The following is a 72089-nucleotide window of genomic DNA, read 5'->3' as shown; positions in this document are numbered from 1 at the left end:
CGATTTGTGAAGGTTCCCACAAAATTATTGCTACGGATTGGATTGCATGCTCTGGTATTGCCCGCAAGATTGGTAGGGGGTTCTTGTAGTAGGGCGTTCCATTCCTCCGTGAGGACGGTTGTCGACTGTTGGATGGTCGTTGGTACATGTGCACGTCATGAAGTACTTCTCCTCAACGCTTCCCACACGTGCTCGATCGGAGTTAGGTCGCGGGGGTGTGGTAGTGGTGGTGGGGGGGGGGGGGGACGGGCAGACCAAGCCATTCGACGAATATTCTCTCGCATCAAGAGCGCCTCCACCTTTGTTCGATGCTGTCGCCCATTGCATAAAAATGTAGTCGGAGCAGAATGCACCCCTGAAAAGACGCAGATGGGGATGGAGTACAGTGACGAAATAATGCTGACAATGTAAGTATCGTGTTCAAAGATTTGGAGATCAGTACGTCCACGCAATACTATGCTTCCGTACACCATAAGACCTGGACCACGAAAACGATCATGTTCGACCGTGTTCATGGGTACGCTATGTGACCTCTCGCCGTATGAGGATATGTCGACGATCATTACTAAGCCTGAGTCCGCTGTTAACGCTGCCACGCGACCCAACTTCTTGTCGGACGAACCCCAATGGTCTTGGGACCATTGGAAATGGTACCGCCGACGAGCGGACGTCAACGGAACACAACGTACTGGTCATCGAGGAAACATACCGTCTCCATGTAGTCACCGTGGCACTGTGTCGCATGAGACTGCATGTGTAGCAGTTCTGCTGAATGTGAGTGCAACTGCACCTTAGTTTGGCATGAGTCTTTTCTGCCTGTTGCACAAAGTAGCGGTCACTTTCTGCTGTAGTTGAGCGTGGTTGACGACCTGCTCTCCTTCAGGCAGCAAGGTATGTGATTTGGAATTCTCGGCATGCTTGCGATCCAGAATACCACAGGGAAATGTGATAGGAATAGGACCGTTGCTGTATATATATATATATATATATATATATATATATATATATATATATATATATATGATCTAGTAGAGAGCGTCGGATGCTCTTTAAGGCTATTCGCAGATGATCTGTACCAAAGCAGCAACGCCAGAAGGTAGTAAGAATTTGCAGAACGACCTGCAGAGAATTGATGAATGCTGCAGTCTGTAGCAGTTGAACCTGAACGTAAATAAATGTAATATATTGCGCATACATAGAAAAAGAAATCCACTACTTTACAACTACACTGTTGATGAGAAACAGTTGTAGACAGCGTCTGCTGTAAAATATCTAGGCTTAACTATCCAGAGCGACCGTAATCGGAATGACCGTATAAAACAGATAGTGGGGAAAGCAGACACCAGGCTCAGATTTATCGGAAGAATCTTAAGGAAATGTAACTCATCCACGAAAGAAGTGGCTTATAAGGCGCTTGTTCGCCAGATTCATCAGTACTATTTATCCATTCGGAATCCCTATCATATAGGACTGATAGAGGAGATAGAGAAGATCCAACGAAGAGCGGCGCGTTTCGTCACGGGATCGTTTAGCTGGCGAGAGAGCGTTACGGAGATGCTAAACAAACCTCACTGGCAGACATTACAAGAGAGGCGTTGTGCATCACAGAGAGTGTTACTATTGAAATTTCGGGATAAAACTTTTCAGGAGCTGTCGGACAACATATTAATTCCCTCCACATGCTCTGTCGCGTATTGACCACGAGGAGAAAATTCAAGAAATTAGGGCAAATACAGAGACTTATCGATAATCATTCTTCCCACATACTACTCGCGAGTGGAACAGGGTTGGAGGGATCAGATAGTGGTACCCAAAGTACTCTCTGCCACATAGTATTAGGTGGCTTGCGGAGTATGTTGTAGATGTAGATGTAGATACCAAACTCTTGGGCTACACTAGTCACACTTCGTTCTTCTTCCAGTTAAGTGACGGTTCTCCCCTGTGTGAAGTCATCCAGATGTTGCCTCCGGGCCATGTTGTATTGAAAATACCACCAGAGGGCTGGTTGATGGACACATGTTGTCTTTTACCGTCAACTGCCCATTGTTGTGGGGTCAGCACTATGTGGCGCTACAGTCACGCTGGCCTCGCGTCATGGGACGTCCAGCTTTCAGTGTACGACTGGAACACCACTGCCAATATGCTGCCGCACTTTACTTCATTTTCATCGCATAATTAACATGCTATTCGTACGGTACTTAAGCTACCTCGTCCTTTGCATTTTTCTTCTGAGAAGGAGAGGTCTCCAGTGGTCCTATAGACTTTTTGAAACTGTCCCCGCGGTCACAAATTGCCTACTGGCTTCTGTCTCGGGTTCGTCGGCCTACGTTCGTCTGATGATTTTACTGACGTTTCACCAGCACGAGTGGCTGGCATTGTCAAAGCTTCACCCTCCGCTGCTGGTGGTGAACTGGAGCCGAGCTCGCGGCTGCAGGCTATATGTACCTGGCGTGACAACGTCCGAGGGCTTCTCCGCTCTCAGCAGAGGAGAATCCCACCGGAAATGACCGCGGAGAAGCCCTCGGACGTTGGCGCGCCAGGTACATATAGTCTGCGGCCGCGATCTCGGTTCCAGCTCACCACCAGCAGTTGAGGATGAAGCCTTGACAATGCCAGCCACTCGTTTGGCGAAACGACAGTAAAATCACCAGACGAACGTCGGCCGAAGAACGAGAGACAGAAGCCAATAGGTAGTTTGTCAACAAGTGGCCACGAAAGCCTTAACAGTTTTGTATCCCCAGGGTGATCCCAGGTATCACACACTGCAGCCATTCACCCCTATGGGCCCTCGTTTGACAGTAACTGACGAAAAACGAAAATAGAAATTGTGCGTGACATTCAATACCGTTAAAAATTTTTGTTGAAACTCTTCAGCTGCTCTTTTTTTTATTTTTACCAAATTCACTTCGATCATTATTTTTACGTAAGTAATTGATTTAAATGTAATTTTCAGTTCTATTCCTTTGTCATATCATTTAATCACCATACCATGTAATTGGTTTTCCTGACTGAATGTTTGTTAATATGATTTTAATTCCAGAATGAAACTTTCACTCTGCAGCGGAGTGTTCGCTGATATGAAACTTCCTGTCAGATTAAAACTGTGAGCCGGACCGAGACGCGAACTCGGGACCTTTGCCTTTCGCGAGCAAGTGCTCTACTAACTGAGCTACCCAAGCACGACCCACGACCCGTCCTCACAGCTGTAATTCTGCCTTTACCTCGTCTCCTTTCTTCCAAACTTAATAGAAGCTCTCCTGCGAAGCTTGTGCTGGGCGGATTCGAACAGCGGTCGGGGTGCCTCTCCCTCCCAGAAGCGGGCGTTGTAACATGTTCAGCTGTCCGAGTGGGTGTGTCTATAATTATTAACGTTGTGTTCTGTAGCAAAAGTGCCATGTTGTTGGTATTCCATGCAAAGTCAGTTTTTATATGACGTATCATACGTGAATAGCGTGAGAGATTCAACTGTTAAACTTTTATAAATCATAATAATTATAAAACTCAAGAACTTTCTAAGTAATGTGTTTACAAACAAGATTTAATTTTCAGGGAGCTCGCACCATTGTCCTGATTCATATCCTGTTTTTAGTTTTCTCATTACACGTCTGTAACGCATTGTATGTATTTTGTTTCTTGCAGTTTATCTCAATGTTCTACGTCGCTGGAGCCACCATTTTCCCACACTCAGTAAGCACGCCGCCTCTGTCGCACACTGGGATTTTCCCGACGAAAGTACGGTTCCTGTCTGAGAATTGTTCAGCTTAGAGTTGCGCTCAACCAAAACTGAATTTTATAAGTAATAAAAGTTAGTTGATGATGTCTGTACTTTTATACACAGAAGAGCCAAAGGAACTGGTACACCTGCCTAATATCCCGCAGGGCTCCCGCGAGCACGCAGAATTGCTGCAACACGATGTGGCATTGACTCCACTAACGTCTGAAGTAGTCGGTAGAGATCTCTTCTGAAGAGCACGTTGAACGGCATCCCAAAAATGCTCAATAATGTTCATGTCTGGGGAGTTTGGTGGCCAGCGGAAGTGTTTAAACTCAGAAGGGTGTTCCTGGAGCCAGTCTGTAGCAATTCTGGACTTGTGGGGTTTCGCATTGTCCTGCTGGAATTGCCCAAGTCCGTCGGAATTTACAATGGACATGACGTATCAGGAGTCCCATATCACTTCAACTGCACGTGCCCCACACCGTTACAGAGCCTTCACCAGGCTGCTGACTTGCAGCGTCCATGTATTCATGAGGCTGTCTCGATGGCTCAGTACTGAAATCTGCAGCAATTTGCCGTAGGGCTGCACTTCTGTCACGTTGAACGATTCTCTTCATTCGTCGTTGGTGCCGTTTTGCATGATTTTTTTCCAGCCGCAGAGATGTTCAGTTTACTGGATTCCTGATATTCACAGTACACTCGTAAAATGGTCGTACGGGAAAGTCCCCGATTCATCGCTACCTCGGAGATGCTGTGTCCCATCGCACGCCCGCCGGCTATAAGACCACGTTCAAACTGACTTATATCTTGATAACTTGTCATAATAGCAGCAGTAACTGATCTAACAACTACGCCATACACTTGTTGTCTTACGCCGGCCGAAGTGGCCATGCAGTTAAAGGCGCTGCAGTCTGGAACCGCAAGACCGCTACGGTCGCAGGTTCGAATCCTGTCTCGGACATGGATGTTTGTGATGTCCTTAGGTTAGTTAGGTTTAACTAGTTCTAAGTTCTAGGGGACTAATGAACTCATCAGTTGAGTCCCATAGTGCTCAGAGCCATTTGAACTACACTCCTGGAAATTGAAATAAGAACACCGTGAATTCATTGTCCCAGGAAGGGGAAACTTTATTGACACATTCCTGGGGTCAGATACATCACATGATCACACTGACAGAACCACAGGCACATAGACACAGGCAACAGAGCATGCACAATGTCGGCACTAGTACAGTGTACATCCACCTTTCGCAGCAATGCAGGCTGCTATTCTCCCATGGAGACGATCGTAGAGATGCTGGATGTAGTCCTGTGGAACGGCTTGCCATGCCATTTCCACCTGGCGCCTCAGTTGGACCAGCGTTCGTGCTGGACGTGCAGACCGCGTGCGACGACGCTTCATCCAGTCCCAAACATGCTCAATGGGGGACAGATCCGGAGACCTTGCTGGCCAGGGTAGTTGACTTACACCTTCTAGAGCACGTTGGGTGGCACGGGATACATGCGGACGTGCATTGTCCTGTTGGAACAGCAAGTTCCCTTGCCGGTCTAGGAATGGTAGAACGATGGGTTCGATGACGGTTTGGATGTACCGTGCAGTATTCAGTGTCCCCTCGACGATCACCAGTGGTGTACGGCCAGTGTAGGAGATCGCTCCCCACACCATGATGCCGGGTGTTGGCCCTGTGTGCCTCGGTCGTATGCAGTCCTGATTGTGGCGCTCACCTGCACGGCGCCAAACACGCATACGACCATCATTGGCACCAAGGCAGAAGCGACTCTCATCGCTGAAGACGACACGTCTCCATTCGTCCCTCCATTCACGCCTGTCGCGACACCACTGGAGGCGGGCTGCACGATGTTGGGGCGTGAGCGGAAGACGGCCTAACGGTGTGCGGGACCGTAGCCCAGCTTCATGGTGACGGTTGCGAATGGTCCTCGCCGATACCCCAGGAGCAACAGTGTCCCTAATTTGCTGGGAAGTGGCGGTGCGGTCCCCTACGGCATTGCGTAGGATCCTACGGTCTTGGCGTGCATCCGTGCGTCGCTGCGGTCCGGTCCCAGGTCGACGGGCACGTGCACCTTCCGCCGACCACTGGCGACAACATCGATGTACTGTGGAGACCTCACGCCCCACGTGTTGAGCAATTCGGTGGTACGTCCACCCGGCCTCCCGCATGCCCACTATACGCCCTCGCTCAAAGTCCGTCAACTGCACATACGGTTCACGTCCACGCTGTCGCGGCATGCTACCAGTGTTATAGACTGCGATGGAGCTCCGTATGCCACGGTAAACTGGCTGACACTGACGGCGGCGGTGCACAAATCCTCAGATTATAGGCTCTTCAGCGCTTACGGTTTCTAGATTAATCTAGTAGAGCACTGTTCACGTGCGCAGCCAAAGCGGTCAAAATGAGGTGACACTCAATGGGTACGCAACACATCTAACATTCAGGTAACGTGGATACGACCTTAACCGACAAAAGCTGCAAGGAAAACTGCCGAAGTCTACGCTTACTTATAATAGTTTGCGATAGCCTGCGGCTGTTTTAGAACTCCAGCTCAGCTCCCTTCACCCTCCCTCCCTCCCTCCCCAGAGGCTGCCTTTATCCACCTTGGTTACCGTGCTGTTCGTCAGCCGACGGCAACCAACCGACCTGTCAGAAGTTTTCTGCGAGTTAAACGCTAGTAATGTCAGAACATCACACTGGGGCTCATCTTTAAAATTCCAACAGCAAAAGTCGCTAGAAGAGTAAACCAACATATTACACTCTCCCACATATACCACCTGATAGGACCTAAGATAATGTTAGAAACTCTATGTTAAGGCTATGCAAGGGACAATGCGTCTTTCATGACTGGAACACGGAAAGTTAAAAACTGTTAGTGGTATACAAAGTGCACCCCGTCACACACCACAACATGGCTTTCAGAGCATATATGTAGCAGTAGACTTTGTGTTACAGACTGGAAAAACCGGAGTCGCTAGTTTAATAGACAGATGGCATGAGGAACATTTAGTATCAGTCAAGCGTTTATAATATTCCTCAACATGCATACAACTTGAGATCTCTGGGCCGTCCGGGAACAACCTACCAAAGATGAGGGATATTAAACCCGCTGTGTGGGTAACCCTCTGAACTTCTGAATTGTTTTAGGTGGGAATTGCGTAAGTCACGATGTCTCATAATCGTGAATACTGTATTATCTCATCCTAAGAACAGTGAATTGCTTCTCTACCATCTATAGGATGAGAGACTGTTGTGTTTAACTGCTAAAAAATTGCTGTGACGTACAACACAACCATTAAAAATAAAAAGTTTCGATTTTTGGAAACGTGTGAAAAATCTCACAGTGATAAACAATTTCTTACAAAATACTGTTCTGAAATTCAGGTTTCTTAAAACATAATTTCTTATAATCAGAGCTGTGGTATCACCGCAAGGCACCACACTGGCTAGGTTGTAGGCTTCAAATCGGCCGCGGTCCGTCAGTACGCATCGGACCCGCGAGTCGCCGCTGTCGATGCTAACAGACCGAGCGCCGCCACTCGGCTGGTTTTACGAGACAAGCTAGCGCACTGCCCAATTCTACAGCCGACTTGAATAGGAATGGTTCACTCGTTATAGCTTCAGAGATCTCATTTGCAGAGACGCTAGTTAGCATAGCCTTCAGCTAAGTCAGTAGATACGACCTAGCCAGGCTCCACATACAGTTTATGCATTGCCAATTGATCTATATGTGTGAAGCAATCATAATTGTAAAGCAGTATTCGCAATTCAGTCTATAACTGCACTTGCAAATATTATTGTACAAAGTCAGGATCGACGTTCATCGCTGATGCTGAATTAAAGCTAAGTATTTAATTGTATTCCTGTCTACTAACTTTCAATCACCTACGATGTTCCAGATGCATCCCGTCAAGTATAGTTCATTGATCGTCACGTCAGCCTACGAGATCAACGCGTGCAATGGCCACACCTCGTGATCAGACTAAGAGTCAAATTGCGTGAGTCAGCTGAGTCACCCTTTTTCCATGAGGCCCATAGTTCTGCTTCATACACAAGAGCAGTAGAATCACAAGACTTAGTATAAACACCAGGTGTTACCATCTCTTAGCAAAGCAGTATCTTCTTGCTCCCTAGTTCAGACCGATATATATCGGCACATGTTGGTACTCTTCATGTCTGTGACGTCGTGTTTTCAACTGTTGCCAGCCGTATTCAAAGCATACAGCGAAGAACGACCACGAAGTCATTTCATACCCGTCGGGGTTATGTACAATTTGGAATTCCAAAGCGTTTGAAAAACAATACGCTGTGTAACTTGAGACACGGAGTTAGATGTTTAGTGAATGCTTTAGATGGCGTTGTGTTCTAGCCATTGACACACGTAGCACGAGACTTATCCACGCTGCAAGATCGCTGGGGTTGCTGGCCGACGTAAACAAAAGGCGATATGTACCGACGACAACTTCGGAATGTAGCGCAACCTATTCTGTGTATACTGCACACACACACACACAGACACACACACGCTCCTGTCCATCGTATGACATTGGTCACCCATTGTCAGGTTCCCCGGTGACGGCGCAGTGAAGAATTATAGATACGTTGCAATTTAATACACCTGTGCTGTTTTAAATCTCTGGCGAGGATTTATTCCAGTGAGCTAATAAAACCCCTGGGAGTTGCCAGAACGCCGTTCCGAAGCGTTCCGACCAAAATTAAGCTCTCTGCGAGAGGGCGTTTTCTCGGTATTACTCGGTGTTATTAAGAGCAAAAAATAATAATTTTCTGTCCATTAGGCAACGTGAAAATTTGTGCCCGGCTCGGAGATGACGTGGTACAAAGCATTGTCCTTCTGTTAAGTTGAAACATTTTCCGCAACTGTATCAGTACAGTTGTCAATTTGATTTCCAAGGAGTTTTGTTTTACGGCCTTTTAAAGTAGAGAGTTATAAGTTTTCGCTTCATGTGAGTAATATGGATCACTGTTTCACCATAGTTTCATTTGGTTTGCGTTATTTATCACCAAAGGACATACATGGAAGCTTTTTGTTAGATATGTACTCATTCATTTGCAACAGTTAACAATGATCGTTCTTTCCTTAGTCTTTTTTGCCGGTAGACCAAAAACGTCTAAGAACAAGTAAAAACATCCAGAAAATGTATACCGTTGCACTTGAATATGTGTATGTAACAGCCGGCCTCATTGGAATCCCAGACGGTAAATTTTACTGAAGAACTGACTAGGTGAAAGCTTCCAGATAGATTCCACTACATTTGAATGTTGATTAAAAAATGCTAAAATCAGTTTATCAGCGATATATCGGCAGTTCAAGAGAGAGTCTGATTTAGTCTTTATTTTTGACGCTGACTCATCATCTTTTTTCATCAAAAAGTAAATAATTAAATGAATGGGACAAAACTGGTGTTCATATATTTAAAAAACCGGTTAATTCGATTTCATCTCTCGGAATATGTTTAACGTTTTCAGAAATACAAAAGAGATCTAGGGGCAAGAACAGAGTGCTTGAAAGTAGTCCCCTATAATTTCAGTGCAACCAGCAGCACAGAGCTTATAGATCCTAAATTATTATTAAAAATGCCAGCGCATTCTACGTGTTAAGGGGTATTATTGTCACGTCAGTTTTCGGAATGTGTCTTCAGTGCGTATCGTTACTACGAATACCTATCGTTCTAGCTTATCAGGCCTGCGGAAGAGGAAAGTAACGCCTAATTTCAAGAACGGCGGTCTACTGTTCAGATTTCTAAGGAACAGGTTATTCTACCCGAATCGAATTCTCTACAGCAATTGGCCGAATGGTTCGTGCAGAGCACAGGCAATGTAAAAGCCACGTGTGAAGCCGCCACTAATGGACATATTACACCGCGACTCCCATTTCCCGGGACTGTGGGCCGTCCTACCCGCATCAGGGGACGCTTTTACGAGACCGGTAAGGACCCCGTGGGCTGGACAATAGAATCCCGTGACTCGTTATTCTTTGCCGTAATAATGGAACGGGTATTTTAGCGGCAGCGCAGCTAATGCGAAATTTGATTAACTCCGGTACGGACCGCTCCGACTCTAAAAGAGTCCCACAGAGCCAGTCACAATGCAGACCTCGGAGGCCGTTATTCGATTTCTGTCGCTTTACTCGTTGTGAAAAGTAAATCGGATTTTACGGCCCCGGCTCGAGAAGTCACTGTGTCTACTGCAGCCATAGTGGAAGTCCTGGTTCGTTAATTATCTCGTGGCCCTAGTACGTGACAAGTATTCAGTTTCTGAAACCGTGTGTGGGTTTCAGAAGGGCAATTGAAATGCAGTAGAAGAGGTAATAAGCACGTTAATGTAACAATTAACTAGTACATACACAGCAACCGAACAATATCAGACAAATTATGGGTAGCAACTTATTTATGGGTTGTCACATTCGGATAATTGCCCAAATGGATTAGACCCAGTAACGCCAAATACACGTTTTCTTAGAAAAACCTATTTTATGATTTCTGTCAGTTAACTATTCTAGAGCCCAAATATTACACCACTGGCCATTAAAATTGCTACACCACGAAGATGCCGTGCTACAGACGCGAAATATAACCGACAGGAAGAAGGTGCTGTGATATGCAAATGGTCAGCTTTTCAGAGCATTCACACAAGGTTGGCGCCGGTGGCGACACCTACAACGTGCTGACATGAGGAAAGTTTCCAACAGATTTCTCATACATAAACAGCAGTTGACCGGCGTTCCCTGGTGAAACGTTGTTGTGATGCCCCGTGTAAGGAGGAGAAATGCGTACCATCAGGGTTCCGACTTTGATAAAGGTTGGATTGTAGCCTATCGCGATTGCGGTTTATCGTATCGCGACATTGCTGCTCGCGTTGGTCGAGATCCAATGACTGTTAGCAGAATATGGAATCGGTGGGTTCAGGAGGATAATACGCAACTCCGTGCTGGATCGCAACGGCCTCTTATCACTAGCAGTCGAGATAACAGGCATCTTATCCGCATGGCAGTAACGGATCGTCCAGCTACTTCTCGATCCCTGAGTCAACAGATGGGGACGTTAGCAAGACAACAACCATCTGCACGAACAGTTCGTCGACGTTTGCAGCAGCATGGACCATCAGCTCGGAGACCATGGCTGCGGTTACCCTTGACGCTGCTTCACAGACAGGAGCGCCTGCGATGGTGTACTCAACGACGAACCTGGGTGCCGGAATGGCAAAACGTCATTTTTTTCGGATGAATCCAGGTTCTGTTTACAGCATCATGCTGGTCGCATCCGTGTTTGGCGACATCGCCGTGGCCGCACATTGGAAGCGTGTATTCATCATCGCCATACTGGCGTATCACCCGGTGTGATGAAACAGGGTGCCATTGGTTACACGTCTCGGTCATCTCCTGTTCGCATTGACGGTACTTTGAACAGTGGACGTTACATTTCAGATGTGTTACGACCCGTGGCTCTACCCTTCATTCGATCCCTGCGAAACCCTACATTTCAGCAGGATAATGCACGACCGCATGTTGCAGGTCCTGTACGGGCCTTTCTGAATACAGAAAATGTTCGACTGCTGTCCTGGCCAGCACATTCTCCAGATCTCTCACCAACTGAAAACGTCTGGTCAATTGTGGGCGAACAACTGGCTCATCACAATACGCCAGTCACTACTCTTGATAAACTGTGGTACCGTGTTGAAGCTGCATGGGCAGTTGTATCTGTATACGCCATACAAGCTCTTTTTGACTCAATGGCCAGGCGTATCAAGGCCGTTATTACGGCCAGAGATGGTTGTTCTGGGCACTGATTTGTCAGGATCTATACACCCAAATTGCGTGAAAATGTAATCACATGTCAGTTCTAGTATAATATCATTGTCCAATGAATACCCGTTTATCATCTGCATTTCTTCTTGGTGTAGCAATTTTAATGGCCAGTAGTGTATTTTCAATATCATACGAGTTTCCGTGGCATGATCCCGTTCTATACACTCGGACTTAAGGGGTTAGCCCCCTATGAACCCATGAAAAATAGGTGATTTTCGTGATTTTTTTCAAGTAAAATAAAAAAGAAATCCTAAATCTGATAACATAGTTTTATTCCTTAAACTTTTGTCTTTAATAAATCATTTTTGTATCCACATGGGACTTTCACTGTAACCGCTGCTCCAGGTGTAAGAATCGCTTGCAACCGGAACATTGTTCATTGGCGGAAATTATGGAAGCCCTCCTGTTGGACCTGTAACGAAATAATTTTGCTTTCGTCACTTCTATCATCACGCGTAGTACAACTAAAAATTATTAAATTCTATCAAAATGGTCACGTGTTGAAACAAATGGCCTTTTCTTCGCCCACAAAATCGAGACAAAAGCGTACGCCAAAAACAGATTTTTTTGATGATGTCGGAAACGGCTACGTAGGAAGATAGAGAATACAGTTTAGAATACTAGGACCAAATTTCGATCAAAATCGTATGCATCGTTCTCAAGTTATGTTTCCAGCCAATTAAAGAAATACGATTTCGAGACAAACGCATTTAAACTTTAGGTTCATATTTTATATATTTAACCTCCAGTCAGCGATAGCTGGATCACACAGCAATGCTTCCAGATCCAAAATGAGGTCATCCTCCATCTTCTCCTTACTCGTGGTGGTCCTGCGGGTCTCTTTGGCAGTTTCTGTCATCCACTGTTCTGCTCGCTCGATACGTTTTTCGTCCGCTTTTGTAACAGGTTGGTCCGATCTCAAGTTCTAGGACATTCATAATTTCCACAATGCCTGATAGACCGTCCTTGAAATTACTTGTCGACTATTTGGTTTTTGGAGACACTTTTTCACGAATCGCCTTGTACCTCGATAACGGCGTTTCTGATGAACTTGGGATGAACGCTACAATAGACATCCGAGATAAGATTTTGAAAAAAAGGAAAAAAATCGATTTTTTTTTAAATTTACAAACAGGACTACCCCTTAAGAGGCACATGTAACAGATGAAGAGGTAATATAGAGAATGTAATTGCTTAGTACTTCTTGAGTACTCGTGCCTCGATGATTATGTTGGTGGTGTAAATACTCTGGCATCAAGCAACAGCGAAAATTGACACTCAAAGCAACTTAACAATGAAAATATTTTCAGAGAAAGCAAAGATTATAATGTGTGATATGTAGGGGAAAGCATTGAACATTGTTACATTTTTCACACTTTCGTCTCTGGCCATTCCTGTAACATAAGTTTTATGTATTTTCTTATTCCATTTTTAAATAATGCCAGTCACGTTTTATGTGCTGCAGTCTTTGAGTGTAATTACAAAAACTACTCCAGAAAATTAAAGTTTTTCTAAATGTCGAAACATGTTCCCTGGTACAAAATATCATCTACCTAGGAACAAAATTTTGAGTGAAATTGAAAAGCGTTACGATCAAAAAAGTCTTGTCAGTACCAATAATCATTAAGCGAAATCAAAGTAAGCACAAGTATTGTACACTGAAGAGCCAAAGAAACTGGCACACTTGCCCAATATCGTGTAGGGCCCCCTCAGCACGCAGAAGTGCCGCAACACGACGTGGCATGGACTCAACTAATGTCTGAAGTAGTGCTGGATAGAACTGACACCATGAATCCTGCAGGGCTGTTCACAAATCCATAAGAGTAAGAGGGGATGGAGATCTCTTCTGAACAGCACGTTGAATGGCATCCCAGGTATGCTCAATAATGTTCATGTATGGGAGTTTGGTGGCCAGCAAAATTGTTTAAACTCAGAAGAGTGTTCCTGCAGCCACTCTGTAGCAATTCTGGGCGTGTGGGATGTCGCATTGTACTGCTGGAATTGTCCAAGTCCGTCGAAATGCGCAATGGACATTAATGGATGCAGGAGATCAGGTAGGATGCTTACGTACGTATTACCTGTCAGAGTCGTATCTAGTCGTATCAGGAGTCCCATATCACTCCAACAGCACACATCCCACACCATTACAGACCTTCCACCAGGTTGAACAGTCCCCTGCTATCATGCAGGGTCCATGAACTCATGACGTTGTCTCATTTCCCGTACACGTCCATCCGCTCGATACAATTTGAAACGAGACTCGTCCGTCCAGGCAACATGTTTCCAGTCATCAACAGTCCTAAATCGGTGTTGATGACTCCAGGTAAGGCGTAAAGCTTTGTGTCGTGCAGTCATTATTGGTACACGAGTGGGCCTTCGGCGCCAGAAGCCCATATCGATGATGTTTCGTTGAATGGTTCACACTCTGACACTTGTTGATAGTCCAGTATTGAAATCTGGAGCAATTTGCGGAAGGGTTGCATTTACGTCACGCTAAACGATTCTCTTCAGTCGTCGTTCGTCCCGTTCTTGCAGGATATTTTTTCCAGCCGCAGCGAGGTCGGAGATTTGATGTTTTACCGGATTCTTTATATTCATGATACGCTTGTTAATTGGTCGTACTGGAAAATCCCCACTTCGTCGCTACATCGGAGATGCTGTGTCTCATCGCTCGTGCACCGACTGTAACACCATGTTAAAACTCACTTAAATCTTCATAACCTGCATTGTAGCAACTAATAACTGCGCCAGACACTTGTCTAATACAAGCGTTGCCGACCGCAGTACAGTATTCTGCCTGTTCACATATCTCTATATTTGAATATGCATGCCTATATATGTTTCTTTGGCGCTTCTGCGTAAAAAAACAGTTACAAGTTAAATATATTTGGAAAGGGAAGCTACTGAAAACTAACACAGTTTTTCATTTTCAAGACAGGTGAAACGGTGCACAAGCGAGAAAGTATGGCTTAACTGTCCACATGTTATGAAAAATATAGCATTTTACTCACAATAAAATTCTGTACCGCACCTGAAGAATTAATAGAATGTTCCGTGTAGCTTTATTATACGTTACACCACCTAGATGTGTAGAACTGTGCCAAACACAACCTCGTGTCTAACCACAAGAGAAGCTGTAGAAAATGGCAGAGACTGCCCATGACGGTCTCCATTGTGTGTTCCTCCACGGGATTCATAATCAGTCACTAGACTGAACTACGACCCAAAAAATGTCGTATAATCTTAGGCACATTATCGTCTGAGTTCCATCGTCTCACCAACTACACTCAAGCTCATAAATTAAGGATAATGCTGATACATGGTGAAACATCGCTCTGGTAGGCGGTTTGCGGGTTTAAATCACCTCGGGGTATGATTATGCGGTGCATTTGACCTGTAGTCGTCGCACGGTGGCGCTGGCAGTAGTCCACAATCGCAGAGGTGTGTTGGTGCATGTCAGAGTACAGTGCAGCGAGTAAGTGTGCAGACGTTTTCAGACATGCTAATGGTGACTGTGTCTTGAAAATGGCTGAAAGAACACATACTGATGAAGTTATGAGAGGTAGAATACTTGGGCGACTGGAGGCTGGTCAAACACAGCAGGTCGTAGCACGGACCCCCGTGTGCCACAACGTGTGATCTCAAAATTATGGCAGTTACTCCAGCAGACAGGAAACGTGACGTCCACAGTGTACAACACCACAAGAAGACGGATATCTCACCATCAGTGGCCGCAGACGGCCACGGAGAACTGCATGTAGCCTTGCTCGGAACCTTACCGCAGCCACTGGAACAGTTGTCTCCAGACACGCAGTCTACATACGACTGAGCAGACATGGTTTATTCGCCGGAGACCTGCAAGGTGCATTCCACTGACCCCCTGGTCTCAGGAGAGCCCGTAAAGCCTGGTGTCAAGAACACAGTACATGCTCATTGGAACAATGGTCCCACGTTATGTTCACGGACGAGTTCAGGTATAGTGTGAAAAATGATTCTCGCTGGGTTTTCACCTGGTGTGAACCAGGGACCAGATACCAACCACTTAATGTCTTTGAAAGGGACCTGTATGGAGGTCATGGTTTGATGGTGTGCGGTGGGATTATGATTGGTGCACGTACACCCGTACATGTCTTTGACGGGAACTGTAACAGGTCAGGTGTATCGGGACGTCATTTTGCACCAGTAACTCCGCCTTTTCAGGGGTGCAGTGGGTCCCATCTCCCTCCTGATGGATGATAACGCACGGCCCCATCGAGCTGCCATCATGGAGGAGTACCTTGAAACAGAAGATATCAGGCGAATGGAGTGGCCTGCCTGTTCTCCAGACCTAAACCCCATCGAGCACATCTGAGATGCTCTCGGTCGACGTATCACTGCACGTCTTCAAACTCCTAGGACACTTCAGGAGCTCCGACAGGCACTGGTACAAGAATGGGAGGCTATACCCCAGCTGCTGCTCGACCACCTAATCCAGAGTATGCCAACCCGTTGTGCGGCCTGTGCACATGTGCATGGTAATCATATCCCATACTGATGTCGGGGTACATGCGCAAGTAACAGTAGCATTTTGTAGCACGTTTCGGGACGGTTTTCTCAACTTATCACCTATACCGTGGACTTACAGATCTGTGTCGTGTGTGTTTCCTATGTGCCTATGCTATTAGCGCCAGTTTTTGTGTAGTGCCGCGTGCCACGTTGTGTGGCACCACATTCTGCAATTATCCTTAATTTGTGAGCATGAGTGTACTTATGATTGATGCAATAATTCTCGCAAGGAGAACGGTTTGAAACCGATCGGGCGAATAGCGACTAAAAAAAAAGGAAAAGAAGTGTCATACCTAGCTATCACTTCACTAACTGACTGACGGAGCTACAGTTTAACACCTATCGAAATCTCCGTGTGTGCAACAGAACGTTACGTCAGATTGCACGAGACATACTTTTTGTTCGCTATACCCATGACAGGTGTTCCTCAAAGTTGTAGAACATATTATAAAATAAGATTCGTAATACACATCTACAAAAAAAGACGTATGCTGAACGTTGTTGCATGAAATGGTCATTTAAAAGCTTTTAATAAAGTTGTGACCAGATATGCACATATAGAACAAAGTTATGTTCAGAAGATATCTCTTAGGCTATTGTAACTACGATTAATGGAACAGAAAATCAGTTTACAGCAATTATTTACGTTGATCAACTTACTGCGCTGAAGATGTGCAGAAGTCAAATTCTGCGTAACACTTACATTATTTGACATTGTTAGTTATAGGTGCGTCAATCGGTTCCACTGAGAAATTAGTCATTGTAATCCACATTTACGCCCATACTCATCCCTGGCAAGTATTTAAGACACATGTTTGTTATACCATTCACATATACCCAGTGAAATGGCAGTTCTTGGAAGGTTCGTGTCAGACCTTAGCAATACAAACGTGGCCGTGTTCTTAGCCAGTTAGTAGGCACTAGACTGTTCATGGGGTATTATGGAGCCCAGACTGCATTTACAGCAAGCAGATTTTCGTTGGAGCTACTCCACTCATGATGGGATGTGAGTCGTGGCGAGCTGTTACGAGCAGGGGAAGTTCACCAAGTGCAGACGGACTCAACTTTAGGAAAATGCGTTTATTAATCAGAGGGACTACATGCGACATAACGTGGTAAACCTTCCACCTATCAACCGCTATTACAGGAATCGTGAAACAGAACGTATCACAATCGCAGTTGTATTGGTCAGATGTACCTTTGTAATTACTGCCAGCGTCTAATATGCAGCATGTGATCAATAGTATCCTGACACCCCCAAAAACATATGTTTTTCACATTAGGTGCATTTTGCTGCCACCTACTGCCAGGCACTCCATATCAGCGACGTCAGTATTCACTAGACACCGTGAGAGAGCAGAATGGGGCGCTCTGCAGGACTCACGGACTTCGATGGTGGTCAGGTGATTGGGTGTCATTTGTGTCATACGTCTGTGCGCGAGATTTCCACATTCCTAAACATCTCTACGTGCACTGTGTCCGATGTGATAGTGAAGTGAAAACGTGAAGGGGCACGTGCTACACAAAAGCGTACAGGCCGACCTCGTCTGTTGACTGGCAGAGACCGCCGACAGTTGAAGAGGGTCGTAATGTGTAACACGCGGACATCTATCCAGACCATCACACAGGAATTCCAAACTGCATCAGGATCCACTGAAAGTGCTAGGACAGCTAGGCGGGAAGTGAGGAAACTTGAACTTCATGGTCGAGCGGCTGCTCGTAAGCCACACATCACGCAGGTAAATGCCAAACGACGCTTAGCTTGGTGTAAGGACCGTAAACATTGGACGATTGAACAGTGAAAAAACGTTGTGTGGAGTGACGAATCGCGGTACACAATGTGGCGATCCGATAGCACGGTGTGCGTAAGGCGAATGCCCGGTGAAGTCATCTGCTAGCGTTTGTAGTACCAACAGTAAAAATCGGAGTTGGTGGTATTATGGTGTTTTGGATGGAGGTGGCTTGCACACCTTGTTGTTTTGCGTGGCACTACATTGATGTTTTAAGCACCTTCTTGCTTCCCACTGTTGCAGAGCAATACGGGGATAGCGATTGCATTTTTCAACACGATCGAGAACCTGTTCGTAATGTACGGCCTGAAGCGGAGTGGTTACACGACAATAACATCCCTGTAATGGACTGGCCAGCAAAGAGTCCTGACCTGAATCCTACAGAACACCTTTGGAATGTTTTGTAACGCCGACATCGTGACAGGCCTCACCGACCGACTTCGATACCTCTCCTCAGTACAGCACTCCGTAAGGAATGGACTGTCATTCCCCGAGAAACCTTGCAGCACCTGTTTGAACGTATGTCTACGAGAGTGGAAGGTGGGCCAAGGGTAGGCCAACACCGTGTTGAATTCCAGCATTACCGATGGAGGGTGCCACCGAGAAACAGGTAACTGTGACAGTGATTTTGAGTGTCATAATACCAAATGCTACAGTGGCTCTAACTCTGCTGTACGTAACATTGTTTCTTCTGAAGCAGAGCCGACCATCAGCATAAGCCACCGATAGTCCAAGTAGCGGTCCACTGTATCCCTACAGTGAGAGTGTAACCTTATAGTGTGAGTGCGGAAATGGACGTCAATTTAGAGCTAAGAGAAAAGGAGTTAACAAGACAACCCGCCAAGTCTAAAATTGTTAGAATCACTAGAAAATGAAGCAAAACTATTATAAGAACCCATTTACAAGTTAAATAAATTTTGAAATAGTATCTACTGGAAACTAACACAAATTTCTATTTTCAGGGCAGGTAAAATTGTTAATACATTAAAGAAACTCAGTTCATTTGCAAGTGTGACACGTTCTGTTGCAAAATACCTTCCTCTGCTTCAAGGCGCAAGATGGCGTACGACCGAAGAAGTATGGCTTAACTGTCCACATGTCATAAAAAAAAGTAGCATTTTACTCACGGTAAAATTCTATGTCTGAAGAATTGAGAGTATATTTCATATAGCTCTAATACATTATCCTGCACTTAAATGTGTAGAATTGTGTGAAACACAATGTCACATCTAACCACTACAGAAACTGTAGAAAATGGCGGAAACTACTCGTGGCAATCTCTGATACTAGAATCAGTCACCATACTGAAATACCGACCAACAAAAATGAAAAGAGTGATGACAACGAGAAATGAGTGATAAATATACTCAAAATCAGAGTAGTAATAAGCAGCGTATCCAACGCAAGATGCCAGTTGTTTTGGTTAGAAATCTGCTCTATATTTCGTACGTACGTGTAGTGTAATATGAAACTAGTTTTAAGGTCGACCCGAGGGACTGCTTCTTGTTCATAGAGGGGGTAATTAACCGCATAGGCATCTCACAGTGAGCCTGAGCGCTGGATTGCAACGGCGCTACCAACAGGCAAACGCGGGATGTTGTTACTGTAATAACTCAACAAGGCAGACGCAATGTTGCCAAACAGGTTATCTTGCTGAAGCAGCAGACTCAGCGGTACTGCGCAGGTGCACGTAGCAAGGGGCAGTTCTGTTTTAAGATACGTGTCTGGTAGGGGCGCATATGAACAAGTGTGCCGCTCCTTGCTGTAAGTACTGAACACTTAGTAACAAACTTTCCTCAGTCCCGCACCTCTAACAGGACAAAGGGGTTGTGCCGGGCGAGGCCCCTGCCAGGAGAAGTCACTGGTTCCAGGCCACAGTAGGGCAACGAGCCAAGTCCCTCCCGCACTTAGTGCTGAGGCGCGCCGGCCGCTGTGACCGAGCGGTTCTAGGCGCTTCTATCCGGAACCGCGCTGCTGCTACGGCCGCAGGTTCGAATCCTGCCTCGGGCATGGATGTGTGTGATGTCCTTAGGTTAGTTAGGTTTAAGTAGTTCTAAGTCTAGGGGACTGATGACTTCAGATGTTAAGTCCCATAGTGCTCAGAGCCATTTGAACCATTTTGCTGTTGCGCAGCGGACCATAACAGGTCTACTTCAGCAGCACGTCCCCCTCCTGTGGGCGGCGGATTGATCCCACTAGCCACCAGTTCTCGTCTAACATCGTAGAATGAGCGCCCCATCGCTGTGGTATTCTGTCATAACTGAATTTATTATTTAGTTGCAATCTATAGAATTCTGTACTGCCATCTCTTCTGTCTGCTTGTAATCATATTTTCGAACTATACTTGAAGGAAACCTCTTACAAGTTCTGAAACTTATGTAGGGTGTGTTTTCAAAGTTCAGCGGTAAGGAACTGGCTAGGAACCGTGTATTAATGTCTATGAAAATTACTAAAAACTTATTTCATTTGCTATTTGCTGTTAATATTGTATCGTCTGCAAACAAAAGCAACAAGGTATATGAGGAAGTTAACAATGAAAGTTCATCAATGTGCGTCCTAAGACAAAGAAAAAAGAAAAAGCGAACCACAACGAAAGAGTTATTCGAATGGGACGGAAATCGGTAGATGTGGTGTACATGTAAAAAGAAACAAATGATCACAGCTTCAAAATAATTCTATGATTTTATGAAACTGAGCAACTCAATAACGCACTGGTCCATCTCTGGCCCTTAAGCAAGCCGTTAATCTGCTTGGCATTCATGGGTAGAGTTGAGGGATGTCCTCCTAAGGGAAATCGTGGCCAATTCTGTACAACTGGTGAGTTAGATCGTCAAAATCCCTAGCGGGTTAGGGGGCCCTGCCTTTAATGCTCCGAACGTTCTCAGTCGGGGAGAGGTCAGGCGAATTTGCTGGCCAAGGTAGGGTTTGGCAAGCACGAAGACAACTCCCGCCGTGTACGGACGGGTATTGTCTGCTATATGTAAGTGCAGGATGGTTTTCCATGAAGAGCGACGAAACGAGGTGTAGAAGGTCGTCGATGTACCGCTATGCTGTAAGGGTGCCGCAGATGACACCCGAAGGGCTGCTGTTAAGAAAAGACATTGCACCCCAGATTGTCACCCCTGGTTGTCAGGTCGTATACCCGTCGACAGTGAGGTTGGTATATCATCGCTGTCCCGGGAATCTCCAGACATGTCTTCGGCCCGGAATCTGATAGACTGGATGGACTTCAATATTAAGTCCCGCTTCTAACTGAGCCCCGATGGCCAGGCAAGAAGGATACGGTTATACGCGTGCCCTTGATCTCTGAGTTGACATTTTAATTCGATGACTGATTGCTAGCCTTTATGCTACCATCGAAACCTACCTGTCCGTATACATTGACCAGATGTGTTATAGAGTGAAGCACATATTAAGTATTAAATTATTAAATTTCGGTACTAATCGAAACTTATGTCCATCATTAACATCCGTATAAGTTGTGGTCGCTCTTGCAACTTACTGGTGAGCACTCAGCCGCCTATCAACAATTACCAAATCACGCTTGTTGTCATATTCTGTAGCTTCTCATTCTTTAATTTCTGGAGTTGGGAGGGGTTGAATCTCAAGAGTCGCTGTTTCCTGTGACCTTTCAACACTTCATCTACGACTCATCATCATCGACATAACCGCCAAAAACTGTAGCGAAATTAATATCTCGACTGATTCTGTGTCTACTTCTTTTAAGTCTGATGTTATCAGCGATACGGGGTCAGTGGTCAACGACGCATGGCAGCTCGAGCATTCAGCTCACCTTTCTAGTGATTTGTTCGCGACAGTTCGTGTCGAAACACTGCTTTTAACCACTGGCCGGTTCTTTGCCCGGTGTATTCGTCAGAGCCTCTCCAGCAACCATAAGATCTTATCTTCGTGGAGTATCCCAATAACCGTACCTGCTGTTTTCGCCACGCCATTGCGCTGCGGCCATCTCGCCACTACTTTTTCTGCAGCCATCGTACTCTACGATCTAAGAGTATGGTGTTCCCATGTCCTTCGCGTCAATGATTCTCATGTCCTCTGTGAAACGGCTTCGAGGGGCTTGGAAAGTGGTTTTAAGTTGAACCCAGTGATAATTACAAAAAAAAGCCATCAAATAACATTCATCTAACAATCTTTCAGAACCAGTGTACAAGACGGAGACAACCATAAAATATACAATTGAAACATAAACACAGTACCTTTACTAAATGGAATCCTCACTCAGTTAAAAAAGTAAGATCATTACATATGCATGAAACTCGATTAAGAATGTTCACAAATTTGTTTCAGTAGCAGTGAATGATTGTAATAACTACAAGCATGTGGCTGGTGACAAAATAACTTTAAATTTATGTTACTTCTATTCTTCAAATGAGTCTGATGTCGAAATGCTACAAATGTTTGCAAACGGCAGACAGCTCAGAAAATTCCTTTATAAGCAAGAACTTTCATTTTTTAGTTGAACTCCCTTTGGATATACCAAATAAATAATACTGAAGACTTTCACCAAGACGATGTACGTGTAAAGAACCGACCAGAACAATCTTAAGACTGTAGAAGAGAACGGGTAATAAAAAAGAAAAGCAAATTGAAAACCTTATTCTAGTAATTTAAATTATGGGCACTGAAAGGAAGCAAGTTTCGGTCTGATCGAAAACAGCAACGCCCCAATCATTATTCTAACAACTCTTTAAAACACTATTTTTCGGTAAACCGTCTTTTCGAGAATAATTTCTAATAACTACCCACCGGCCATGTCAGTACACAACCGCACATGACATTAAATGTAGCGTACTCAAAACCATTAAATATGGTATCTTATATTCTAAGGCCGCTTTACTGACACACAAGACAATATATGTGATCAACTGGACAAGGCGACTCTTAAAGCAGTTCTCAAACATATCTGATAAATAGAATAAATAGAACGTGAGATTTATGACATGGCTAGAAATTTTAATACTGCAAAAAGCTCAAATGACTTGATAGTTTAACTAGTGTGCCACACATATTATTATTATTCTTTCTTTTACACTAAAGAGAGCTTATCAAATACGCTTAAGTCTGACATATGAGAGCAGTGGCCAAGACCCACGAACAATCATGCGACAGTTTTACCATACCTTCTGAGCATGTGGGACCAACTACGTGCTAACACGAGCTGTATTTGTTGTGCTGAATACATTAGGCTAATTTATCAGCAATGACTCAGTAGGTTACATTAAACATACTGCAACAGAATTACAAAACCAGCTGGATCCGAAACACAGAATCTTATAGTAATTTGCATGGTAAGCGACAAATAATTAGAAAAAAATTCTCGACCATAAACACAGAGAGGCAAACCAAAATAGATATAATCTAATTGCTCTTTCAGAGCTGCAACTGAATACCAGCGAGACTGAGTATGCCCGCAGGTATTCTACTACTACTACTAATAATAATAATAGTAAATTGTGTAATAACGGCGCTTATCGTCAGTACAGAACGTGAGCGGAATGAGACAGGAGGAGCACGCAGCAGTTAGCGCTTAACGAACAACTTCTATAAAACTTCAAAGCCATACAAGCATAATTGCGAAGCTGAACCAAGAAATTGATCACCATTACAGTTCATCATTCTGCAGTGGCGTCGTTCCGGTATCGGCTTCTTATGGAGCTCTGCCCAGCACTATGTTACAGAAAAGAGACATAAATATGGTCTGGCAGCCGACAACACACACTGCCCCTTCCGTCGTGACCACAGACCGATTGCCGACGTCAACAAGACGCGGACAGCCAAGATCCCCACAATGCACTCGCGTTTTCACGTCCAGGTGACTCTTCAATATACAGTGTACGCTATTCCTTAAATAACCGTTCCTCAGCTGGCACCGCCGCCTAGGAACCCGGAAGTTGATCCGGTAAAAGTGGCCATATAGCACAAATTAAGAAGGATCGATTATAATAGAGGAGTCGCGAGGATTGCTGGCGCACGGAAAATTGTGAACATGTGTATGGCGATCTCCTACCAAAAATTATTAGTAGCGTTAGGCAGACAGTAATCAAATACTCACACGCATCTCCAGCCCAAAGAACCCTTTCTTTCTGAACCAAAAATCCTGAAACTACGCTCCAGTAAGTATAAAATTTTTATGATCTTTTCCCGCAAGAATGTAGAAACAGAAATATCAGTTTCACACTGCTCAGTCTGAAAGAACCAGATTAGCGTTTACTGCAACAACTCAGCAATGCCTGCTGTGTCTGATTCTCCGCTGTTAAGAACGAACTTGCGGCGCGGTGTTCTGAACTGGTGATGATTGCCACCACATGGCAGTGAGCTTTCTGCTTCATGGGACTGATGGACGTCATGCTACGAGCATTTCTAGATAAACATAAAACATCATTGTGAACTGGATAATCTGGAACGGCATTCTCGAACTTCATCATGACTTAATGATTTTCTTTTCATTGAAGGACGTTATCTTTCAGCATGATAAAGCGATTAAAATACCTGCAAACTGCTCGACGAAGACAAATTCTTTCCTGGATACCAAAAATCTCAGCTTGTAAACCAAATGAAAGTCCGTAGTACCCTACCGATCGTCCTGTCTGCTACGTGAGTGCTCCAGTACGTGTTTACCAACAAATGTGAATAGGACTACAGGTAGACCCACTAGACTTACAACCACTCAGTCTCACTTCCCGCTCGTCTAAACGCTGCAAGTCCTGCGGTACAGTGGATTGCTGCCGCGTGTGGCAGCCACGTGGTCTTAGCGCCTTGCCACGATTCACGCCGTTCCCCCCGTCGGAGGTTGGAGTCCTCCGTCGGGCATGGGTGTTTGTGTTGTCCTTAGCGTAATTTGGTTTAAGTTATATTAAGAAGTGTGTAACCGTAGGGACCTATGACGTCAGCAGTTTGGTCCCATAGGAACTTACCACACACACAGTGGTTAGCTGGACACTCGATGGGAGTCATCACAACGTTACTGAACAGTACGTTTTGGAATAAATCGATACGTCGCTCATATAGGAACACTCTTCGATCAGAAGGAACTATACAATATCTCTCTGCCAGTTCACTTCAAAGTTTAGTAAGTCTTACCCATAAGCGCTTTCAGCACCTCATAACGCGTTTGATGGGCACGATAACTATGATTAGACGTGGATTCGAGCAATAATTCAGTTCTCTATTGTGCACAAACAGTAAATAATTAGCAGTTCCCATCTTGATGAAAACAGTATTACCACGTTTCTCTATTCGCGTGACGTATACAAGATAATTTGCTTCGCTGTACCATGTAGAATGATTGAAAAGTGACCAAGGAATTTATCACAATTTTAGAACCACAGAAAATGTATATCCTATTACAAAATGACACATTTGCAGTTTTGTTATGTATTTCAGCTCAATTTAAAAAAAATTAATGTAACGTATATTTGATTATATCATAATGAAACTGTATATATAACTATTCTTTCATGAATCATTTTAACACTTTATCACTATTCTAAGAGAAGGAGGATTTGTAAAGGTTTCGGACTAATAGACTGGCTTTTACGTAGTGTATCACCTAATAAATAACGTACTTGAAGAAACTAAAATATTTCATATATTTCTTTAAGATTTTCTCCCTACTTATGTCATTCATATTTACTCACCGTAAAATTAGTTCCACGAATATAGTGAGTTACGCAAAAAAAAGTGCAAACACCAAGCAGCAAATACAGGACATACCCTGTCAAATATTTTGCGAAATTCAGTTAGAAACCATTCACAACGTTTTACAGTATCGTCCAACTACTAGCTACGGTTATTGATTTTGGTGGTGTTCTTTTACTTGTATAAATTAGTACCAAACAACATGGACCCATGACGTCCTTAGCAATAGCAGCTCCAAATGATGGCTACTAACCACTGTATACAGACAACATCAGTGTATGAGGCTCTGTGGTACTTTTTTCAGGTATCCCACCGCGGGCGGTTACAGTTTAACTTATATCGATATCCGCCGCCCTCTCATAAATACGTGACTGTCGATATTCCAGCAGGAAATAAGGTTATATTACATGCCAGGGCAGGAAATACCAGCGTTCAGGGAAAGTGGAGCTGACCCACCCACTCGCCCACCCACCCACACACACACACACACACACACACACACACACACACACACACACACACAGCAAGAACAAAGCGATACGATAGTCTGTTGAGCTAGAAGCACATTTATCATTGATAAAAAGCACTCCCTCTGTCTCCTCGTTTTGTGTCCTTGTGTGTAAATAACACGAGCATGCACGGCAATCAGCAACCAGCTAAAAAAACTAAGAAAGTGTGTAACGACACGGTTAATACCCAACTGGCCGACTTTCTTTAACGTAATGTCTACGTACACAAACCCCACGTTTCTCGTCTTGAAATATTTAGTAGAACATTCACTTCTTGCACTTTAATTTTAAGACACTCACAAAGAATTGCCTTTTGTGAAATGTTGACTTGTACCTGAATGCTTTATGAACATGTAGGTTACATTGTAGTCAGTGCATCGACATTCTTTGTAATGGCTCAAATCAAGCTGTAGTGACATTAATTATGGAGGAAAAAGGTTCAGTGTTGCTGTACAACTTGCGTGCAATGAAGAAAAGCGAATAGATAACTATTTCTGTGGACGACCGAGACTTGAGAGGAGGAAACTGTGTCGTGGTCAGGTGAGAAGAATGGTAGTGGGAATAAAGAGAATAAATGGGAGAAAAGAGATCACGGAGGAGCACCAGATGGACGAGACAGGAGCAGAAAAAGGAAGGCTCGTAACAGATGATTAGGAAATTAAGCACAGGGCCCGAGGCCAATCAACGTTTAGGAAGAAACCAGTATGCGGCTACCAAAGTCACGACAACGGACGTGATATCGTGCGCACACAGCAGAAGACCACAGTTACAAGCGATCACATTCCGTCAAGACTGGTGCCACTTTTTTACTGTTGCATTGCCATTATTAAACCGTTATAACAGAATTATGTACATTCAAACTCATTTGATAAGAAATTTAAGATGTTTTCGTGTATAAATTATGTAAAATCATTTCCAGTCAATTCTCGTCGATCAATGAGCACAATTCTGCGTACGTCGAAAGAATGGAAGAGTAATGTAAATAAACAAAATAAGAATTACAGAAATGGTGGACTGTTGATGATATGTGACGGATTTCTGACAATGCTTTATTACTCGTCGTAAGTCAAGAAATATGAATCAAAAGTTTTAACCTTCTGGAAAGACGACGACTATTTTCTAAACTAATTTGAAAAATCTTCTGTGAGACAAGCGAAAGTCTTCATTATTTATTTTTATTTTTTATGTTGTTCATGTCTCCTACGTTGGTCGGTGGCGTTTTTGTGTATTGATAAAGTTGAAATACTTTACAACGGAGAAACGGACCATAAGTTTTTAAATAGTTGTCAAATCGTGAAGAATATTTATTCCCAATAGCAGTGAAATAATTGTTGAAGTGAGCTCAAATGACAAATATACATAAATTAGCACTGAAAGACGACTGCATTCATATTAGACTGAGATTATTTCACATTAATTGTGAGGAATTTTGACTTGGAATTTTGTTTGTTGTAAATTACAGAATCTGTGTAAATTAATATCAGGTTTTTCTTGTTGTAGTAAATTTCATGGTGTCAGGTAATTATAGACAGTATACATGTACGTTAATGAATCATGACTTTGCGAACGATACAAATAAATACGTTTACTATCTGATATATCCCTAACAGTGCTCCGAGTCTTCTAATATTGCAGGTCATTTTTATATGGATCCTCCAACTGCTGAAAAAACTCGTTATAACATAGAAAAATTTAAATAAATAGATATCAGACGGCGTCATGTTGTATTCTGAGTTGTAGATATCACAAGGCATCTTGAAATATTGACATCCCATCGGCCGCATATCAACATGAGGCAGGGCCAAGTAACGAATGACAGATAATTGTATTAACGAACAGTTCACATTGAACATATCAAGTGCGCTTTATCAAATTAGTATTTAACGTGCCGTAAATACAGCTAGTGTTTACGTGAGTTTTAAACAATTCCGCAAAAAAAGAATTTCATATCTATTTCTCTTGCGTGTCTTTTTACTATAATTCCTACTGCCGAGTCTGTATTATCGCGTAACTCTGCCTTAGTGTTCCAATGCTGCATATATATTATATTCTCGTCTCTCTTTGCATATTGTGAATCTCCTTTCAATTCCGCCATATATTCTACCTCTTCAACTTCCGTCGTTGCCACGTATACCTGAAGTACAGTTGGTGGCGTCGATTTGTCTTCGTTTCTGATGAGAATAATCCCATCGTTTACCAGTTGACAGCAACCGATTCTCTGCCCTTCCTTGGTATTCGTAAAGCATCCTACTCCATTTTTGAACCTGTCGACATTATCCTATATATTCGTCTAGCCAGATATCTGTATCTGTTCTCACTTCATTTCAGTCGCCTCCTACATCCAGGTTCAGTGTATGAATATTCCATTTCAGATTTTCTATCTTCCTTACCACATACGCCTCGTAGACTGTAATTCTTTCACTGCTTTTTTAGTCTATAAATCAATATTTCTTTCCCTGATATCCCAGTGGGGGACTAATCCAGAATTATTGGCCGATGGAGATATTGTCATTACACTTTTTTAACTATTGGACACATTTTCAGTGAATATACACTATAAGTATTCATTTCAGAAAACTGAACTCCTTTTTCATGCTGCAGTGTATTTTATTTGCTCCAGACGCATTTCGTATTTTGTATTAAGGTATGTTCAGTGGTTTTAATCGTTTTTCGTTTTTCCGGATGAAAGCTCGATTTCCTCTCATCATGTCGCAATGTCATCTCACAGACACATTTTCACGCCATCAAGTGGACACACAGCTACGTCAGAGCTTAGATTAGTAAATCTACAGTTAGCCTCAGACTAGTAGTGGTATTCCACAGTAGCTAGCTTACGAAATACGGAAACCACGGAGCAAAGAGATAGTGACACGAAAATATGTCACTATGCTACCTCCAGCCTAGTAGCGCAAAATTAAACACTTTCTTTTTCAACACTTAGCTACACCTTCCATCTACTTCTCTATCTCTAGAAAGTCGCCGTTCCGATTTAGACATTTGTCGTAGCGTTGTATCTACTCTTCAACACCCTCGTCACAGCAGAAGGCAACCGCCTGTGTTTTCCGCCAGTTGTCTACGTTGGTCTGCAGCTAATTTTCCGATGCAAAACTCTGTCCCCATAGCCAGCAGTTAACGTGAGCAAACAGATGAGAATCAGACGGCTGTACAGTGGGTAATCAAACACTTACCATCGAAAACACAGAAGGAGCGTCTATGTTGCAGCCGCATGTGGGACCGAGCGTTACCATGAAGAAATGATTTATTGTCACGCATGACAGTTACGTTCTGTGGGCTGCATGAAATCAGGGGACATCAAATGACACCACGCACATCACACGTTGCGGAGGACTCTATTGTTCCAGGCATCTTTACGTTCTCACTGTGCGCTCAGAACGGAAATGAGCTATGTGACGCGATCGACAGACACAGTACAGACACCTCGCATCCCATATGCTCAAAGCTTCATCAGATTTTTGGAATGGTTTCGCAGCCGATCGGACCTGGAAAGCAAAATAACCCTCATACGTTATGTGTCTTCAATGCTACGATTCTAATGTGTGAGAACTTTCCCAACTCAATGTATAAGGAGGTGCCCTGAACAGCTGGATTGCTAAAATATAGTAATTTGTTAATGAACATGGAAAGTGTTACGCAGCATCTGAAAAATGTACCTTAAGACAGGCATCCCAGCTTACATAATCTGCCCCAAGTAAAGGATGACTTAAGTTTGACTGCCTATCTTACTGTACACGGGAATATGTTCAGGTTCAGAATTATTTTGTCTGCCCCATACAAATGCGTGCAAGATTACTATTAGGAATACTGTTTGACAGCTAATTTAACGAAATCTGTAGAGGTCTACTGAGAAACAAATAGTAACAAATTTTTATTTTCATTCTTGTGTGTGTTCTGTGTGAACGTGGATTGGTCAAATTTTCTTTCTTTCGATTTGAAACATATTTTTGGCGTTACTGGTTGCACTCTCAGGTACTTCTGAAACGCTATGTCAATGATGGAATAACTAGAGAATTATTCTTGGGAAGAGAAAATGTGGAGTGGAAAAGTGAATTATGACAATACAAATCGTTTTCACTGCTGGGTACTGAGACCAGTACTTTAACATATTGAAGGGAGACACACTAGCGATTACACGGTTACATACTACAGAAATTACTAATACCGTAAAGAAACAGGCAATTTCACGCCAGTTCATAGCTTCGCAATTACAAAACTGTGAATAAAAAAATACAACACAGAAGGCATGTTCCATTTCTTCACCAACTAGAACAACATCATCAAACATCATTTCGGCAGTCATATTTCTCACCCTCTTAGCAACTCCATTAACATGTTCGCAATACATAAGACATGGAATTCACAAGAGAGGCGCAGAAGGTCTCGCTGATTTGTACGCAGTACATGATGAGGGTCTATAGCAGAATTCTTTGCGGGACCAGTGATCCACTTGTGGCTCTCATTATTTAATTTGTTGTGCTTGTAACAACGTGTTTCTAGGGAGATTGTCTGGTAACAGTTATCAACATAGTGTCAGATAAGTTTCTATATTCGCTCAACACAGAAATTCGCTGCCTACGATGAAAACCATCTGGGGGCTGATATTTCGACTCTGGTACTTTTACGGGGCAAAACCAAAAATGGATAAGGGGTTAAAGATAATGAAACACCTGGCAGCCTAATAAAGATTTAAGAAGGGCAAGAAAACGATTCCCAGTCAAACGTTCTAGTGTTGCGCCTAGTAATATCATTGGTCGTTAACGCGGGTCACTCGATCCTGCTGGTGCAATGAATCACATTGCCTTCTTGGTTCCATCGATGACAAATCGTAGCTGTAAACTCGCCGCCTGTACTAAAAGGATGGACACATGAACTTGTATGCCGAGAGCATGGCAACAGTGCTTTTCGTACTGACAACTGACTTCATCCTATGGTCTAGGTATGAGTTTTATTGTTACACGCCCTCATCTTTGTCTCCTACTTCTGATACGGCTGTGAAGAGAATATCGTCGGTGCTTTCAAGAGATACGAAGTCCGAGGTAGTACTTTACTTTTCACGTTTTTCATCAGCGTCATCAGGATTCATCAAGCACGCACTTCCGATTATTCAGCCCAGCTGGTCACTTTACATGCGGGTCTCTAAGCTTCTTTTCTTTATGGAAGCATTCGTTCATCTTGTGAATATGAAATCTCGCAAGAACATTGTCAAGTTAAAAAGTGAACAGTTGCTGACATCAGTCAACCACATTCACTTATCAACTACGTAGACCTTGTAGAATTGAATTTGATTCTTTTCTGCTGTGCTGTTTCACTCATCGACAAAGAAAAGGGAACGATGTGTTAACCGAATAGCACAAGTGACATATTTTTTGTTTCCGGTTAATACCGCATCTGGACCTCTTACCTATGTATGAACTTTGAATTCGTGCCTCTAAATCAGCGTATATAAAAAAATGAGCACGACCGCCAGGTACAAATTTACATCAGAACTATGTTACCCTATTCGTTTACCGCAATTTAAACACATTGGCTAATAACAGAGAAGTTTATTTAAAATCGCTCAGAGAAGTTTTTCCCTACCTGCATATTTGAGAAATAGTGCGAGGTTAGATTATTGGGGAAACGGATATCGTATGCCACTCCATTCCAGTGAATCGGTCGGGCGTGTTGTGCTCCTGCATTATCGACTTGAAAGATAAACCCCCCTGCTGAACCCTTGGAACAACATGCACGATACATTCGCTGGTAGATATCCACTTCAGCAGTCTCCTTTGACAATCAACAAGCGACTGATAAATCGAGCACTTTTCCCTGAAGAGCACCAACAACATTGCTCCAGAATCTGTTCTGAGAGTTCCCTGAACCCTCTTCTTCGATTACCAAAATGCTGGGGTTGTATCTACGAACAATAATTTGTAGGTATCAGATATCAGCGGTTGGTGTTGACCCTCGGCAACCATTAAGAGGAAGATATTCATTGTTTTGATTTTGAATGTTCGCATGACGCGGCTGTGGAATTTTCCAGATCAGCTCGCAGTTTCCAATGCTGACCACAGTTATTGCCGTGCAGTGACAATGACCACGGGCTCTGAGTTTGAAGTGACCTAGAAATGTTGACAAAACTGTACGCACATTTCTTGCGTTCCCTTCACGACTGAAGACATAGCACTCTACTGAAATGTTCTGGTAATGCAGTGGCAGTACGTAGTGACTTCCTGTAGAGGAAAGAGTATTGCAAGAAAGGACGCCCATACGAACGAAAAGATGCAAGCCATAAGAATGATGCAACAACTTTGGAGCAGTTTACATCTCCCGACGAACAAATTGCGTTTGATTAGCGCATGCATAAAACAGCAGTTCCAATAATTATTTCAAAAACAGTTCTTCTTTCCTACAGGGTTCCTACACCTGTCACCTCATCCAACATATCTGTTGTCATAGGTTTCTATCCTCTCATGCCTCCTCGTCTTCTTGTCTTTCTCTTTTTTTCATGGCCTACAGCCGGCCGGTGTGGCCGTGCGGTTCTAGGCGCTTCAGTCTGGAACCGCGCGACCGTTACGGTCGCAGGGCATGGATGTGTGTGATGTCCTTAGGTTAGTTAGGTTTAAGTAGTTCTAAGTCCTAGGAGACTGATGACCACACATGTTAAGTCCCATAGTGCTCAGAGCCATTTGAACCATTTGAACCATGGCCTACTTTACCCCATGTAGCAAGACAACAATCGGTCTTCGTCTCCTCTTTCATCTCTGAGAATGCTACATCAGGTTCTTATTTGACTATCTGTCACCCGCATTCATGTCCATACCATGTCAACCGCCGTTCTTCTCTTCTATCAATGATGCTTTTTTGAAGCTGAGTCATTTCTCCAATCGTATTTCTTACGTGGTCTCTTCAAGATATTCTACATGATACAAGTCAGTTTCTGGGGACAGCAACCACAGCTCCGAGACATTGTCAATAGCCGGCCGGTGTGGCCGAGCGGCTCTAGGGGCTTCAGTCTGCAACCGCGCGACCGCTACGTTCGCAGGTTCGAATGCTGCCTCGGGCATGGATGTGTGTGATGTCCTTAGGTTAGTTAGGTTTCAGTAGTGCTCAGAGCCACTTGAACCATTTGAACATTGTCAATAACAATAAAAGTTACTCATTAATCCCTCAAGTTATTGTAAAAATTATAACTATTAAAAACCCAGGAATGACGAGGTGTTTCCAGTAGTGCATAGCTGTGTGAAGGTGCTTTATTCGCAACTACCGGCTTCACGTCAATATAGACGAATGTTCAGTTTTTATAATCGTTTTATTTTCGTAATGCAGATGGATCCGTAATTGTCCATCCACATTATTAAACATGAATATGAATCTATACTGACATGTAACCGATAATTGCGAATGAAGTCCCTTCATACAGCTAAGCGGCTTTTGCAAACATAGCATCAACCTTAATTAATATATTATAATTTTTGATAATTTGAATGGTTATTGAATTTTGAGTGTTTTTTATTGTTTTTCATTCTATACGCCCTTCCGAGGTAGGCAATTTCTGCATGTCTCAATTTGTTTTTATTTTTTGCAGTAAACTTCCTGCACTCACATCCATAACATGCTATAGGCTCTACAATAATTCTATAGAACATCTTGCTTACAAGACAATAGCAGAGAACTTAGTTTCTGTATTGCTGTTTTCGCCTCGGCTACGCCTTGCTGTACTTCTAAATACTTTTTCTGTCTTCCAATATGATGCTACGGCATATTTTTTTTTTTTTTAATTCCTTGATATACCGCCTGTCTTCTATTATCCTTCCTGCATTTTCTCCGTTGCGCAGATACTATGTGTCTTGAAAATTTACTTTTCATTGCCACTTATTACATTCTTCTAATATCTTGAACATTTCCTTACTTTACTTGTCCAGGTATCTATGTGCGCGCTCCAATCACGTTAATGCAGCCATCACCTGTGTTGAACATCAAAGTGCAATAACCACTCACGGACCGTAGGGTGTAAATAAGTCGTGTAAGGGGGGGGGGGGGTGCGACGACACAGAAAACAATGCAGTCGTCGTCACAATGCAGAGATGGAGCGATTTATCTGACGGGCAAAGCGGCATGCTCATTGGCTTTCGAGCCTAGGATAAAATGATTTTTTTTTAACCTGCTCATTTTATAAACTGCTTACGTGCCGCTGCGGTTGAAGCTCACCTTTCACGGCAAAATGGAGCTGTCCAAAACCGGTGGTGGGGCCACAGGGGTGAACCATGGACCATAGACGACAGCGATGGACGAAGCCTGTAGAGATATACGAGGGTCACTCCAAAAGAAATTCACACAATTTTTGTAAAAATACAGTTTTCATTCTGCATGTGGTGAAAGTTTTACAGTGTGTAGATGCATCCTTCCCGCTTGTTTTCAAACTTAGTTCAACTTGTTCCCGTGAGTGGCGCCGTCACAGCATGTCTTCAAGATGGCTGCTACACTTGACGTTCGTCAGAAGCAACGTGCTGTCATAGAATTCCTGTGTTGTGAAAACGAGACAGTGGGAAACATCCACAAGAAGTTGGAAAAGGTGTATGGAGATGCTGCTGTCGATCGCAGTACAGTTAGTATGTGGGCACGCAGGTTACGTGATGAAAGCGTGCACAGCAATATTGAGGATTGTCATCGCAGTGACAGGCCTCATACTACACACACTCCAGATAATGTGCAGAGAGTTAACGAATTGGTGACTGCTGACAGACGCATCACAGTGAACGAATTGTTACACTACGATGGGATAGGGGAAGGAAGTGTTTGCAGAATACTGAAAGTGTTGGCGTTAAAAAAGGTTTGTGCCAGGTGGGTTCCCAGGATGTTGACAGTGGCTCACAAAGAAAGAAGGAAAACGGTATGCAGTGAACTGTTGGAACAGTACGAGAACGGTGGAGATGAATTTCTTGGAAGAATTGTGACAGGTGACAAAACATGGCTCCATCATTTTTCACCAGAGACGAAAAGGCAATCAATGGGGTGGCATCATGCAAATTCACCCAAGAAAAAAAAATCAAAACCACACCTTCTGCTGGAAAAGTCATGCCAAGAGGGACCACCATAAGTTCTGATGCATATGTGACGTCACTGAAGAAACTTCAAGATCTACTGAGTCGTGTTCGACCACATCGGCAAAAGCAGGGCGTTTTGCTGTTGCACGACAATGCACGGCCACATGTCAGTAAAAAACCATGGAAGCGATCACAAAACTCGGATGGACAACGCTAAAACACCCGCCTTACAGTCCTGACCTGGCTCCCTGTGACTATCGTCTCTTTGGGAAACTGAAAGACTCACTTCGTGGAACAAGGTTTGAAGATGATGACTCCCTCGTGCACGCTGGCAAACGGTGGCTCCAACAGGTTGGTCCAGAATTTTACCCTCTGGGTATACAGGCGCTGGTCCCAAGATGGCGTAAGGGAGTTGAGAGGGTTGGAAATTATGTGGAGAAATGAAAATTTTGTTCCTAAAAGATGTATCTACACACTGTAAAACTTTCAAAGATGTAGAATAAAAGATGGATTGTAAAAAAAAATAGTGTTCTTTTGGAGTGACCCTAGTAGATGTACAGGAGGGGGGGGGGGGGGGGGGGGACAGACGTGCAACTACTGACCAACTTACAGCCCAGATGAACCAGTAGTCTACCAACAGTATTTGCTCAAGGGCCGTACAGCGAACATTGTTACATAATACCCTCCACAGCAGGCACCTGATTCGTACACCCGAGGTCTAGGGGTAGCGTCTTTGATTCATAATCAAAACGTCTTCGGTCCCCGGTTCGATCCCCGCCACTGCATAAATTTTGATAAATAATCAGCATTGGCGGCCGAAGACTTCCGGCATAAGAAGTCAGCCTCATTCTGCCAACGGCCTTGTCAAAGAGGGCGGAGGAGCGGATAGAGGTTCAGGGCACTCTCTTGTCCTAGGGGTGGGAAATTGCCCCTAAAGCTGGAAGAATCAGCAATGATCAACGACATGAGGATGCAGAAGGCAATGGAAACCACTGCATTAAAGACACGTAATGTGTATCCACAGGACATGTGGCCTGTAATTGAAGAAGTGTCATGATGATCTCTCCATTGGCAAAAGATTCCGGAATAGTCCCCCATTCGGATCTCTGGGAGGGGACTGCCAAGGGGGAGGTTACCATTAGAAAAAGATTGAATAATCAACGAAAGGATAACGTTCTAGGAGTCGGGGCGTGGAATGTCAGAAGCTTGAACGTGGTAGGGAAACTAGAAAATCTGAAAAGGGAAATGCAGAGGCTCAATCTAGATATAGTAGGGGTCAGTGAACTGAAGTGGAAGGAAGACAAGGATTTCTGGTCAGATGAGTATCGGGTAATATCAACAGCAGCAGAAAATGGTATAACAGGTGTAGGATTCGTTATGAATAGGAAGGTAGGGCAGAGGGTGTGTTACTGTGAACAGTTCAGTGACCGGGTTGTTCCAATCAGAATCGACAGCAGACCAACACCGACAATGATAGTTCAGGTATACATGCCGACGTCGCAAGCCGAAGATGAACAGATAGAGAAAGTGTATGAGGATATTGAAAGGGTAATGCAGTATGTAGAGGGGGACGAAAATCTAATAGTCATGGGCGACTGGAATGCAGTTGTAGGGGAAGGAGTAGAAGAAAAGGTTACAGGAGAATATGGGCTTGGGACAAGGAATGAAAGAGGAGAAAGACTAATTGAGTTCTGTAACAAGTTCCAGCAAGTAGTAGCGAATACCCTGTTCAAGAATCACAAGAGGAGGAGGTATACTTGGAAAAGGCCGGGAGATACGGGAAGATTTCAATTAGATTACATCATGGTCAGACAGAGACTCTGAAATCAGATACTGGATTGTAAGGCGTACCCAGGAGCAGATATAGACTCAGATCACAATATAGTAGTGATGAAGAGTAGGCTGAAGTTCAAGACATTAGTCAGGAAGAATCAATACGCAAAGAAGTGGGATATGGAAGTTCTAAGGAATGACGAGATACGTTTGAAGTTCTCTAACGCTATAGATACAGCAATAAGGAATAGCGCAGTAGGCAGTACAGTTGAAGAGGAATGGACATCTCTAAAAAGGGCCATCACAGAAGTTGGGAAGAAAAACATAGGTACAAAGAAGGTAGCTGCGAAGAAACCATGGGTAACAGAAGAAATACTTCAGTTGATTGATGAAAGGAGGAAGTACAAACATGTTCCGGGAAAATCAGGAATACAGAAATACAAGTCGCTGAGGAATGAAATAAATAGGAAGTGCAGGGAAGCTAAGACGAAATGGCTGCAGGAAAAATGTGAAGACATCGAAAAAGATATGATTGTCGGAAGGACAGACTCAGCATACAGGAAAGTCAAAACAACCTTTGGTGACATTAAAAGCAACGGTGGTAACATTGAGAGTGCAACGGGAATTCCACTGTTAAAAGCAGAGGAGAGAGCAGATAGGTGGAAAGAATACATTGTAAGCCTCTATGAGGGTGAAGATTTGTCTGATGTGATAGAAGAAGAAACAGGAGTCGATTTAGAAGAGATAGGAGATCCAGTATTAGAATCGGAATTTAAAAGAGCTTTGGAGGACTTGCGGTCAAAAAAGGCAGAAGGGATAGATAACATTCCATCAGAATTTCTAAAACCATTGGGGGAAGTGGCAACAAAACGACTATTCACGTTGGTGTGTAGAATATATGAGTCTGGCGACATACCATCTGTCTTTCGGAAAAGCATCATCCACACAATTCCGAAGACGTCAAGAGCTGACAAGTGCGAGAATTATCGCACAATCAGCTTAACAGCTCATGCATCGAAGCTGCTTACAAGAATAATATACAGAAGAATGGAAAAGAAAATTGAGAATGCGCTAGGTGACGATCAGTTTGGCTTTAGGAAAAGTAAAGGGACTGAGAGAGGCAATTCTGACGTTACTGCTAATATTGGAAGCAAGGCTAAAGAAAAATCAAGACACTGGAAAAAGCGTTAGACAATATAAAATGGTGCAAGCTGTTCGAGATTCTGAAAAAAGTAGGGGTACGGTATAGGGAGAGACGGGTCATATACAATATGTACAACAACTAAGAAGGAACAATAAGAGTGGACGATCAAGAACGAAGTGCTCGTATTAAGAAGGGTGTAAGACAAGGCCGTAGCCTTTCGCCCCTACTCTTCAATCTGTACATCGAGGAAGCAACGATGGAAATAAAAGAAAGGTTCAGGAGTGGAATTAAAATACAAGGTGAAAGGATATCAATCATACGATTCGCTGATGACATTGCTATCCTGAGTGAAAGTGAAGAATAATTAAATGATCTGCTGAACGGAATGAACAGTCTAATGAGTACACAGTATGGTTTGAGAGTACATCGGAGAAAGACGAAGGTAATGAGAAGTAGTAGAAATGAGAACAGCGAGAAACTTTACATAATGATTGATGGTCACGAAGTCAATGAAGTTAAGGAATTCTGCTACCTAGGAAGTAAAATAATCAATGACGGACGGAGCAAGGAGGACATCAAAAGCAGACTCGCTATGGCAAAAAAGGCATTTCTGGCCAAGAGAAGTCTACTAATATCAAATACCGGCCTTAATTTGAGGAAGAAATTTCTGAGGATGTACGTCTGGGGTACAGCATTGTATGGTAGTGAAACATGGACTGCGGGAAAACCGGAACAGAAGAGAATCGAAGCATTTGAGATGTGGTGCTATAGACGAATGTTGAAAATTAGGTGGACTGATAAGGTAAGGAATGAGGAGGTTCTACGCAGAATCGGAGAGGACAGGAATATGTGGAAAACACTGATAAGGAGAAGGGACAGGTTGATAGGACATCTGCTAAGACATGAGGGAATGACTTCCATGGTACTAGAGGGAGCTGTAGAGGACAAAAACTGTAGAGGAAGACAGGGATTGGAATATATCAAGCAAATAATTGAGGACGTAGGTTGCAAGTGCTACTCTGAGATGAAGAGGTTAGCACAGGAAAGGAATTGGTGGCGGGCCGCATCAAACCAGTCTGGGGACTGATGACCAAAAAAAGAAAAATGCTGGCTGCCGTTCATGGGCGACGAAGGCTGTGAAATTTGCACGCCAGTGCCGGAGCTGGACGTCCACTGAGTGTCAACAGATGGCCTTTTCAAATGAATCACGTTTTGTTCTCCATCGAATAGAAGGTCATCCCCGTTTTCAAGAAGGGACGTCGATCAGATGTGCAGAACTATAGACCTGTATCTCTAACGTCGATCAGTTGTAGAATTTTGGAAAACGTATTATGTTCGAGTATAATGACTTTTCTGAAGACTAGAAAAGTACTGTGTAGGAATCAGCATGGGTTTCGAAAAAGACGATCGTCTGAAACCCAGCTAGCGCTATTCGTCCATAGAGGGCCATAGACACTGGTTCCCAGGTAGATGCAGTGTTTCTTGACTTCCGCACTTGATACAGTTCCCCACAGTCGTTTAATGAACAAAGTAACAGCATATGGACTACCAGACCAATTGTGTGATTGGATTGAAGAGTTTCTAGATAACAGAAAGCAGCATGTCACTCTCAATGGAGAGAAGTCTTCCGAAGTAAGAGTGATTTCAGGTATGCCGCAGCGGAGTGTCGCAGGACCGTTGCTATTCACAATATGTATATATGACCCTGTGGATAACATCGGAAGTTCACTGAGGCTTTTTGCGGATGATGCTGAGGTACATCGAGAGGTTTAACAATGGAAAATTGTACTGAAATGCAGGAGGATCTGCAGCGAATTAACGCATGGTGCAGGGAATGGCAATTGAATGTCAATGTAGACAAGTGTAATGTGCTGCGAATACGTAGAAAGAAAAATCCTTTATCATTTAGCTACAATATAGCAGGTCAGCAACTTGAAGCAGTTAAATCCATAAATTATCTGGGCTTAGGAATTACGAGTGATTTAAAATGGAATGACCCTATAAAATTAATCGTCGCTAAAGCAGATGCCGGCCGGCCGGTATAGCCGAGCAGTTCTAGGCGCTCCAGTCTGGAACCGCGCGGCCGCTACTGTCACAGGCTCGATTCCTGCCTCGGCATGGATGTGTGTAATGTCGTTAGGTTAGTTAGGTTTAAGTAGTTCTAAGTTCTAGGGGACTGATGACATCAGATGTTAAGTCCCATAGTACTCAGAGCCATTTAAACAATTTTTTTTTAAGCAGATGCCAGACAGATTCGTTGGAAGAATCGTAAGGAAATAGTCCGAAAACAAAGGAAATAGGTAACAGTACACATGTTCGCCCACCGCTTGAATACTGCTCACCGGTGTGGGATCCATACCAGATAGGGTTGATAGAAGAGATAGAGAAGATCCAACGGAGAGCAGCGCGCTTCGTTACAGGATCATTTAGTAATCGCGAAAGCGTTACGGAGATGATAGATAAACTCCAGTGGAAGACTCTGCAAGAGACGCTCAGTAGCTCGGTATGGGCTTTTGTTGAAGTTTCAAGAACATACCTTCACTGAGGACTCAAGCAGTATATTGCTCCCTCCTACGTATATATCGCGAAGAGACCATGAGGATAAAATCAGAGAGATTAGTGTCCGCACTTTCTTTCCACGAACAAGTCGAAACTGGAATAGAAGGGAGAACCGACAGAGGTCGCGCTATCCTCTGTGTCCTCGGTGGCTCAATTGGATAGAGCGTCTGCCATGTAAGCAGGAGATCCCGGGTTCAAATCCCGGTCGATGCACAATTTCTCATCTGTCCCCGTTGACGTATGTCAACGCCTGTAAGCAGCTAAGGTTGTTCATTTCATTGTAAAAGTTGGTTGTTCTGGCTATTAACAGGTTGTCACGTTAATGTCACTGGATAGCGTACATTGTAAGCAACAAAAACCAATTTTCCAGCTCCATACCGTACGTCCAGAGTGTCATCCTAGGCCAGTGACGTCATGCGGCGTGGTGAGCCGTGTCACTATGCTGCTCCCCCGGCCGCTGTCTGCTACCCATACCCTGGAGCCCCTACTTCTCTTTCATGTGGCACACATTGTCATCTGTCCCCGTTGACGTATGTCGACGCCTGTAAGCAGCTAAGGGTGTTCATTTCATTGTAAAAGGTGGTTGTTCTGGCCTTTAACAGGTTGTCACGTTAATGTCACTGGATAGCGTACATTGTAAGCATCAAAAACCAACTATCCAGCTCTGTATCGAACGTCCAGAGTGTCATCCTAGGCCAGTGATGTCATGCGGTGTGGTGGGCCGTGTCACTACGCCGCTCCCCCGGCCGCTGTCTCCTTCTCATACCCTGGAGCCCCTACTTCTCTTTCATGTGGCACACATTTTCATCTGTCCCCGTTGACATATGTCAACGCCTGTAAGCAGCTAAGGGTGTTCCTTTCATTGTAAAAGGTGGTTGTTCTGGCCTTTAACAGGTTGTCACGTTAATGTCACTGGATAGCGTACATTGTAAGCATCAAAAACCAACTATCCAGCTCTGTATCGAACGTCCAGAGTGTCATCCTAGGCCAGTGACGTCATGCGGCGTGGTGAGCCGTGTCACTATGCTGCTCCCCCGGCCGCTGTCTGCTACCCATACCCTGGAGCCCCTACTTCTCTTTCATGTGGCACACATTGTCATCTGTCCCCGTTGACGTATGTCGACGCCTGTAAGCAGCTAAGGGTGTTCATTTCATTGTAAAAGGTGGTTGTTCTGGCTATTAACAGGTTGTCACGTTAATGTCACTGGATAGCGTACATTGTAAGCATCAAAAACCAACTATCCAGCTCTGTATCGAACGTCCAGAGTGTCATCCTAGGCCAGTGATGTCATGCGGTGTGGTGGGCCGTGTCACTACGCCGCTCCCCCGGCCGCTGTCTCCTTCTCATACCCTGGAGCCCCTACTTCTCTTTCATGTGGCACACATTTTCATCTGTCCCCGTTGACATATGTCAACGCCTGTAAGCAGCTAAGGGTGTTCCTTTCATTGTAAAAGGTGGTTGTTCTGGCCTTTAACAGGTTGTCACGTTAATGTCACTGGATAGCGTACATTGTAAGCATCAAAAACCAACTATCCAGCTCTGTATCGAACGTCCAGAGTGTCATCCTAGGCCAGTGACGTCATGCGGCGTGGTGAGCCGTGTCACTATGCTGCTCCCCCGGCCGCTGTCTGCTACCCATACCCTGGAGCCCCTACTTCTCTTTCATGTGGCACACATTGTCATCTGTCCCCGTTGACGTATGTCGACGCCTGTAAGCAGCTAAGGGTGTTCATTTCATTGTAAAAGGTGGTTGTTCTGGCTATTAACAGGTTGTCACGTTAATGTCACTGGATAGCGTACATTGTAAGCATCAAAAACCAACTATCCAGCTCTGTATCGAACGTCCAGAGTGTCATCCTAGGCCAGTGATGTCATGCGGTGTGGTGGGCCGTGTCACTACGCCGCTCCCATGGCCGCTGTCTCCTTCTCATACCCTGGAGCCCCTAATTCTCTTTCATGTGGCACACATTTTCATCTGTCCCCGTTGACATATGTCAACGCCTGTAAGCAACTAAGGGTGTTCCTTTCATTGTAAAAGGTGGTTGTTCTGGCCTTTAACAGGTTGTCACGTTAATGTCACTGGATAGCGTACATTGTAAGCATCAAAAACCAACTATCCAGCTCTGTATCGAACGTCCAGAGTGTCATCCTAGGCCAGTGATGTCATGCGGTGTGGTGGGCCGTGTCACTACGCCGCTCCCCCGGCCGCTGTCTCCTTCTCATACCCTGGAGCCCCTACTTCTCTTTCATGTGGCACACATTGTCATCTGTCCCCGTTGACGTATGTCGACGCCTGTAAGCAGCTAAGGGTGTTCATTTCATTGTAAAAGGTGGTTGTTCTGGCTATTAGCAGGTTGTCACGTTAATGTCACTGGATAGCGTACATTGTAAGCATCAAAAACCAACTATCCAGCTCTGTATCGAACGTCCAGAGTGTCATCCTAGGCCAGTGATGTCATGCGGTGTGGTGGGCCGTGTCACTACGCCGCTCCCCCGGCCGCTGTCTCCTTCTCATACCCTGGAGCCCCTACTTCTCTTTCATGTGGCACACATTTTCATCTGTCCCCGTTGACATATGTCAACGCCTGTAAGCAGCTAAGGGTGTTCCTTTCATTGTAAAAGGTGGTTGTTCTGGCCTTTAACAGGTTGTCACGTTAATGTCACTGGATAGCGTACATTGTAAGCATCAAAAACCAACTATCCAGCTCTGTATCGAACGTCCAGAGTGTCATCCTAGGCCAGTGATGTCATGCGGTGTGGTGGGCCGTGTCACTACGCCGCTCCCCCGGCCGCTGTCTCCTTCTCATACCCTGGAGCCCCTACTTCTCTTTCATGTGGCACACATTTTCATCTGTCCCCGTTGACATATGTCAACGCCTGTAAGCAGCTAAGGGTGTTCCTTTCATTGTAAAAGGTGGTTGTTCTGGCCTTTAACAGGTTGTCACGTTAATGTCACTGGATAGCGTACATTGTAAGCATCAAAAACCAACTATCCAGCTCTGTATCGAACGTCCAGAGTGTCATCCTAGGCCAGTGACGTCATGCGGCGTGGTGAGCCATGTCACTATGCTGCTCCCCCGGCCGCTGTCTGCTACCCATACCCTGGAGCCCCTACTTCTCTTTCATGTGGCACACATTGTCATCTGTCCCCGTTGACGTATTTCGACGCCTGTAAGCAGCTAAGGGTGTTCATTTCATTGTAAAAGGTGGTTGTTCTGGCTATTAACAGGTTGTCACGTTAATGTCACTGGATAGCGTACATTGTAAGCATCAAAAACCAACTATCCAGCTCTGTATCGAACGTCCAGAGTGTCATCCTAGGCCAGTGATGTCATGCGGTGTGGTGGGCCGTGTCACTACGCCGCTCCCCCGGCCGCTGTCTCCTTCTCATACCCTGGAGCCCCTACTTCTCTTTCATGTGGCACACTTTTTCATCTGTCCCCGTTGACATATGTCAACGCCTGTAAGCAGCTAAGGGTGTTCCTTTCATTGTAAAAGGTGGTTGTTCTGGCCTTTAACAGGTTGTCACGTTAATGTCACTGGATAGCGTACATTGTAAGCATCAAAAACCAACTATCCAGCTCTGTATCGAACGTCCAGAGTGTCATCCTAGGCCAGTGATGTCATGCGGTGTGGTGGGCCGTGTCACTACGCCGCTCCCCCGGCCGCTGTCTCCTTCTCATACCCTGGAGCCCCTACTTCTCTTTCATGTGGCACACATTTTCATCTGTCCCCGTTGACATATGTCAACGCCTGTAAGCAGCTAAGGGTGTTCCTTTCATTGTAAAAGGTGGTTGTTCTGGCCTTTAACAGGTTGTCACGTTAATGTCACTGGATAGCGTACATTGTAAGCATCAAAAACCAACTATCCAGCTCTGTATCGAACGTCCAGAGTGTCATCCTAGGCCAGTGATGTCATGCGGTGTGGTGGGCCGTGTCACTACGCCGCTCCCCCGGCCGCTGTCTCCTTCTCATACCCTGGAGCCCCTACTTCTCTTTCATGTGGCACACATTTTCATCTGTCCCCGTTGACATATGTCAACGCCTGTAAGCAGCTAAGGGTGTTCCTTTCATTGTAAAAGGTGGTTGTTCTGGCCTTTAACAGGTTGTCACGTTAATGTCACTGGATAGCGTACATTGTAAGCATCAAAAACCAACTATCCAGCTCTGTATCGAACGTCCAGAGTGTCATCCTAGGCCAGTGACGTCATGCGGCGTGGTGAGCCGTGTCACTATGCTGCTCCCCCGGCCGCTGTCTGCTACCCATACCCTGGAGCCCCTACTTCTCTTTCATGTGGCACACATTGTCATCTGTCCCCGTTGACGTATGTCGACGCCTGTAAGCAGCTAAGGGTTTTCATTTCATTGTAAAAGGTGGTTGTTCTGGCTATTAAAAGGTTGTCACGTTAATGTCACTGGATAGCGTACATTGTAAGCATCAAAAACCAACTATCCAGCTCTGTATCGAACGTCCAGAGTGTCATCCTAGGCCAGTGATGTCATGCGGTGTGGTGGGCCGTGTCACTACGCCGCTCCCCCGGCCGCTGTCTCCTTCTCACACCCTGGAGCCCCTACTTCTCTTTCATGTGGCACTCATTTTCATCTGTCCCCGTTGACATATGTCAACGCCTGTAAGCAGCTAAGGGTGTTCCTTTCATTGTAAAAGGTGGTTGATCTGGCCTTTAACAGGTTGTCACGTTAATGTCACTGGATAGCGTACATTGTAAGCATCAAAAACCAACTATCCAGCTCTGTATCGAACGTCCAGAGTGTCATCCTAGGCCAGTGATGTCATGCGGTGTGGTGGGCCGTGTCACTACGCCGCTCCCCCGGCCGCTGTCTCCTTCTCATACCCTGGAGCCCCTACTTCTCTTTCATGTGGCACACATTGTCATCTGTCCCCGTTGACGTATGTCGACGCCTGTAAGCAGCTAAGGGTGTTCATTTCATTGTAAAAGGTGGTTGTTCTGGCTATTAACAGGTTGTCACGTTAATGTCACTGGATAGCGTACATTGTAAGCATCAAAAACCAACTATCCAGCTCTGTATCGAACGTCCAGAGTGTCATCCTAGGCCAGTGATGTCATGCGGTGTGGTGGGCCGTGTCACTACGCCGCTCCCCCGGCCGCTGTCTCCTTCTCATACCCTGGAGCCCCTACATCTCTTTCATGTGGCACACATTTTCATCTGTCCCCGTTGACATATGTCAACGCCTGTAAGCAGCTAAGGGTGTTCCTTTCATTGTAAAAGGTGGTTGTTCTGGCCTTTAACAGGTTGTCACGTTAATGTCACTGGATAGCGTACATTGTAAGCATCAAAAACCAACTATCCAGCTCTGTATCGAACGTCCAGAGTGTCATCCTAGGCCAGTGATGTCATGCGGTGTGGTGGGCCGTGTCACTACGCCGCTCCCCCGGCCGCTGTCTCCTTCTCATACCCTGGAGCCCCTACTTCTCTTTCATGTGGCACACATTTTCATCTGTCCCCGTTGACATATGTCAACGCCTGTAAGCAGCTAAGGGTGTTCCTTTCATTGTAAAAGGTGGTTGTTCTGGCCTTTAACAGGTTGTCACGTTAATGTCACTGGATAGCGTACATTGTAAGCATCAAAAACCAACTATCCAGCTCTGTATCGAACGTCCAGAGTGTCATCCTAGGCCAGTGATGTCATGCGGTGTGGTGGGCCGTGTCACTACGCCGTTCCCCCGGCCGCTGTCTCCTTCTCATACCCTGGAGCCCCTACTTCTCTTTCATGTGGCACACATTTTCATCTGTCCCCGTTGACATATGTCAACGCCTGTAAGCAGCTAAGGGTGTTCCTTTCATTGTAAAAGGTGGTTGTTCTGGCCTTTAACAGGTTGTCACGTTAATGTCACTGGATAGCGTACATTGTAAGCATCAAAAACCAACTATCCAGCTCTGTATCGAACGTCCAGAGTGTCATCCTAGGCCAGTGATGTCATGCGGTGTGGTGGGCCGTGTCACTACGCCGCTCCCCCGGCCGCTGTCTCCTTCTCATACCCTGGAGCCCCTACTTCTCTTTCATGTGGCACACATTTTCATCTGTCCCCGTTGACATATGTCAACGCCTGTAAGCAGCTAAGGGTGTTCATTTCATTGTAAAAGGTGGTTGTTCTGGCTATTAACAGGTTGTCACGTTAATGTCACTGGATAGCGTACATTGTAAGCATCAAAAACCAACTATCCAGCTCTGTATCGAACGTCCAGAGTGTCATCCTAGGCCAGTGATGTCATGCGGTGTGGTGGGCCGTGTCACTACGCCGCTCCCCCGGCCGCTGTCTCCTTCTCATACCCTGGAGCCCCTACTTCTCTTTCATGTGGCACACATTGTCATCTGTCCCCGTTGACGTATGTCGACGCCTGTAAGCAGCTAAGGGTGTTCATTTCATTGTAAAAGGTGGTTGTTCTGGCTATTAACAGGTTGTCACGTTAATGTCACTGGATAGCGTACATTGTAAGCATCAAAAACCAACTATCCAGCTCTGTATCGAACGTCCAGAGTGTCATCCTAGGCCAGTGATGTCATGCGGTGTGGTGGGCCGTGTCACTACGCCGCTCCCCCGGCCGCTGTCTCCTTCTCATACCCTGGAGCCCCTACTTCTCTTTCATGTGGCACACATTTTCATCTGTCCCCGTTGACATATGTCAACGCCTGTAAGCAGCTAAGGGTGTTCCTTTCATTGTAAAAGGTGGTTGTTCTGGCCTTTAACAGGTTGTCACGTTAATGTCACTGGATAGCGTACATTGTAAGCATCAAAAACCAAATATCCAGCTCTGTATCGAACGTCCAGAGTGTCATCCTAGGCCAGTGATGTCATGCGGTGTGGTGGGCCGTGTCACTACGCCGCTCCCCCGGCCGCTGTCTCCTTCTCATACCCTGGAGCCCCTACTTCTCTTTCATGTGGCACACATTGTCATCTGTCCCCGTTGACGTATGTCGACGCCTGTAAGCAGCTAAGGGTGTTCATTTCATTGTAAAAGGTGGTTGTTCTGGCTATTAACAGGTTGTCACGTTAATGTCACTGGATAGCGTACATTGTAAGCATCAAAACCAACTAACCAGCTCTGTATCGAACGTCCAGAGTGTCATCCTAGGCCAGTGATGTCATGCGGTGTGGTGGGCCGTGTCACTACGCCGCTCCCCCGGCCGCTGTCTCCTTCTCATACCCTGGAGCCCCTACTTCTCTTTCATGTGGCACACATTTTCATCTGTCCCCGTTGACATATGTCAACGCCTGTAGGCAGCTAAGGGTGTTCCTTTCATTGTAAAAGGTGGTTGTTCTGGCCTTTAACAGGTTGTCACGTTAATGTCACTGGATAGCGTACATTGTAAGCATCAAAAACCAACTATCCAGCTCTGTATCGAACGTCCAGAGTGTCATCCTAGGCCAGTGACGTCATGCGGCGTGGTGAGCCGTGTCACTATGCTGCTCCCCCGGCCGCTGTCTGCTACCCATACCCTGGAGCCCCTACTTCTCTTTCATGTGGCACACATTGTCATCTGTCCCCGTTGACGTATGTCGACGCCTGTAAGCAGCTAAGGGTGTTCATTTCATTGTAAAAGGTGGTTGTTCTGGCTATTAACAGGTTGTCACGTTAATGTCACTGGATAGCGTACATTCTAAGCATCAAAAACCAACTATCCAGCTCTGTATCGAACGTCCAGAGTGTCATCCTAGGCCAGTGATGTCATGCGGTGTGGTGGGCCGTGTCACTACGCCGCTCCCCCGGCCGCTGTCTCCTTCTCATACCCTGGAGCCCCTACTTCTCTTTCATGTGGCACTCATTTTCATCTGTCCCCGTTGACATATGTCAACGCCTGTAAGCAGCTAAGGGTGTTCCTTTCATTGTAAAAGGTGGTTGTTCTGGCCTTTAACAGGTTGTCACGTTAATGTCACTGGATAGCGTACATTGTAAGCATCAAAAACCAACTATCCAGCTCTGTATCGAACGTCCAGAGTGTCATCCTAGGCCAGTGATGTCATGCGGTGTGGTGGGCCGTGTCACTACGACGCTCCCCCGGCCGCTGTCTCCTTCTCATACCCTGGAGCCCCTACTTCTCTTTCATGTGGCACACATTTTCATCTGTCCCCGTTGACATATGTCAACGCCTGTAAGCAGCTAAGGGTGTTCCTTTCATTGTAAAAGGTGGTTGTTCTGGCCTTTAACAGGTTGTCACGTTAATGTCACTGGATAGCGTACATTGTAAGCATCAAAAACCAACTATCCAGCTCTGTATCGAACGTCCAGAGTGTCATCCTAGGCCAGTGACGTCATGCGGCGTGGTGAGCCGTGTCACTATGCTGCTCCCCCGGCCGCTGTCTGCTACCCATACCCTGGAGCCCCTACTTCTCTTTCATGTGGCACACATTGTCATCTGTCCCCGTCGACGTATGTCGACGCCTGTAAGCAGCTAAGGGTGTTCATTTCATTGTAAAAGGTGGTTGTTCTGGCTATTAACAGGTTGTCACGTTAATGTCACTGGATAGCGTACATTGTAAGCATCAAAAACCAACTATCCAGCTCTGTATCGAACGTCCAGAGTGTCATCCTAGGCCAGTGATGTCATGCGGTGTGGTGGGCCGTGTCACTACGCCGCTCCCCCGGCCGCTGTCTCCTTCTCATACCCTGGAGCCCCTACTTCTCTTTCATGTGGCACACATTTTCATCTGTCCCCGTTGACATATGTCAACGCCTGTAAGCAGCTAAGGGTGTTCCTTTCATTGTAAAAGGTGGTTGTTCTGGCCTTTAACAGGTTGTCACGTTAATGTCACTGGATAGCGTACATTGTAAGCATCAAAAACCAACTATCGAGCTCTGGATCGAACGTCCAGAGTGTCATCCTAGGCCAGTGATGTCATGCGGTGTGGTGGGCCGTGTCACTACGCCGCTCCCCCGGCCGCTGTCTCCTTCTCATACCCTGGAGCCCCTACTTCTCTTTCATGTGGCACACATTTTCATCTGTCCCCGTTGACATATGTCAACGCCTGTAAGCAGCTAAGGGTGTTCCTTTCATTGTAAAAGGTGGTTGTTCTGGCCTTTAACAGGTTGTCACGTTAATGTCACTGGATAGCGTACATTGTAAGCATCAAAACCCAACTATCCAGCTCTGTATCGAACGTCCAGAGTGTCATCCTAGGCCAGTGATGTCATGCGGTGTGGTGGGCCGTGTCACTACGCCGCTCCCCCGGCCGCTGTCTCCTTCTCATACCCTGGAGCCCCTACTTCTCTTTCATGTGGCACACATTGTCATCTGTCCACGTTGACGTATGTCGACGCCTGTAAGCAGCTAAGGGTGTTCATTTCATTGTAAAAGGTGGTTGTTCTGGCTATTAACAGGTTGTCACGTTAATGTCACTGGATAGCGTACATTGTAAGCATCAAAAACCAACTATCCAGCTCTGTATCGAACGTCCAGAGTGTCATCCTAGGCCAGTGATGTCATGCGGTGTGGTGGGCCGTGTCACTACGCCGCTCCCCCGGCCGCTGTCTCCTTCTCATACCCTGGAGCCCCTACTTCTCTTTCATGTGGCACACATTTTCATCTGTCCCCGTTGACATATGTCAACGCCTGTAAGCAGCTAAGGGTGTTCCTTTCATTGTAAAAGGTGGTTGTTCTGGCCTTTAACAGGTTGTCACGTTAATGTCACTGGATAGCGTACATTGTAAGCATCAAAAACCAACTATCCAGCTCTGTATCGAACGTCCAGAGTGTCATCCTAGGCCAGTGATGTCATGCGGTGTGGTGGGCCGTGTCACTACGCCGCTCCCCCGGCCGCTGTCTCCTTCTCATACCCTGGAGCCCCTACTTCTCTTTCATGTGGCACACATTTTCATCTGTCCCCGTTGACATATGTCAACGCCTGTAAGCAGCTAAGGGTGTTCCTTTCATTGTAAAAGGTGGTTGTTCTGGCCTTTAACAGGTTGTCACGTTAATGTCACTGGATAGCGTACATTATAAGCATCAAAAACCAACTATCCAGCTCAGGTATCGAACGTCCAGAGTGTCATCCTAGGCCAGTGATGTCATGCGGTGTGGTGGGCCGTGTCACTACGCCGCTGCCCCGGCCGCTGTCTCCTTCTCATACCCTGGAGCCCCTACTTCTCTTTCATGTGGCACACATTGTCATCTGTCCCCGTTGACGTATGTCGACGCCTGTAAGCAGCTAAGGGTGTTCATTTCATTGTAAAAGGTGGTTGTTCTGGCTATTAACAGGTTGTGACGTTAATGTCACTGGATAGCGTACATTGTAAGCATCAAAAACCAACTATCCAGCTCTGTATCGAACGTCCAGAGTGTCATCCTAGGCCAGTGATGTCATGCGGTGTGGTAGGCCGTGTCACTACGCCGCTCCCCCGGCCGCTGTCTCCTTCTCATACCCTGGAGCCCCTACTTCTCTTTCATGTGGCACACATTTTCATCTGTCCCCGTTGACATATGTCAACGCCTGTAAGCAGCTAAGGGTGTTCCTTTCATTGTAAAAGGTGGTTGTTCTGGCCTTTAATAGGTTGTCACGTTAATGTCACTGGATAGCGTACATTGTAAGCATCAAAAACCAACTATCCAGCTCTGTATCGAACGTCCAGAGTGTCATCCTAGGCCAGTGATGTCATGCGGTGTGGTGGGCCGTGTCACTACGCCGCTCCCCCGGCCGCTGTCTCCTTCTCATACCCTGGAGCCCCTACTTCTCTTTCATGTGGCACACATTTTCATCTGTCCCCGTTGACATATGTCAACGCCTGTAAGCAGCTAAGGGTGTTCATTTCATTGTAAAAGGTGGTTGTTCTGGCTATTAACAGGTTGTCACGTTAATGTCACTGGATAGCGTACATTGTAAGCATCAAAAACCAACTATCCAGCTCTGTATCGAACGTCCAGAGTGTCATCCTAGGCCAGTGATGTCATGCGGTGTGGTGGGCCGTGTCACTACGCCGCTCCCCCGGCCGCTGTCTCCTTCTCATACCCTGGAGCCCCTACTTCTCTTTCATGTGGCACACATTGTCATCTGTCCCCGTTGACGTATGTCGACGCCTGTAAGCAGCTAAGGGTGTTCATTTCATTGTAAAAGGTGGTTGTTCTGGCTATTAACAGGTTGTCACGTTAATGTCACTGGATAGCGTACATTGTAAGCATCAAAAACCAACTATCCCGCTCTGTATCGAACGTCCAGAGTGTCATCCTAGGCCAGTGATGTCATGCGGTGTGGTGGGCTGTGTCACTACGCCGCTCCCCCGGCCGCTGTCTCCTTCTCATACCCTGGAGCCCCTACTTCTCTTTCATGTGGCACACATTTTCATCTGTCCCCGTTGACATATGTCAACGCCTGTAAGCAGCTAAGGGTGTTCCTTTCATTGTAAAAGGTGGTTGTTCTGGCCTTTAACAGGTTGTCACGTTAATGTCACTGGATAGCGTACATTGTAAGCATCAAAAACCAACTATCCAGCTCTGTATCGAACGTCCAGAGTGTCATCCTAGGCCAGTGACGTCATGCGGCGTGGTGAGCCGTGTCACTATGCTGCTCCCCCGGCCGCTGTCTGCTACCCATACCCTGGAGCCCCTACTTCTCTTTCATGTGGCACACATTGTCATCTGTCCCCGTTGACGTATGTCGACGCCTGTAAGCAGCTAAGGGTGTTCATTTCATTGTAAAAGGTGGTTGTTCTGGCTATTAACAGGTTGTCACGTTAATGTCACTGGATAGCGTACATTGTAAGCATCAAAAACCAACTATCCAGCTCTGTATCGAACGTCCAGAGTGTCATCCTAGGCCAGTGATGTCATGCGGTGTGGTGGGCCGTGTCACTACGCCGCTCCCCCGGCCGCTGTCTCCTTCTCATACCCTGGAGCCCCTACTTCTCTTTCATGTGGCACACATTGTCATCTGTCCCCGTTGACGTATGTCGACGCCTGTAAGCAGCTAAGGGTGTTCATTTCATTGTAAAAGGTGGTTGTTCTGGCTATTAACAGGTTGTGACGTTAATGTCACTGGATAGCGTACATTGTAAGCATCAAAAACCAACTATCCAGCTCTGTATCGAACGTCCAGAGTGTCATCCTAGGCCAGTGATGTCATGCGGTGTGGTAGGCCGTGTCACTACGCCGCTCCCCCGGCCGCTGTCTCCTTCTCATACCCTGGAGCCCCTACTTCTCTTTCATGTGGCACACATTTTCATCTGTCCCCGTTGACATATGTCAACGCCTGTAAGCAGCTAAGGGTGTTCCTTTCATTGTAAAAGGTGGTTGTTCTGGCCTTTAACAGGTTGTCACGTTAATGTCACTGTATAGCGTACATTGTAAGCATCAAAAACCAACTATCCAGCTCTGTATCGAACGTCCAGAGTGTCATCCTAGGCCAGTGATGTCATGCGGTGTGGTGGGCCGTGTCACTACGCCGCTCCGCCGGCCGCTGTCTCTTTCTCATACCCTGGAGCCCCTACTTCTCTTTCATGTGGCACACATTTTCATCTGTCCCCGTTGACATATGTCAACGCCTGTAAGCAGCTAAGGGTGTTCATTTCATTGTAAAAGGTGGTTGTTCTGGCTATTAACAGGTTGTCACGTTAATGTCACTGGATAGCGTACATTGTAAGCATCAAAAACCAACTATCCAGCTCTGTATCGAACGTCCAGAGTGTCATCCTAGGCCAGTGATGTCATGCGGTGTGGTGGGCCGTGTCACTACGCCGCTCCCCCGGCCGCTGTCTCCTTCTCATACCCTGGAGCCCCTACTTCTCTTTCATGTGGCACACATTGTCATCTGTCCCCGTTGACGTATGTCGACGCCTGTAAGCAGCTAAGGGTGTTCATTTCATTGTAAAAGGTGGTTGTTCTGGCTATTAACAGGTTGTCACGTTAATGTCACTGGATAGCGTACATTGTAAGCATCAAAAACCAACTATCCAGCTCTGTATCGAACGTCCAGAGTGTCATCCTAGGCCAGTGATGTCATGCGGTGTGGTGGGCCGTGTCACTACGCCGCTCCACCGGCCGCTGTCTCCTTCTCATACCCTGGAGCCCCTACTTCTCTTTCATGTGGCACACATTTTCATCTGTCCCCGTTGACATATGTCAACGCCTGTAAGCAGCTAAGGGTGTTCCTTTCATTGTAAAAGGTGGTTGTTCTGGCCTTTAACAGGTTGTCACGTTAATGTCACGGGATAGCGTACATTGTAAGCATCAAAAACCAACTATCCAGCTCTGTATCGAACGTCCAGAGTGTCATCCTAGGCCAGTGATGTCATGCGGTGTGGTGGGCCGTGTCACTACGCCGCTCCCCCGGCTGCTGTCTCCTTCTCATACCCTGGAGCCCCTACTTCTCTTTCATGTGGCACACATTGTCATCTGTCCCCGTTGACGTATGTCGACGCCTGTAAGCAGCTAAGAGTGTTCATTTCATTGTAAAAGGTGGTTGTTCTGGCTATTAACAGGTTGTCACGTTAATGTCACTGGATAGCGTACATTGTAAGCATCAAAAACCAACTATCCCGCTCTGTATCGAACGTCCAGAGTGTCATCCTAGGCCAGTGATGTCATGCGGTGTGGTGGGCCGTGTCACTACGCCGCTCCCCCGGCCGCTGTCTCCTTCTCATACCCTGGAGCCCCTACTTCTCTTTCATGTGGCACACATTTTCATCTGTCCCCGTTGACATATGTCAACGCCTGTAAGCAGCTAAGGGTGTTCCTTTCATTGTAAAAGGTGGTTGTTCTGGCCTTTAACAGGTTGTCACGTTAATGTCACTGGATAGCGTACATTGTAAGCATCAAAAACCAACTATCCAGCTCTGTATCGGACGTCCAGAGTGTCATCCTAGGCCAGTGACGTCATGCGGCGTGGTGAGCCGTGTCACTATGCTGCTCCCCCGGCCGCTGTCTGCTACCCATACCCTGGAGCCCCTACTTCTCTTTCATGTGGCACACATTGTCATCTGTCCCCGTTGACGTATGTCGACGCCTGTAAGCAGCTAAGGGTGTTCATTTCATTGTAAAAGGTGGTTGTTCTGGCTATTAACAGGTTGTCACGTTAATGTCACTGGATAGCGTACATTGTAAGGATCAAAAACCAACTATCCAGCTCTGTATCGAACGTCCAGAGTGTCATCCTAGGCCAGTGATGTCATGCGGTGTGGTGGGCCGTGTCACTACGCCGCTCCCCCGGCCGCTGTCTCCTTCTCATACCCTGGAGCCCCTACTTCTCTTTCATGTGGCACACATTTTCATCTGTCCCCGTTGACATATGTCAACGCCTGTAAGCAGCTAAGGGTGTTCCTTTCATTGTAAAAGGTGGTTGTTCTGGCCTTTAACAGGTTGTCACGTTAATGTCACTGGATAGCGTACATTGTAAGCATCAAAAACCAACTATCCAGCTCTGTATCGAACGTCCAGAGTGTCATCCTAGGCCAGTGATGTCATGTGGTGTGGTGGGCCGTGTCACTACGCCGCTCCCCCGGCCGCTGTCTCCTTCTCATACCCTGGAGCCCCTACTTCTCTTTCATGTGGCACACATTTTCATCTGTCCCCGTTGACATATGTCAACGCCTGTAAGCAGTTAAGGGTGTTCATTTCATTGTAAAAGGTGGTTGTTCTGGCTATTAACAGGTTGTCACGTTAATGTCACTGGATAGCGTACATTGTAAGCATCAAAAACCAACTATCCAGCTCTGTATCGAACGTCCAGAGTGTCATCCTAGGCCAGTGATGTCATGCGGTGTGGTGGGCCGTGTCACTACGCCGCTCCCCCGGCCGCTGTCTCCTTCTCATACCCTGGAGCCCCTACTTCTCTTTCATGTGGCACACATTGTCATCTGTCCCCGTTGACGTATGTCGACGCCTGTAAGCAGCTAAGGGTGTTCATTTCATTGTAAAAGGTGGTTGTTCTGGCTATTAACAGGTTGTCACGTTAATGTCACTGGATAGCGTACATTGTATGCATCAAAAACCAACTATCCAGCTCTGTATCGAACGTCCACAGTGTCATCCTAGGCCAGTGATGTCATGCGGTGTGGTGGGCCGTGTCACTACGCCGCTCCCCCGGCCGCTGTCTCCTTCTCATACCCTGGAGCCCCTACTTCTCTTTCATGTGGCACACATTTTCATCTGTCCCCGTTGACATATGTCAACGCCTGTAAGCAGCTAAGGGTGTTCATTTCATTGTAAAAGGTGGTTGTTCTGGCCTTTAACAGGTTGTCACGTTAATGTCACTGGATAGCGTACATTGTAAGCATCAAAAACCAACTATCCAGCTCTGTATCGAACGTCCAGAGTGTCATCCTAGGCCAGTGATGTCATGCGGTGTGGTGGGCCGTGTCACTACGCCGCTCCCCCGGCCGCTGTCTCCTTCTCATACCCTGGAGCCCCTACTTCTCTTTCATGTGGCACACATTGTCATCTGTCCCCGCTGACGTATGTCGACGCCTGTAAGCAGCTAAGGGTGTTCATTTCATTGTAAAAGGTGGTTGTTCTGGCTATTAACAGGTTGTCACGTTAATGTCACTGGATAGCGTACATTGTAAGCATCAAAAACCAACTATCCAGCTCTGTATCGAACGTCCAGAGTGTCATCCTAGGCCAGTGATGTCATGCGGTGTGGTGGGCCGTGTCACTACGCCGCTCCCCCGGCCGCTGTCTCCTTCTCATACCCTGGAGCCCCTACTTCTCTTTCATGTGGCACACATTTTCATCTGTCCCCGTTGACATATGTCAACGCCTGTAAGCAGCTAAGGGTGTTCCTTTCATTGTAAAAGGTGGTTGTTCTGGCCTTTAACAGGTTGTCACGTTAATGTCACTGGATAGCGTACATTGTAAGCATCAAAAACCAACTATCCAGCTCTGTATCGAACGTCCAGAGTGTCATCCTAGGCCAGTGACGTCATGCGGCGTGGTGAGCCGTGTCACTATGCTGCTCCCCCGGCCGCTGTCTGCTACCCATACCCTGGAGCCCCTACTTCTCTTTCATGTGGCACACATTGTCATCTGTCCCCGTTGACGTATGTCGACGCCTGTAAGCAGCTAAGGGTGTTCATTTCATTGTAAAAGGTGGTTGTTCTGGCTATTAACAGGTTGTCACGTTAATGTCACTGGATAGCGTACATTGTAAGCATCAAAAACCAACTATCCAGCTCTGTATCGAACGTCCAGAGTGTCATCCTAGGCCAGTGATGTCATGCGGTGTGGTGGGCCGTGTCACTACGCCGCTTCCCCGGCCGCTGTCTCCTTCTCATACCCTGGAGCCCCTACTTCTCTTTCATGTAGCACACATTTTCATCTGTCCCCGTTGACATATGTCAACGCCTGTAAGCAGCTAAGGGTGTTCCTTTCATTGTAAAAGGTGGTTGTTCTGGCCTTTAACAGGTTGTCACGTCAATGTCACTGGATAGCGTACATTGTAAGCATCAAAAACCAACTATCCAGCTCTGTATCGAACGTCCAGAGTGTCATCCTAGGCCAGTGATGTCATGCGGTGTGGTGGGCCGTGTCACTACGCCGCTCCCCCGGCCGCTGTCTCCTTCTCATACCCTGGAGCCCCTACTTCTCTTTCATGTGGCACACATTGTCATCTGTCCACTTTGACGTATGTCGACGCCTGTAAGCAGCTAAGGGTGTTCATTTCATTGTAAAAGGTGGTTGTTCTGGCTATTAACAGGTTGTCACGTTAATGTCACTGGATAGCGTACATTGTAAGCATCAAAAACCAACTATCCAGCTCTGTATCGAACGTCCAGAGTGTCATCCTAGGCCAGTGATGTCATGCGGTGTGGTGGGCCGTGTCACTACGCCGCTCCCCCGGCCGCTGTCTCCTTCTCATACCCTGGAGCCCCTACTTCTCTTTCATGTGGCACACATTTTCATCTGTCCCCGTTGACATATGTCAACGCCTGTAAGCAGCTAAGGGTGTTCCTTTCATTGTAAAAGGTGGTTGTTCTGGCCTTTAACAGGTTGTCACGTTAATGTCACTGGATAGCGTACATTGTAAGCATCAAAAACCAACTATCCAGCTCTGTATCGAACGTCCAGAGTGTCATCCTAGGCCAGTGATGTCATGCGGTGTGGTGGGCCGTGTCACTACGCCGCTCCCCCGGCCGCTGTCTCCTTCTCATACCCTGGAGCCCCTACTTCTCTTTCATGTGGCACACATTTTCATCTGTCCCCGTTGACATATGTCAACGCCTGTAAGCAGCTAAGGGTGTTCCTTTCATTGTAAAAGGTGGTTGTTCTGGCCTTTAACAGGTTGTCACGTTAATGTCACTGGATAGCGTACATTGTAAGCATCAAAAACCAACTATCCAGCTCTGTATCGAACGTCCAGTGTGTCATCCTAGGCCAGTGATGTCATGCGGTGTGGTGGGCCGTGTCACTACGCCGCTCCCCCGGCCGCTGTCTCATTCTCATACCCTGGAGCCCCTACTTCTCTTTCATGTGGCACACATTGTCATCTGTCCCCGTTGACGTATGTCGACGCCTGTAAGCAGCTAAGGGTGTTCATTTCATTGTAAAAGAAGGTTGTTCTGGCTATTAACAGGTTGTGACGTTAATGTCACTGGATAGCGTACATTGTAAGCATCAAAAACCAACTATCCAGCTCTGTATCGAACGTCCAGAGTGTCATCCTAGGCCAGTGATGTCATGCGGTGTGGTGGGCCGTGTCACTACGCCGCTCCCCCGGCCGCTGTCTCCTTCTCATACCCTGGAGCCCCTACTTCTCTTTCATGTGGCACACATTTTCATCTGTCCCCGTTGACATATGTCAACGCCTGTAAGCAGCTAAGGGTGTTCCTTTCATTGTAAAAGGTGGTTGTTCTGGCCTTTAACAGGTTGTCACGTTAATGTCACTGGATAGCGTACATTGTAAGCATCAAAAACCAACTATCCAGCTCTGTATCGAACGTCCAGAGTGTCATCCTAGGCCAGTGATGTCATGCGGTGTGGTGGGCCGTGTCACTACGCCGCTCCCCCGGCCGCTGTCTCCTTCTCATACCCTGGAGCCCCTACTTCTCTTTCATGTGGCACACATTGTCATCTGTCCCCGTTGACGTATGTCGACGCCTGTAAGCAGCTAAGGGTGTTCATTTCAATGTAAAAGGTGGTTATTCTGGCTATTAACAGGTTGTCACGTTAATGTCACTGGATAGCGTACAATGTAAGCATCAAAAACCAACTATCCAGCTCTGTATCGAACGTCCAGAGTGTCATCCTAGGCCAGTGATGTCATGCGGTGTGGTGGGCCGTGTCACTACGCCGCTCCCCCGGCCGCTGTCTCCTTCTCATACCCTGGAGCCCCTACTTCTCTTTCATGTGGCACACATTTTCATCTGTCCCCGTTGACATATGTCAACGCCTGTAAGCAGCTAAGGGTGTTCCTTTCATTGTAAAAGGTGGTTGTTCTGGCCTTTAACAGGTTGTCACGTTAATGTCACTGGATAGCGTACATTGTAAGCATCAAAAACCAACTATCCAGCTCTGTATCGAACGTCCAGAGTGTCATCCTAGGCCAGTGATGTCATGCGGTGTGGTGGGCCGTGTCACTACGCCGCTCCCCTGGCCGCTGTCTCCTTCTCATACCCTGGAGCCCCTACTTCTCTTTCATGTGGCACACATTGTCATCTGTCCCCGTTGACGTATGTCGACGCCTGTAAGCAGCTAAGGGTGTTCATTTCATTGTAAAAGGTGGTTGTTCTGGCTATTAACAGGTTGTCACGTTAATGTCACTGGATAGCGTACATTGTAAGCATCAAAAACCAACTATCCAGCTCTGTATCGAACGTCCAGAGTGTCATCCTAGGCCAGTGATGTCATGCGGTGTGGTGGGCCGTGTCACTACGCCGCTCCCCCGGCCGCTGTCTCCTTCTCATACCCTGGAGCCCCTACTTCTCTTTCATGTGGCACACATTTTCATCTGTCCCCGTTGACATATGTCAACGCCTGTAAGCAGCTAAGGGTGTTCCTTTCATTGTAAAAGGTGGTTGTTCTGGCCTTTAACAGGTTGTCACGTTAATGTCACTGGATAGCGTACATTGTAAGCATCAAAAACCAACTATCCAGCTCTGTATCGAACGTCCAGAGTGTCATCCTAGGCCAGTGACGTCATGCGGCGTGGTGAGCCGTGTCACTATGCTGCTCCCCCGGCCGCTGTCTGCTACCCATACCCTGGAGCCCCTACTTCTCTTTCATGTGGCACACATTGTCATCTGTCCCCGTTGACGTATGTCGACGCCTGTAAGCAGCTAAGGGTGTTCATTTCATTGTAAATGGTGGTTGTTCTGGCTATTAACAGGTTGTCACGTTAATGTCACTGGATAGCGTACATTGTAAGCATCAAAAACCAACTATCCAGCTCTGTATCGAACGTCCAGAGTGTCATCCTAGGCCAGTGATGTCATGAGGTGTGGTGGGCCGTGTCACTACGCCGCTCCCTTGGCCGCTGTCTCCTTCTCATACCCTGGAGCCCCTACTTCTCTTTCATGTGGCACACATTTTCATCTGTCCCCGTTGACATATGTCAACGCCTGTAAGCAGCTAAGGGTGTTCCTTTCATTGTAAAAGGTGGTTGTTCTGGCCTTTAACAGGTTGTCACGTTAATGTCACTGGATAGCGTACATTGTAAGCATCAAAAACCAACTATCCAGCTCTGTATCGAACGTCCAGAGTGTCATCCTAGGCCAGTGACGTCATGCGGCGTGGTGAGCCGTGTCACTATGCTGCTCCCCCGGCCGCTGTCTGCTACCCATACCCTGGAGCCCCTACTTCTCTTTCATGTGGCACACATTGTCATCTGTCCCCGTTGACGTATGTCGACGCCTGTAAGCAGCTAAGGGTGTTCATTTCATTGTAAAAGGTGGTTGTTCTGGCTATTAACAGGTTGTCACGTTAATGTCACTGGATAGCGTACATTGTAAGCATCAAAAACCAACTATCCAGCTCTGTATCGAACGTCCAGAGTGTCATCCTAGGCCAGTGATGTCATGCGGTGTGGTGGGCCGTGTCACTACGCCGCTCCCCCGGCCGCTGTCTCCTTCTCATACCCTGGAGCCCCTACTTCTCTTTCATGTGGCACACATTTTCATCTGTCCCCGTTGACATATGTCAACGCCTGTAAGCAGCTAAGGGTGTTCCTTTCATTGTAAAAGGTGGTTGTTCTGGCCTTTAACAGGTTGTCACGTTAATGTCACTGGATAGCGTACATTGTAAGCATCAAAAACCAACTATCCAGCTCTGTATCGAACGTCCAGAGTGTCATCCTAGGCCAGTGATGTCATGCGGTGTGGTGGGCCGTGTCACTACGCCGCTCCCCTGGCCGCTGTCTCCTTCTCATACCCTGGAGCCCCTACTTCTCTTTCATGTGGCACACATTGTCATCTGTCCCCGTTGACGTATGTCGACGCCTGTAAGCAGCTAAGGGTGTTCATTTCATTGTAAAAGGTGGTTGTTCTGGCTATTAACAGGTTGTCACGTTAATGTCACTGGATAGCGTACATTGTAAGCATCAAAAACCAACTATCCAGCTCTGTATCGAACGTCCAGAGTGTCATCCTAGGCCAGTGATGTCATGCGGTGTGGTGGGCCGTGTCACTACGCCGCTCCCCCGGCCGCTGTCTCCTTCTCATACCCTGGAGCCCCTACTTCTCTTTCATGTGGCACACATTTTCATCTGTCCCCGTTGACATATGTCAACGCCTGTAAGCAGCTAAGGGTGTTCCTTTCATTGTAAAAGGTGGTTGTTCTGGCCTTTAACAGGTTGTCACGTTAATGTCACTGGATAGCGTACATTGTAAGCATCAAAAACCAACTATCCAGCTCTGTATCGAACGTCCAGAGTGTCATCCTAGGCCAGTGACGTCATGCGGCGTGGTGAGCCGTGTCACTATGCTGCTCCCCCGGCTGCTGTCTGCTACCCATACCCTGGAGCCCCTACTTCTCTTTCATGTGGCACACATTGTCATCTGTCCCCGTTGACGTATGTCGACGCCTGTAAGCAGCTAAGGATGTTCATTTCATTGTAAAAGGTGGTTGTTCTGGCTATTAACAGGTTGTCACGTTAATGTCACTGGATAGCGTACATTGTAAGCATCAAAAACCAACTATCCAGCTCTGTATCGAACGTCCAGAGTGTCATCCTAGGCCAGTGATGTCATGCGGTGTGGTGGGCCGTGTCACTACGCCGCTTCCCCGGCCGCTGTCTCCTTCTCATACCCTGGAGCCCCTACTTCTCTTTCATGTGGCACACATTTTCATCTGTCCCCGTTGACATATGTCAACGCCTGTAAGCAGCTAAGGGTGTTCCTTTCATTGTAAAAGGTGGTTGTTCTGGCCTTTAACAGGTTGTCACGTTAATGTCACTGGATAGCGTACATTGTAAGCATCAAAAACCAACTATCCAGCTCTGTATCGAACGTCCAGAGTGTCATCCTAGGCCAGTGATGTCATGCGGTGTGGTGGGCCATGTCACTACCCCGCTCCCCCGGCTGCTGTCTCCTTCCCATACCCTGGAGCCCCTACTTCTCTTTCATGTGGCACACATTTTCATCTGTCCCCGTTGACATATGTCAACGCCTGTAAGCAGCTAAGGGTGTTCATTTCATTGTAGAAGGTGGTTGTTCTGGCCTTTAACAGGTTGTCACGTTAATGTCACTGGATAGCGTACATTGTAAGCATCAAAAACCAACTATCCAGCTCTGTATCGAACGTCCAGAGTGTCATCCTAGGCCAGTGATGTCATGCGGTGTGGTGGGCCGTGTCACTACGCCGCTCCCCCGGCCGCTGTCTCCTTCTCATACCCTGGAGCCCCTACTTCTCTTTCATGTGGCACACATTGTCATCTGTCCCCGTTGACGTATGTCGACGCCTGTAAGCAGCTAAGGGTGTTCATTTCATTGTAAAAGGTGGTTGTTCTGGCTATTAACAGGTTGTCACGTTAATGTCACTGGATAGCGTACATTGTAAGCATCAAAAACCAACTATCCAGCTCTGTATCGAACGTCCAGAGTGTCATCCTAGGCCAGTGATGTCATGCGGTGTGGTGGGCCGTGTCACTACGCCGCTCCCCCGGCCGCTGTCTCCTTCTCATACCCTGGAGCCCCTACTTCTCTTTCATGTGGCACACATTTTCATCTGTCCCCGTTGACATATGTCAACGCCTGTAAGCAGCTAAGGGTGTTCCTTTCATTGTAAAAGGTGGTTGTTCTGGCCTTTAACAGGTTGTCACGTTAATGTCACTGGATAGCGTACATTGTAAGCATCAAAAACCAACTATCCAGCTCTGTATCGAACGTCCAGAGTGTCATCCTAGGCCAGTGATGTCATGCGGTGTGGTGGGCCGTGTCACTACGCCGCTCCCCCGGCCGCTGTCTCCTTCTCATACCCTGGAGCCCCTACTTCTCTTTCATGTGGCACACATTGTCATCTGTCCCCGTTGACGTATGTCGACGCCTGTAAGCAGCTAAGGGTGTTCATTTCATTGTAAGAGGTGGTTGTTCTGGCTATTAACAGGTTGTCACGTTAATGTCACTGGATAGCGTACATTGTAAGCATCAAAAACCAACTATCCCGCTCTGTATCGAACGTCCAGAGTGTCATCCTAGGCCAGTGATGTCATGCGGTGTGGTGGGCCGTGTCACTACGCCGCTCCCCCGGCCGCTGTCTCCTTCTCATACCCTGGAGCCCCTACTTCTCTTTCATGTGGCACACATTTTCATCTGTCCCCGTTGACATATGTCAACGCCTGTAAGCAGCTAAGGGTGTTCCTTTCATTGTAAAAGGTGGTTGTTCTGGCCTTTAACAGGTTGTCACGTTAATGTCACTGGATAGCGTACATTGTAAGCATCAAAAACCAACTATCCAGCTCTGTATCGAACGTCCAGAGTGTCATCCTAGGCCAGTGATGTCATGCAGTGTGGTGGGCCGTGTCACTACGCCGCTCCCCCGGCCGCTGTCTCCTTCTCATACCCTGGAGCCCCTACTTCTCTTTCATGTGGCACACATTTTCATCTGTCCCCGTTGACATATGTCAACGCCTGTAAGCAGCTAAGGGTGTTCCTTTCATTGTAAAAGGTGGTTGTTCTGGCCTTTAACAGGTTGTCACGTTAATGTCACTGGATAGCGTACATTGTAAGCATCAAAAACCAACTATCCAGCTCTGTATCGAACGTCCAGAGTGTCATCCTAGGCCAGTGACGTCATGCGGCGTGGTGAGCCGTGTCACTATGCTGCTCCCCCGGCCGCTGTCTGCTACCCATACCCTGGAGCCCCTACTTCTCTTTCATGTGGCACACATTGTCATCTGTCCCCGTTGACGTATGTCGACGCCTGTAAGCAGCTAAGGGTGTTCATTTCATTGTAAAAGTTGGTTGTTCTGGCCTTTAACAGGTTGTCACGTTAATGTCACTGGATAGCGTACATTGTAAGCATCAAAAACCAACTATCCAGCTCTGTATCGAACGTCCAGAGTGTCATCCTAGGCCAGTGATGTCATGCGGTGTGGTGGGCCGTGTCACTACGCCGCTCCCCCGGCCGCTGTCTCCTTCTCATACCCTGGAGCCCCTACTTCTCTTTCATGTGGCACACATTTTCATCTGTCCCCGTTGACATATGTCAACGCCTGTAAGCAGCTAAGGGTGTTCCTCTCATTGTAAAAGGTGGTTGTTCTGGCCTTTAACAGGTTGTCACGTTAATGTCACTGGATAGCGTACATTGTAAGCATCAAAAACCAACTATCCAGCTCTGTACCGAACGTCCAGAGTGTCATCCTAGGCCAGTGATGTCATGCGGTGTGGTGGGCCGTGTCACTACGCCGCTCCCCCGGCCGCTGTCTCCTTCTCATACCCTGGAGCCCCTACTTCTCTTTCATGTGGCACACATTTCATCTGTCCCCGTTGACATATGTCAACGCCTGTAAGCAGCTAAGGGTGTTCCTTTCATTGTAAAAGGTGGTTGTTCTGGCCTTTAACAGGTTGTCACGTTAAGGTCACTGGATAGCGTACATTGTAAGCATCAAAAACCAACTATCCAGCTCTGTATCGAACGTCCAGAGTGTCATCCTAGGCCAGTGACGTCATGCGGCGTGGTGAGCCGTGTCACTATGCTGCTCCCCCAGCCGCTGTCTGCTACCCATACCCTGGAGCCCCTACTTCTCTTTCATGTGGCACACATTGTCATCTGTCCCCGTTGACGTATGTCGACGCCTGTAAGCAGCTAAGGGTGTTCATTTCATTGTAAAAGGTGGTTGTTCTGGCTATTAACAGGTTGTCACGTTAATGTCACTGGATAGCGTACATTGTAAGCATCAAAAACCAACTATCCAGCTCTGTATCGAACGTCCGGAGTGTCATCCTAGGCCAGTGATGTCATGCGGTGTGGTGGGCCGTGTCACTACGCCGCTCCCCCGGCCGCTGTCTCCTTCTCATACCCTGGAGCCCCTACTTCTCTTTCATGTGGCACACATTTTCATCTGTCCCCGTTGACATATGTCAACGCCTGTAAGCAGCTAAGAGTGTTCCTTTCATTGTAAAAGGTGGTTGTTCTGGCCTTTAACAGGTTGTCACGTTAATGTCACTGGATAGCGTACATTGTAAGCATCAAAAACCAACTATCCAGCTCTGTATCGAACGTCCAGAGTGTCATCCTAGGCCAGTGACGTCATGCGGCGTGGTGAGCCGTGTCACTATGCTGCTCCCCCGGCCGCTGTCTGCTACCCATACCCTGGAGCCCCTACTTCTCTTTCATGTGGCACACATTGTCATCTGTCCCCGTTGACGTATGTCGACGCCTGTAAGCAGCTAAGGGTGTTCATTTCATTGTAAAAGGTGGTTGTTCTGGCTATTAACAGGTTGTCACGTTAATGTCACTGGATAGCGTACATTGTAAGCATCAAAAACCAACTATCCAGTTCTGTATCGAACGTCCAGAGTGTCATCCTAGGCCAGTGATGTCATGCGGTGTGGTGGGCCGTGTCACTACGCCGCTCTCCCGGCCGCTGTCTGCTTCCCATACCCTGGAGCCCCTACTTGCCTTTCATGTAGCTCCTCCATTGACACTGCAAGGCTGAGTGCACACCTTTCCAATCCTTAGATCAAGCAAAAATCCCTGTCAGTCCAGGGAATAGAATCTGGGTCCTCAGCGCAGCATTCAGACTCTCCGATCGCTCTGCTACGGATATGGAAAGCGAAAAAGCGACGCCATTTAAGAATTATGTGAAAACTCTGTATTCTTCCCATTCCATGTCGTTTTAACAAAACGGCTTACAATGAGACGTGTAGATTATATCCGCAAACCTTTATACAATTAGGTGAAATGTACTCGCATTTACGAATACGGGCAACCAACAGTTGTACAAGTGAATGTCGATGATGAAAATATGTGCCGGACCGGGACTCGAATCCGAATTCTCTGGTCTACGCGAGAGGTTGCCTAAATGCTTTCCTCTTAACAACACAGGGACTGTAATGTCTTATTTACGTAATTACTTCAGAAGAGCTTTTTATTAACATTAACGTGTTCGTTACACTTGAGGATGTTCCTGGGAAACAAAGAAGAAAGCTTTGTCTCCACGTTCACTAACTAATGAACTGTTATCGTTTCATACAAAATGTTTAATCGACAATATTTATGTAAAACCTTAGCAGATGGAATGGAAATTTTCATCATATAAACACTAATGCATATAACATACTTGTTATCTTTCTATTAAAACTGTTTTGTTACTGTTGCCGAAATTATCAGAATATAAATTCCAAATTATGACCTACAGGGTTGTTGGGATTTGCATAACGACTATTAAACGAAACGTTGCATTTTAAATAGATGCTGCGTAAGCCTCATATATATGGCATTAGTTAAGTTACAGTGTACTTAAATGGCTTGTCAAATCGTAAGATTATTATACCGTTTTCAGAGTAACACTGCCAAAAAAATTATCCATAAACTTCACAATGGCTTTTCGCTGGCTCCATTTGCTTGCTTATTGATCGCGTAACAACTAACATATGAGATAAAATATGTTACTACGAAGAGAGCCCTGAAATACTTTTTAGGGATGCTGTGCTGTGACTTCCTTTCGATCATTAATTTTCAGCAAAACAAAATAAATTATGTTCTTATAATTCTGGATCTGGCTTTCTATTAAAGGAACATTGTTTCGTTACTGTAACTCGCATTAAAGTTCAACATATCTTCCTTACTTTACAGTTATTGAAAATGCTACTGAAAATTATTTCGTTATCAATACTGATGTTGCAGTACGCAATGTTTGTTCAACATCAAACTTTTACATTGGATTTTTGTTAACATTAAAACACCAATAAGTACCACGACTAACACGACAGCATGAGACTATTATCAGATATAAAGATGTTTTTACTATAATGTTTGCCAGACCAGAACTACGCACAGCAAGATTTCTTTTATATTATAAAGGTAAATCATCTTTTTGCATTGTTAATAATATATCATCCGCAGCCCGCGTCAACCTGTAAAACACATCATAAAATCTGCTGCTCTGCTCTGCAATTCCGAAAGCTGAAAGAAATAATTTTAGTTTACTATTACCTGTCCGCTTCTTTGCGGTATGATTGGTTTCATTTAATGCAGTTTGAATGCGCCACGGCAGCGGCTCGTTCGTTCGTAACGAAGCTCTGCACCACGAATAATATTTAAATAACTGAAAATGTCTTAAAAGGATGGGATAAAATACCCGGTAAGCTTATTACAAATCATAATGCAAGTTTTCACTAAGTAACTCTATTCAAAACATTTAAACAGATTAAATTATTACACACCTTTACAATGAGTACGAAATGGCGTACGTCCCTCAATCTTGACAAAAGAATGCTACGCAAGAGTACAATATAACGTCACAGGCTCTTCCTACTCACGTAACTCCAAGAAGACGACAGAGAAATTAATGTTCAGTCACTACTATTTATACTTGTCGCATATTCTCATCTTTGTTTGATATTTAATAAGTGTCGTCTGTGGCGGTTTCAGTACTCGCCGACACAGACATTATCTTTAAAAAAAAAATCAGTACATAATTTTATACAAGAACAAAACACATAATGCTTTCTCTTTATTACATAAAGTTCACACAATCGTTGTCCACGCAATTACAATCATCCAGTTCAATTATTCTTTTCTCCTTTTTTTTTTTACCACATATAATATATGTTTTGCTAAGAGACGTTACAGGTTACAAAGAACTCTTCAATGTTCTCTTACACTAATCCACTGTAGCAGAGGATGCTGTTGGTCGTCTAGACAGTGTTCAGAACAATCATAAGATGTTGCAAAGAGTATAGGGTGACTTCATTTTGGATGCTGTAAATTTCCATTTCTTTTAATAAAGCTGAACAGAATATACATAATGATAGTTGTGTAGCTTGGAGAATTAACATTCTGAAAACTTTTCAGGAAATACTCGAGTTTATTTCACAACTAAGAATAAATGTTTAGTTCAGTTTTGTTCATGTTCTTTGGTATCTCTCTCTTGTTAAAAGTTAACAGCAAAAAAAAAAGAAACATACGAGTGACAGGTAACCAATTTCAGAAAGAATGTGAAAGAAGACTTGGTGTCACCAACACTGAGGCCGGCCAGTGTGGCTGAGGGGTTCTAGGTGCTTCAGTCTGGAATCGTGCGACCACTCCGGTCGCAGGTTCGAATTCTGCCTCGGGCATGGATGTGTGTGATGTCCTTAGGTTGAACTAGTTCTAAGTTCTAGGGGACTGATGACCCCAGATGCTAAGTCCCATAGTGCTCAGAGCCATTTGAACCAACACTGAGACCATACTGTAAATACCCACCAAAGCCTGGATAGCTACTACCCCTTATGGTGAAGGTACTGGTGAACGGTACAGTGAGGAGTCATTGAGTCTGGTGAAATCAACTTGTCTGATACACAGTTCTCTAACTTCAAACACTATGCTCATAACTGCAGGTATTGAAATTTGCACATACGATAGCAATGAAAGTTGCACAGTATGTTACAACGTCAGAAGTGCTCTACAAAATTACCACATCTAAACCAGCACCGCTGCAATCGTGTGTGTAAAGCAGGACAACTGCTTGTACGGTATCACTATATGGCCCAAATATAGTCCACACAATTTTACTTTCAAAAACCTTTTTTCTTTCCGTATAAGACTTTATTCCTCATATTTCTGTCCCATATAATAAAGCTGATCTATTTATAGTTTTATACACCTCCAGAAAAAATGTAAAACCCTCAAGGACTGTTTTCAAAAAATGGTTCAAATGGCTCTGAGCACTATGGGACTTAACATCTGAGGTCATCAGTCCCCTAGAACTTAGAACTACTTAAATTAACTAACCTAAGGACATCACACACACCCATGCCCGAGGCAGGATTCAAACCTGCCACCGTAGCGGTCGCGCGGTTCCAGACTGAAGCGCCTAGAACCGCTCAGCCAGACCGGTCGGTGACTGTTTTCAGTGGGACCAGCACATGATATGTGCACTGAGAGGGTTGTAGTGTAAGTCCTTTGTCACGGTCATTGGCGATTACATGGCTCTCAGTAGGCCTGTCTATGCACCCTCTGTTTGGACTCTCACGCAACAACTTTGTTGGGAGGAGAGGTGAAAAGCATTTGCAACATTCACTCTAGAGTACAACCATGCCCCACCAGCAAGTACGTACTCCTGTTGAACTGCTTCAGCCATCTGAACAGGGTCGCATTGTGGACCTGTGCGAAGCTAGATGGACGTATCTACCGATTGCCGCACAAGTTGGGCACAGTGTATCGGTGGTTTGTCGCTGCTACCAACAGTGGTCTGTGGAACACTCCCACATCTTTAGACCAGTGTAGGGGCTGTGGTTGGGATTCCTGCTGTCGTCGGGATGACGGAGTCTGGAGCGTGGTGACGCAGGCCGGTCAACGATCTGGGCGCTAATGATAAAACATTATCAGAACAAGAATTTATTACTTTAAAGTTTAAAATTTTGTATTCTATGTGGCGGCGACCCGGCCAGAGGCAGGGTAGCACATTGTATTGGAAAGTGCTGACACTTTCTCAGAAATCTTTGGAAGATGTCGCCCCGGTGGCGTCCATTCACATAAACACGGGTCGGTCGGGAGGCAGATCCCACTGGCAATTGGCGTAGCCCGTACAGCAGGCGTTTCTGCGTATTACCAGAGCACTCTTGTGGGCATCGAATGGGTGTGCTAGGGTAATCTCTCGCCAGCTCTGCACAGTGTGGAGGTGGTCAGCGGCGTTGTCCTTCTGCTAAAGACGGCAGGGGATGTCGATGACTGTTTACAATTAATAGTCGGGGGTCACCAGCGGTTAGCGGCCCTCCCAAATATTGCGATAGGTGGACGGTGTGCCAAACACCATGGTTCCGCTCAGTAAGCTGGAGGCAGAAGTCTCCAAGTCTTCTCCTCTGTGGTTGCGAGTTCGCCAGCTCCCAGTCACCGAGTTCAGCAGTCTAGAGGGACAGCTGTTTCGGAGGCAGAAGTTATCTACGCGAACAGTAACAGCACATCAAAGGTTCCGTCCCTTTTGGTGTACTGTAACGTAATTTACGGGAAGACTCGGAAGCCTGCGTATTTATCACTGGTCATCTGAGACAACGATGTTATGCCTGGCCGGCGATCACTTTTCCTTGTACTTGTCTTCACCAGTCCTATGTTTCGCAAGAATGGCCTTTAGTACTTTGTCTTGTCTTTCCCTCATATCAGCAGGCTGATAATTGCTGTTTTGTGAAATTAATCTGTGCTGTTAGAACGACGTTATCTCTTCTCGCTGAGGTCTCGTAGATGAGTTGATGATTCAGGCCCTCTCGCTCGCACAAAATTGAGGCAATGGCTTTCGGGTTTGCTTTGCTACTCGCGATATCAGTTTTCTGCGTATTTGTAGTTCTGATTGCGATTGGCCTGGCTTCCTCTGCTCTGCTGCTGGGTGGAGAGGGCGTTCACTAAGTAACACATGTTTTTTTTTCCGAAAGCAGGTTGGTTTCATTCAGGATCTCAATACACCGTTTTATTCCTTACTCTTTTGGCTAGAAAACCTTATTTCTAAACGTTATCTCTGTCAATGCGACGGCCTTACGCCACCTTACTGGGAGGGCCTGTATGCCCGTCTGGTTCCACTCTACTGGTCGACGTCGGAGTCAACGTCTTGCTGCATCAATAACCTCCCCATCATCTACGTATTGCTTCCCTTGGAGTACACCCTTCAATGGCCCAAACACATGGAAGCTGGTAGGTGCGAGATCGGGTCTCTAGGGTGGATGAGGAAGAACAAAATGGTTCAAATGGGTCTAAGCACTATGGGACTTAACAGCTGAGGTCATCAACCCCATAGACTTAGAACTACTTAAACCTAACTAACCTAAGGACATCACCCACATCCATGCCCGAGGCAGGATTCGAACCTGCGACCGTAGCGGTCGCGCAGTTCCAGACTGTAGCGCCTAGAACCGCTCGGCCACTCCGGCCGGCTTGTATGACTTCCCAGCTATCTTGTATTTTGTGGGATTGTGTATTTTATTGCTTAAGAGATTTTATTAAGTCTTACACATTGTCAAGGACTTTCTAACAGCCACAATCACTGGTGTGAATTTTTGTCCTTTCTCTGTTTTGGATGGCCGTTATCCGTTCGTTTAACGTGTTATCTATGCTTAGAATTTGTTAGTATATTTAGTGGCAGTCATATTTAACTGATTCTGCTGATAAAACTCAGTTTGTTGAAATGACTCAAATGAGTCTGAGCTCTATGGGACTTAACATCTGAGGTCATCAGTCCCCTAGAACTTAGAACTACTTAAACCTAACTAACCTAAGCACATCATACACATCCATGCCCGAGGCAGGATTCGAACCTGCAACCGTAGTGGTCGGTGGTTCCAGACTGAAGCACCTAGAACCGCTCGGCCACATCGGCCGGCCTCGGTCTGTTGAAACCGCTTGCTGCCACACCTAGTTGGTGTGACTTCTCATTTGTATTTGAGGACTACATATTCCTGGTTTCAAGCCCTCTTCTTAATGGTATAGACTGTTAATGTTTGTTATTAATGAAATGATCGTGTTCAATTTCTTTAAATTATCGTGAGCGATGTTATTCTTTTAACGAGGTTTTTTAAATTCTAATTATATTCATTGATGTTAAACAATAAAGTGTATACCATGAAACAACAAAGGACGAAATGTGTGGGTGCACCTTTCATGTGTTTTTCCTTAAAATTATCCCAACCCTTGTTGAGAGATAGCAACGTCCACATACGGCTGCTGCGATACAGTGTGTTCTTCTAGGTGTACGACTATCCTGGCCAACAAGGTCACCAGATCTGACGCCAATTGAACACGTACGGGAGAGGATGAAGCGGGTGCTTACTCGTTCTCGAGGGCCGCAAGAACCATTGCCGAAGTGCAACAAAAGTAGTGAGATGCTTGGGACACTCTGTCGTTTTATGACATTCGGACCTTAATGATCGTTTGCCTGCGAAGATGCACGACTGCCAGATTGGGAGGGGGGACACTGTATACTGTATACT

The 72089-nt window shown here is 45.9% G+C and overlaps 1 non-coding gene across 1 annotated transcript; it reads left to right on the top strand.

Moving 5' to 3' along the window:
- Positions 1-40709: 40709 nt before the first annotated feature.
- On the top strand, positions 40710-40786 carry Trnat-ugu. Its single transcript has one exon. It is a non-coding gene; the product is annotated as a tRNA-Thr (tRNA).
- Positions 40787-72089: the final 31303 nt, after the last annotated feature.

Source organism: Schistocerca piceifrons, chromosome 6, assembly GCF_021461385.2.
Source record: "Schistocerca piceifrons isolate TAMUIC-IGC-003096 chromosome 6, iqSchPice1.1, whole genome shotgun sequence".
Classification (NCBI taxonomy): Eukaryota; Metazoa; Arthropoda; class Insecta; order Orthoptera; family Acrididae; genus Schistocerca; species Schistocerca piceifrons.
The sequence above is the reverse complement of the archived record's forward strand: the minus strand, read 5'-3'. Positions and strand labels throughout refer to the sequence as shown.